This window comes from Zalophus californianus, chromosome 9 (genome assembly GCF_009762305.2).
Source record: "Zalophus californianus isolate mZalCal1 chromosome 9, mZalCal1.pri.v2, whole genome shotgun sequence".
NCBI classification, from domain to species: domain Eukaryota; kingdom Metazoa; phylum Chordata; class Mammalia; order Carnivora; family Otariidae; genus Zalophus; species Zalophus californianus.
Genome location: NC_045603.1, coordinates 106,436,219 through 106,508,307, shown reverse-complemented (window position 1 = coordinate 106,508,307; position 72,089 = coordinate 106,436,219).

Below are 72,089 nucleotides of genomic sequence, written 5' to 3'. Positions count from 1 at the left end.
GTTATTTCTTCTTTCAATATTTGGTAAAATTCACTAGTGAAAACATCTGGTCCTGGACTTTACTTTTTTTAGGAGATTTTATTAATGATTCTATCTCCTAACTCATCATTGGTCTGCTCAGATTTTCTATTTTTTCATAATTCAATCTTGGTAGGTTATGTGTTTCTGCACCTTTACTCCTATCTTTTAGTTTATCCATTTGATGGGTGAATACTTGTTCATAATAGTGTCTTATAATGCTTTGTGATTTGTAGTATCAGTTGTAATGTCCCCTCTTTCATTTATAATATTATTTATTTGAGTCTTCTCTCTTTTTTCTTAGTCTAGTGAAAAGTTCGTTAATGTTGTTTATTTCAAAGAACTACGTCTCAGTTTGGTTAATCTCCATTTTTTTTTCTGGTCTCTATTTCATTTATTTCTACTCTAGTTTTTGTTATTTTCTTCCTTCTGCTAACTCTAGGCTTCCCTTTGTTTTATTTTTTCCTAGTTCCTGGAGATATAAAGTTAGGTTATTTATTTGAAATCTTTCTTTTTTTCTTAATATAGGCACTTATCACTATAAAATACCCTCTTAAGATTGTGTTCACAACATTTCATAGGTTTTTGTATGCTGTGTTTTTAATTTTTGTCTTAAGGTATTTCCTTAATTCCTCTTTTGACTTCCTCTTTGATCCATTGGTGTTTAGATGTGTGTTGTTTAATTTCCACATTTTTGTAAATTTTTCAGTTTTTGTTCTCTTACTGGTTTTTAGTTTTATACCACTGTGGTCGGAAAAGGTATTGCTATAATTTCAATCATTTTAAGTGTGCTAAGACTGTTCTGTGACCTATTATATGATCTATTCTGAGGAATGTTCTGTGTGCATTTGAGAAAAATGTGTATTCTGCTACTGTTCGAAGGAATCTTCTGTGTATGTTTGTTAAGTCTATTTGGTCTAAAGTATGGTTAAAATTCAATGGTTCCTTATTGATTTCTGTCTGGATGATCTATCCATTGTTGAAAGTCAGTATTTGAGTTTTCCACTATATTGTATCATTTCTATTTCTTCCTTCTTATCTGCTAGTATTTACCTTATATATTTATATGCTCCAGTGTTGGGTGCATATATACTTATGCTCATTATATCTTTCTAATAAATTGACCCCTTTGCATTATATAATCACCCTCTTTATCTTTGGTGACCATTATTGAATTAAAGTATATTTTGTCTCATATAAGTATAGGTACACTTGTTTTCTTTTTTTTAATGTCTGTAGTTTTCTTCTTATTATTATGTTATGTTAATCACCATACACTTGTTTTCTTTTGATTTCCACTTTCATGAATATTTTTTTTGGGGGGGGAATAGATATCTGTTAATATTTCTTTTTTTTTCTTCTTTTTTTTCCGATATGTGCCCTCTTTAATACCCATGACCAGGCTAACCCATCCCCCCACCCCCTGCCCCTCCAGAACCTTCAGTTTGTTTCTCAGAGTCCATAGTATCTCATGTTTCATCTCCCCCTCCGATTTCCCCCCTTCATTTTTCCCTTCCTGCTATCTTCTTCTTTTTTTAACATGCAATGTATGATTTGTTTCAGAGGTACAGGTCTGTGATTCAACAGTCTTACACAATTCATAGCGCTCACCATAGCACATACCCTCCCCAATGTCTATCACCCAGCCAACCCATACCTCCCACCCTCCACCACTCCAGCAAACCTCAGTTTGCTTCCTGAGATTAAGAATGCCTCATATCAGGGCAGAGCAAGATGGCGGGGGGTTAGAAGACCTAAATTTCATCTGGTCCCAGGAATTCAGCTGGATAGGGATCAAACCATTCTGAACACCTATGAACTCAACAGGAGATTGAAGAAAAGAATAGCAACAACTCTCTGAACAGAAAAGCAACCACTTTCTGGAAGGTAGGACGTGTGGAGAAGTGAATCCGAGGCAATATTCAGGAAGATAGACGGGGGGGAGGGGGCCTCCATCCACCAATTCTGGCAAGTGATAGAGCTGCAGAGCACAAAATTGGAACTTTTAGAAGTCGGCTCCGCTGAGGGACGTCGCTCCAGTGGCTAAGCAGGGGGTGGAAACCTCACAGGACAGTGTGGTCTCAGGACCCTCGGGGTCACAGAAAGACCAGGGGTGCCTGAGTGCAGCAGAACTCCCAGGTATCAAAGCAGGGAAGACGGATGCAGAGACAGAGCCGAGGAGCAGGCTTTCAGCTTGGGGTTGCCATGAACTGTGATCCACAGCATAGTCGTGCACCTGCACTTCAAGCAGGGACCCAGCAAGTGGTAGATCCAGAGAGACTCCCCTTCCTCCCCTGGGAGGAGCAGCACGGGAGCGCACTGCAGGAATCTGCTGGGTTTGGAGACTCCACACGGGGTCATGTGCCAGAGATAGAAATGCTTGGTCACAGGCCAAGTGAGCATGGAGTGTGGCTGGAGACCGGGGAGACGGGAGTGATTGACTGTCTTATCTGGGGGCGCACTGAGGAGTGGGGCCCTGAGTTCACGGCCCCTCAGGGGCAGAGATTGGGAGGCCGCCATTTTCACTTTCATTCTCCAAAGCTGAACAGAAAGCTTACAGGGAACAAAAGCTCCTGAGAGCAAACCCGAGCAGATTACTAAGCCCGACTGGCAAGGGCAGGGTAATTCTGCCTCCAGCAAAGTCATTAGGGAACCAGGACAACCGGCCCCACCCCTAGAAGATCAGGAAGAACTGCCAGCCAAGACCAAGTTTACTGATCAATGAGAACAGCAGAACTCGAGCCCTAGGGGAACACTGCACATAGAATTCATGGCTTTTTCCCCATGATTCTTTAGTCTTTCAAAGTTAATTTTTTTAACTCTCTTTTTTTTATTTTTCTTTTTCCCTTTTTCAACCAACATCTTATCAATCCTTTTTTTAAAAAACATTTTTATTTTTCATTTTTAGAGTCATATTCTATCCCTTCATAGTAGTTATCCTTATTTTTGGCATATATATATAAGTTGTTCTCTCTTTAAAATTTTGGGATACAGTTTCTTTTAAAACATCAAAATATACCCTAAATCTCTAGTGTGTGGCTTTGTTCTGGTCTCCTGCCTGATCACATTCTCTCCCTTTTTATTTCTAATCCTCTTCTTTCTTTTTTCAAACAACCTCTCATCAATTCCTTTTATAAAATATTTTATAATTTTCATCTTTGCAGTCATATTCCAACCCTTCATCATATTAACCCTTATTTTTGTACATATATAAGTTCTTCTTTCTTTAAAATTTTAGGAGGCACGTTCCTTTAACAGACAAAAATACACCCAAAATCTAGTGTGTGGCACTGATCTATGCACCAGCCTGATCATATTTAATCGTATTTTTTTGTTTTGTTCTGTTTTTATTTGTTTTTATCTTTTTTATTTTTTTCTTTTTCTTTAGATTTTTCTTTCCCTTTCTTTTCCCCCAGTCTCGGGTTTTTTCTGATTTCTTTAGAGGATATTTGTTGGGGATGTTTTTACCCTGTTAGCATTTTGTTCTCTCATTCATCTATTCTCCTCTGGACAAAATGACAAGATGGAAAAAATCACCTCAACAAAAAGAACAAGAGGCAGTACCAACTGCTAGGGACCTACTCAATAAGGACATTAATACGATGTCAGAACTAGAGTTCAGAATGATGATTTTAAAGATACTACCTGGGCTTGAAAAAAGCGTGGAATATTAGAGAAACTCTTTCTGGAGAAATAAAAGAACTAAAATTTAACCAAGTTGAAATCAAAAAGGCTATTAATGAGGTGCAATCAAAAAATGGGGGCTCTAAGTACTAGGATAAATGAGGCAGGAGAGAGAATTAGCAACATAGAAGACGAAATGATGGAAATAAAGAAGCTGAGGAAAAGAGAGATAAACAACTACTGGATCACAAGGGCAGGATTTGAGAGATAAGTGATACCGTAAGACAAAACAACATAAGAATAATTGGGATCCCAGAAGAAGAAGATAGAGAGAGGGGCAGAAGGTATTTTGGAGCAAATTATTGCAGAGAACTTCCCTAATTTGGGGAAAGAAACAGGCATCAAAATCCAGGAGGCACAGAGAACCCCTCTCAAAATCAATAAAAATAGGTCAACACCCGACATCTAATAGGAACAAATGAGTCTCAGAAACAACACGAAAATCCTGAGAGCAGCTTGGGAGAAGAGATATGTAACCAACAATGGTAGAAACATTAGATTGGCAAAAAACCTATCCACGGAGACCTGGCAGGCCAGAAAGGACCGGCATGATATATTCAGAGCAGTAAATGAGAAAAATATGCAGCCAAGAATACTATATCCAGCTAGGCTGTCACTGAAAACAGAAGGAGTTATCCCTTTTTATTTAAAGCTTTTTATCTAAAGCTTCCAGGACAAATGAAAACTAAAGGAATTTGCAAACACAAAACCAGCCCAACAAGAAATATTGAAAGGGGTCCTGTAAGCAAAGAGAGAGCCTATAAGCATCATAAACCAGAGAGGAACAGAGACAATATACAGTGACAGTCACCTTACAGGCAATACAATGGCACTAAATTTATATCTTTCAATAGTTACCCTGAATGTAAATGGGATAAATGTGCCACTCAAAAGACACAGGCTATCAGATTGGGTAAAAAAAAACAAGACCCACAGATATGCTGTCTGTAAGAGACTCATTTTAGACCCAAAGTCACCCCCAGATCGAAAGTGAGGGGGTGGAAAAACATTTACCATGGTAATGGACACCAAAAGAAAGCTTGGGTGGCAATCCTTATATCAGACAAATTAGTTTTTAAACCACAGACTGTAATAAGAGATGAGGAAGGACACTATATCCTACTTAAAGGGTCTATCCAACAAGAAGATCTAACAATTGTAAATATCTATGCCCCTAACATGGGAGCAGCCACTTATATAAAGCAATTAATAACAGAAACAAAGAAACACATTGACAACAATACAATAACACTGGGGGACGTTAACACCCCCCTCATTGAAATGGACAGATCATCTAAACAAAAGATCAACAAGGAAATAAAGACTTTAAATGACACACTGGAACAAATGGACTTGACAGATATATTCAGAACATTCCATCCCAAAACAACAGAATAGACATTCTTCTCTAGTGCCCATGGAACATTATCCAGAATAGATCACGCCCTAGGTCACAAATCAGGACTCAACTGGAACCAAAAGATTGGATTCATTCCTTGCATATTTTCAGACCACAATGCTTTGAAACTAGAACTCAATCACAAGAGGAAAGTCGGAAAGAACTCAAATACATGAAGGCTAAAGAGCATTCTACTAAAGAATGGATGGGTCAACCAGGAAATTAAAGAAGAACTAAAAAAATCCATGGAAACAAATGAAAATGAAAACACAACTCTTCAAAACCTTTGGGATGCAGCAAAGGCAGTCCTAACAGAAAAGTGTATAGCAATAAAAGCCTTTCTTAAGAAACAAGAAAGGTCTCAAATGCACAACCTACCACTACACCTAAAAGAGCTGGAGAGAGACAACAGCAAATAAAGCCTAAACCCAGCAGGATAAGAGAAATAGTAAAGATCAGAGCAGAAATCAATGAAATAGAAGCCAAAAGAACAGTAGAAAGGATCAACGAAACTAGGAGTTGGTTCTTTGAAAGAATTAACAAGATTGATAAACCCCTGGTCAGACTCATCAAAAAGAAAAGAGAAAGGACCCACATAAATAAAATCATGAATGAAAGAGGAAAGATCACAACCAACACCAAAGAAATACAGTTATAAGAACATATTATGAGCAACTCTATGCCAGCAAATTAGATAATCTGGAAGAAATGGATGCATTCCTAGAGATGGCTCAACTACCAAAATGAACCAGGAAGAAATAGAAAACCTGAACAGACATATAACCACTAAGTAAATTGAAGCAGTCATCGAAAGCCTCCCAAAAAACAAATGCCAAGGGCTAGATGGCTTCCCAGGGGAATTCTACCAAACATTTCAAGAATTAATACCTATTCTTCTGAACTTGTTCCCAAAAATAGAAATGGAAGGAAAACTTCCAAACTTGTTTTATGAAGCCACAATTGCCTTGATTCCAAAACCAGACAAAGACCCCATCAAAAAGGAGAATTACAGACCAATATCCCTGATGAACACAGATGCAAAAATTCTCACCAAAATACTGGCCAATAGGATCCAACAGTACATTAAAAGGATTATTCACCATGACCAAGTGGGATTTATCCCTGGGCTTCAAGGTTGGTTCAACATCCACAAATCAATCAATGTGATAGAATACATTAATAAAAGAAGGAACAAGAACTATATGATCCTCTCAATAGATGCAGAAAGAGCATTTGACAAAGTACAGCAACCTTTCTTCATCGAAACTCTTCAGAGTATAGGGATAGATTGTACATACCTCACTATCATAAAAGCCATCTATGAAAAACTCTCAGCGAATATCATTCTCAATGGAGAAAAACTGAGAACTTTCCCCCTAAGGTCAGGAACACAGCAGGGATGTCCACTATCACCACTGCTATTCAACATAGTCTTAGAAGTCCTAGCCACAGCAATCAGAAAACAAAAAGAAATCAAAGGCATCCGTACCAGCAAAAACGAAGTCAAACTCTCACTCTTTGCAGATGATATGATACTTTATGTGGAAAAAACAAAGACTCCACCCCAAAACTGCTAGAACTCATACCGGAATTCAGTGAAGTGGCAGGATATAAAATCAATACACAGAAATAAGAGGCATTCCTATTCAACTGAACAAGACAGAAGAAGGAGAAATTAAGGAGTCAATACCATTTACAATTGCACCCAAAGCAATAAGATACCTAGGAATAAATCTAACTGAAGAGGCAAAGAATCTGTACACAGAAAACTATAAAATACTCATGAAGGAAATTGAGGAAGACACGTAGAAATGGAAAAACTTTCCATGCTCATGGATTGGAAGAACAAATATTGTGAAGATGTCAAAGCTACCCAGAGCAATCTACACATTCAATGCAATCCCCATCAAATACCATCCCCTTTTTTCAAAGAAATGGAACAAATAACCCTAAATTTTGTATGGAACCAGAAAAGACCCTGAATAGCCAGAAGTGTGGAAAAAGAAAAGCAAAGCTGGCGGCATCACAATTCCGGACTTCAAGCTCTATTACAAAGCTGTCATCATCAAGACAGTATGGTACTGGCACAAAAACAGACACATGGATCAATGGAACAAAAGAGAGTCCAGAAATGGACCCTCGACTCTATAGTCAACCAATCTTCGACAAAACAGGAAAGAATGTCCAATGGAAAAAAGACAGTCTTTTCAACAAATGCTGTTGGAAATTTGGATAGCCACATGCAGAAGAATGAAACTGGACCATTTCCTTACACTACACACAAAAATAGACTCAAAATGGTTGAAAGACCTCAATGTGAGGCAAGAGTCCATCCACATCCTAAAGGAGAACACAGGCAAAAACCTCTTCAACCTCAGCTGCAGCAACTTCTTCCTAGAAACATCGCCAAAGGCAAGGTAAGCAAGGTCAAAAATGAACTATTGGGATCTCATCAAGATAAAAAGCTTTTGCACAGCAAAAGAAAAAGTCAACAAAGCCAAAAGACAACCAACAGAATGGGAGAAGATATTTGCAAACGACATATCAGATAAAGGGCTAGTATCCAAAATCTATAAAGAACTTCTTAAACTCAATACCCAAAGAACAAATGATCCAATCATGAAATGGGCAGAAGACATGAAGAGACATTTTTCCAAAGAAGACATCCAAATGTCCAAAAGACACATGAAAAAGTGCTCAACATCGCTTGGCTTCAGGGAAATCCAAATCAAACCCTCAATGAGATATCACCTCACACCAGTCAGAATGGTTAAAATTAACAAGTCAGGAAGTGAAAGATGTTGGCGGGGATGTGGAGAAAGGCAAAACCTCCTACACTGTTGGTGGGAATGCAAGCTGGTGCAGCCACTCTGGAAAACAGTATGGAGGTTCTTCAAAACGTTGAAAATAGAGCTAACATATGAATCAGCAATTGCACTACTTGGTATTTACTCCAAAGATACAAATGTAGGGATCAAAAGAGGAGCACCTGATGTTTATAGCAGCAATGTCCACAATAGCCAAACTGTGGAAAGAGTCAAGATGTCCATCAACAGATGAACGGATAAAGAAGAAGTGGTATATATATGCAATGGAATATTATGCAGCCATCAAAAAGAATGAAATCTTGCCATTTGCAATGATGTGGATGGAACCGGAGGGTGTTATGCTGAGTGAAATAAGTCAATCAGAGAAAGACACGTATCATATGACCTCACTGGTATGAGGAATTCTTAATCTCAGGAAACAAACTGACAGTTGCTGGAATGGTGGGGGGTGGGAGGGATGGGGTGGCTGGGTAATAGACATTGGGAAGGGTTTGTGCTATGGTGAGTGCTGTGAAGTGTGCAAGACTGTTGAATCACAGATCTGTACCTCTGAAGCAAATAATATATGTTTAAAAAAAAAAGGAGAAGGAGAAGATAGCAGGAGGGGAAAATGAAAGGGGGGAATCGGAGGGGGAGATGAACCATGAGAGACTATTGACTCTGAAAAACAAACTGAGGGTCCTAGAGGGGAGGGGGGTGGGAGGATGGGTTGGCCTGGTGATGGGTATTAAAGAGGGAATGGTCTGCATGGAGCACTGGGTGTTATACGCAAACAAAGAATCATGGAACACTGCATCAAAAACTAATGATGTAATGTATAGTGATCATCTAACATAATTTTAAAAAAAGAGAAACTAGAAATGCCCCCCAAAAAACGTATTCCTCATATCAATGAGATCATATGATATGTCATATGTCCTTCTCTGATTGACTAATTTTACTCAGCATAATACCCTCTAGTACCATCCAAACTGTTGTTAATGGTACGATTTCATTTTTTGATGGCTGCATAATATTCCATTGTATATATATATATGTATATATATATATATATATATATATATATATATATATATATATATATATATACATATATATATATACCAAATCCTCTTTATCCATTCATCTGTTGATGGACATCTTGGCTCATTCCATAGTTTGGCTACTGTCGACAATGCTACTATAAACTTCGGGGTGCACATACCCCTTTGGTTCCCTACATTTCTATTTGGGGTAAATACCCTTAGTGCAATTGCTGGGTCATATGGTAGCTCCTTTTTCAACTTTTTGAGGGACCTCCATACTCTTTTCCAGAGTGGTTGCACCGGCTTGCATTCTCACCAACAGTGTAGGAGGGTTCCCCTTTCTCCACATCCCTGCCAATATCTGTCGTTTCCTGATTTGTTAATTTTAGCCATTCTGACTGGTGTGAGGTGGTATCTTACTGAGGTTGTGATCTGGATTTCCATGATGCCTTTTTCATGTGTCTGTTGGCCATTTGGATGTCTTTGAAAAATGTCTCTTCATGTCTTTTGCCCATTTCTTGATTGGATCATTTGTTCTTTGGGTGTTGAGTTTGATAAGATCTTTATAGATTTTGGATACTAGCCCTTTATCTGATATGTCATTTGCAAATATCTTCTCCCATTCTGTCAGTTGTCTTTTGGTTTTGTTGACTGTTTCTTTTACTGTGCAAAAGCTTTTGATCTTGATGAAGTCCTAAGAGTTCATTTTTGCCCTTGCTTCAATGCCTTTGGCGATATTTCTAAGAAAAAGTTGTTGTGGCTGAGGTCAAAGAGGTTTCTGCCTGTGTTCTCCTTTAGGATTTTGATGGACTCCTGTCTCACATTGAGGTCTTTCAACCATTTTGAGTCTATTTTTGTGTGTGGTGTAAGGAAATGGTCCAGTGTCATACTTCTGCATGTGCCTATCCAATTTCCCATCACCATTTGTTGAAAAGACTGTCTTTTTTCCATTGGACATTCTTTCCTACTTTGTAGAAGATTAGTTGACTATAGAGTTGAGGATCCATTTCTGGGCTCTCTATTCTGTTCCATTGATCTATGTGTCTGTATTTGTGCCAGTGCCATGCTGTCTTGATGATCACATCTTTGAAATAGAGTTTGAAGTCTGGAATTGTGATGCCACCAGCTTTGCTTTCCTTTTTCAACATTCCTCTGGCTATTCGGGATTTTTTCTGGCTCCATAAAATTTTAGGATTATTTGTTCCATTTTTGAAAAAAAGTGGATAGTGTTTTGATAGGGATTGCATTAAATGTGTAGATTGCTCTAGGTAGCATTGACATCTTCACAATATTTGTTCTCTAATCCATTAGCATGGCACGGTTTTCCATTTCTTTGTGTCTTCCTCAATTTCTTTCATGAGTATTTTATAGTTTTCTGAGTACAGATCCTTTGCCTCTTTGATAAGATTTATTCCTAGGTATCTTATGGTTTTGGGTGCAATTGTAAATGGGATCAACTCCTTAATTTCTCCTTCTTCTGTCTTGTTGTGGGTGTATAGGAATGCCATGGATTTCTTTGTATTGATTTTATATCCTGCCACTTCACTGAATTCCCGTATGAGTTCTAGCAGTTTTGGGGTGGAGTCTTTTGGGTTTTCCACATAAAATATCATATCATCTGCAAACAGTGAGAGTTTGACTTCTTTGCCGATTCAGATGTCTTTTATTTCTTTTTGTTGTCTGATTACTGCGGCTAGGAGTTCTAATACTATGTTGAATAACAGTGGTGATAGTGGACATCCCTGCCATGTTCCTGACTTTAGGGGGAAAGCTCTCAGTTTTTCCCCATTGAGAATGATATTTGCTGTGGGTTTTTCATAGATGGCTTTTACGATTCTTGAGGTATGTACCCTCTATCCCTATACTCTGAAGAATTTTCTTCAAGAAAGGATGCTGTACTTTGTCCAATGATTATTCTGCATCTATTGAGAGGATCATATGGTTCTTATTCTTCCTTTTATTAATGTATTGTATCTCAACGATTGATTTGGATGTTGAAGCAATCTTGGAGCCCAAGGATAAATTCCTCTTGGTTGTGGTGAATAATCAATTTAATGTACTGTTGGATCCTACGACTAGTATTTTGTTGAGAATTTTTGCATCCATGTTCATCAAAGATATTGGTCTGCAATTCTCCTTTTTGATGGGGTCTTTGTTTGGTTTTGGGATCAATGTAATGGTGGCCTCATAAAATGAGTTTGGAAGTTTTCCTTCCAATTCTATTTTTTGGAATAGGTTCAGAAGAATAGGTATTAATTCTTCTTGAAATGTTTGGTAGAATTCCCCTGGGAAGCCATCTAGCCCTTGGCATTTGTTTTGATGATTTTTGATGACTGCTTCAATTTCCTTAGTGGTTATATGTCTGTTCAGGTGTTCTATTTCTTCCTGGCTCAGTTTTGGTAGTTGAGCCATCTCTAGGAATGCATCCATTTCTTCCAGATTAACTAATTTGCTGGCATATAGTTGCTCATAATATGTTCTTACAACTGTTTGTATTTCTTTGGTTTTGGTTGTGTTCTCTCCTCTTTCATTCATGATTTTATTTATTTGGGTCCTTTCTCTTTTCTTTTTGGTGTGTCTGACCAGGGGTTTATCAATCTTGTTAATTCTTTCAAAGAACCAGCTCCTAGTTTCGTTGATCTGTTCTACTGTTCTTTTGGCTTCTATTTCATTGATTTCTGCTCTGATCTTTATTATTTCTCTTCTCCTGCTGGGTTTAGGCTTTATTTGCTGTTCTTTCTCCAGCTCCTTTAGGTGTAGGGTTTGGTTGTGTATTGGAGACACAAATTTTGTCTCTTATTTCTTGATAAAGGCTTGTATTGGTATGTATTTTCCTCTTAGGACCACTTTTGCTGCATCCCAAAGATTTTGAACAGTTGTGTTTCATTTTCATTTGTTTCCGTGGATTTTTTTTAGTTCTTCTTTAATTTCCTGGTTGACTCATTCGTTCTTTAGTACGATGCTCTTTAGCTTCCATGTATTTAAATTCTTTCCGACTTTCCTTTTGTGATTGAGTTCTAGGTTCAAAGCGTTGTGGTCCAAATATATGCAAGGAATGATTACAATCTTTCGGTACCAGTTGAGAACTGATTTGTGACCTAGGATGATCTATTCTGGAGACTATTCCATGGGCAACCAAGAAGAATGTGTATTCTGTTGCTTTGGGATGGAATGTTCTGAATATATCTGTCAAGTCCATTGTGTCCAGTGTGTCATTTAAAGTCTTTATTTCTTTGTTGATCTTTTCTTCGATGATCTGTCCTTTTCAGTGAGCAGGGTGTTAAAGTCCCCCACTATTATTTTATTGTTGTTGACGTGTTTCTTTGCTTTTGTTATTAATTGGCTTATATAAGTGGCTGCTCCCATGTTAGGGGCATAGATATTTACAATTGTTAGATCTTCTTGTTGGATAGACCCTTTAAGTATGATAGAGTGTCCTTTCCCATCTCTTATTACAGTCTGTGGTTTAAAATCTAATTTGTCTGATAGAAGGATTGCCACCCAAGCTTTCTTTTGGTGTCCATTCCATGGTAAATTGTTTTCCAGCCCCTCACTTTCAATCTGGGGGTGTCTTTGGGTCTAAAATGAGTCTCTTGCAGACAGCATACCAATAGGTCTTGTTTTTTTTTTTTTTTTTTTTTTCCAATCTGATAGCCTGTGTCTTTTGATTGGGGCATTTAGCCCATTTACATTCAGGGTAGCTATTGAAAGATATGAATTCAGTGCTATTGTATTGCCTGTAAGGTGACTGTCACTGTATATTGTCTCTGTCCCTTTCTGGTCTATGTTGCTTCTAGGCTCTCTCTTTGCTTATAGGACCCCTTTCAGTATTTCTTGTTGGGCTGGTTTCATGTTTGCAAATTCCTTTAGTTTTTGTTTGTCTTGGAAGCTTTTTATCTCTCCTATTTTCAGTGACAGCCTAGCTGGATATAGTATTCTTGGCTGCATATTTTTCTCATTTAGTGCCCTGAATATATTATGCCTGTCCTTTCTGGCCCGCCAGGTCTCTGCAGATAGGTCTGTTGCCAATCTAATGTTTCTACCATTGAGGTTACAGATCTCTTCTCCCGAGCTGCTCTCAGGATTTTCTATTTGTCTCTGAGACTCGTAAGTTTTACTATTAGATGTCGGGGTATTGACCTATTTTTATTGATTTTGAGGAGGGTCCTCTGTGCCTTCTGGAATTTAACGCCTGTTTCTTTCCCCAAATTAGGGAAGTTCTCTGTTATAATTTGCTCCAATATACCTTCTGCCCCTCTCTCTTTTTCTCCTTCTTTTTGGATCCCAATTATTCTACTGTTGTTTCATCTTATGGTATCACTTATCTCTCGAATTCTGCCCTCATGCTCCAGTAGTTGTTTCTCTCTTTTTCTCAGCCTCTTTATTTCCATCATTTGGTCTTCTTTTTCACTAATTCTCTCTTCTGCCTCATTTATCCAAGCAGTTAGAGCCTCCATTTTTGAGTTCACCTCATTAATAGCCTTTTTGATTTCGACTTGGTTAGATTTTAGTTCTTTTTTTCTCCTGAAAGGGTTTCTCTAATATCTTCCATGCTTTTTTCAAGCCCAGGTAGTATCCTTAAAATCATTATTTTGAACTCTAGTTCTGACATCGTATTAATATCCTTATTGATTAGGTCCCTGCTCTCGTGTTCTTTTTTTTTTTGAGGTGATTTTTTCCATCTTGCCATTTTGTCCAGAGGAGAATAGATGAATAAGAGAAGAAAATTCTAACAGGTTAACAACAACTTCAGAAAAATGTACACTAAACAAATCAGGGAGACCGGAAACTGGTGGAAAAGAAAGGGAAAGAAAGAAAAAAAAAAGATAAGGATAAAAAAGAAATGAAAGCATATGATCAAATATGATCAGGTTGGTGCATAGTTCAGTGCCACACACTAGATTTTGGGTGTATTTTGGTCTGTTAGAAGAAACTGCATCCCAAAATTTAAATAAATAAATGCTTATATATGTACAAAAATAATGGTAACTACAATGAAGGTATGGAATATGACTGTAAGGATAAAAATTATAAAAGATTTTATAAAAGCAATTGATATGATAAGATGCTGGTTTAAAAATAAAGAAGAGGATTTAAAAACAAATGGAGAGATTGTGATCAGGCACGAGACTAGAACAAAGCCATACACTAGAGATTTAGGGTATATTTTGGTCTGTTAGAAGAAAATATGTCCCAAAATTTTAAAGAGAGAACAACATAGATATATATATAGATATAGATATAGATATAGATATATAAGCTTAACTACTATGAAGGGTTAGAATATGACTCTAAAAATGAAAAATAAAAAAAAAATTAAAAAGAGATTGATAAGATGTTTTTTGAGAAAGAGAAAAAGAAAAAGAAGAAAATTTAAAAAATTAACTTTGAAAGACTAAAGAATCATGGGAAAAAAGCAATGAATTCTATGTGCTGTATTCCCCTAGTGCTGGAGTTCTGCAGTTCTCATTGATCGGTAAACTTGGTCTTGGCTGGCTGTTCTTGCTGATCTTCTGGGGGAGGGGACCATTGCCATGGTTCTCAAATGTTTTTGCTGGAGGCCGAATTGCCCTGTCCTTGCTGGGGGCGGGCTAAGAAAGCTGCTTGGGTTTGCTCTTGGGAGCTTTTGTTCCCTGCAAGCTTTCTGTACAGCTTTGGAGGATGAGAGTGAAAATGGTGGCCTCCTAATCTCTGCCCCGGAGGAGCTCAGAACTCGGGGCTCCACTCCTCAGTGAGCCCCCAGAGAAAAGCAGTCAATCACTCCTGTCTCCCCAGTCTACAGCCACACTCTGTGCTCACCTGGCTTGTGACCGAGCATTTCTATCTCTGGCTCCCAACCCCGTGTGGAGTCTCCAAACCCAGCAGATCCCTGGGGTATGCTCCCACACTGCTCCTCCCAGGGGAAGAAGGGGAGTCTCCCCAGATCTGCCACTTGTTGGGTCCCTGCTGTAAGAGCAGTGGCCCGACTGTGCCATGGATCATGGTTTATGTCAACCCCGAGCTGGGAACCCACTCCTCAGCTCCATCTCTGCAGCTGGCTTCCCTGCTCCAATACCTGGGAGCTCTGCCACACTCAGGCATCCCTGTCTTTCTGTGACCCCTAGGGTCCTGAGACCACACTGTCCCAGTGAGGATTCCACCCCCTGCTTAGCCACTGGAGTTATGTTCCTCAGCAGAGCTGACTTCTAACGTTTCTGATTTTGTGCTCTGCTGCTGTATCACTTGCCAGTAGCGGCTGACAGTGGCCCCCTCCCCCACCATCTATCTTCCTGAATATCGGCTCAGATTCACTTCTGCGCACATCGTACCTCCCAGAAAGTGGTCGCTTTTCTGTTCAGACAGTTGCTGCTATTCTTTTCTTCGATCTTCTGTTGAATATGCACGTGTTCAGAATGGTTTGATCCTTATCTAGCTGAATTCCTGGGACCAGATGAAATTTAGGTCTCCTACTCCTCCACCATCTTGCTCCTCCCCCATGAATATCTTTTTCCATCTCTCCAGTTTGAAATATATCCTTATGTGTTTTCCTTAAGCTGAATTGAATCTCCCACAGGCAGTATATTATGGAGTCTTTTTTTTCTACCCAACTACTCCATGACTTTTGATTAGAGATCAATCCACTTCCATTTGTAATAATTATTGATAGGTAAGAACTCATTAATAACATCTTATTGTTTTCTGGTTGTTTTACTGTTTTCTTATTTCTTTTTCCCTCTTTTGGTGTCTTTCTTTGTGAATTGATGATTGTGTATAATGGTGTGTTTTTGCTCCCTTCTTTTGTGAATCTACTGTAGGTTTCTGCTTTGTGGTTACCATGAGGCTTACATAAACCTCTTGTAGATACGTCTTTTTACTTAAATAACTTTGATCACCTACAAAAACTCTACCCTTTTATTCCCCTCTTTACTGTTTTTGCTGTCATAATTTTCTTTTTATGTGTTTATTAACAAATTGTTGTAGCTATAGCTATTTTCAATACTTTTGTACTTTAACCCCTGTACTAGATTTAAGTGATCAATGGTAGAACATATTACAATATTAAAGTATTCTGACTTTGAGTATATCCTTATCTTTACGAGTCTTTTGTATATTGTTATATGTTTTCTTCTCCCTTTTTTTTTTAAAGATTCCACCCATTTATTTGACAGAGACACAGCGAGAAAGGGAACACAGTAGGAGAAGTGAGAGAGGGAGAAGCAGGCTTCCCACAGAGTGGGGAGCACAATGCAGGGCTCAATCCCGGGACCCTGGGATCATGACCTGAGCTGAAGGCAGATGCTTAATAACTAAGCCACCCAGGGACCCTGTCATATGTTTTCATGTTATGAATTAGTGTTCTTTGGTTTCTACTTGAAGAATTCATTTTAGCTTTTCTTGTAAATCAGTTCTAGAGGTAATGAATTTCCTCAGCTTCTGTTTGGAAACAGTTCTTATTTCTTCATGTCTAATGGAGTCTTTTGCCTGCTAAAGTATTATTGATTGGCAGTTGTGTTTTTTCTTTCTTTCAGCATTTTGAATATATCATTCCACTGTCTCCTGTCCTGTCCTGTACAGTTTCTGAGAAATTCTCTGAAAGCCTTATGGATATTCCCTTCTAAATTATAAGTTTTTTCTCTTTTGCTGGTTTTAAGATTCTTTTTGCCCTTATTTTTCACATTTTTATTATAATATGTCTTAAAGATGATCACTTTAAGTTGATTTGTTGTTGTTGTTGTCAACCTATGAAATTCATAATCTTAGATATCCAAATATCTCCCTAGACTCAGGAAGTCCTCAGCCATTATTTTTTAAATTAAGTTTTCTTCCCTGTTTTCCTCCATTCTCTTGTTGGAATTTTAATAATTCAAAAATGTGTATTTTTGATGGTATCCCACAGATCATACAAGATTTTTCACACTTTCCACTCTTGTTTTTGGCAGAGAGGACAAAATAAATGACATCTTATGCCACCATTGTGCTGACATTATTATTTCCCTGTCTATATATTTTTAAAGATTTTATTTATTTATTTATTTATTTATTTATTTATTTATTTATTTGAGAGAGAGACAAAGCATGATTGGGGGGCAGGGAGAGGGGCTGAAAGAGAGGGAGAAACAGGCTCCCAACTGAGCAGGGAGCCTGATGTGGTGCTCAATCCCAGGACTCCTGGATCATGACCTGAGCAGAAGGCAGATGCTTAACCAACAGAGCCACCCAGGCACTCCATGTCTATATTTTTGTATGTATTTTCCACTAACCCCAAAGTCATATTAGTATTAAAATCAAGTAGTTATAATAACTTTATAATTTATAAATAATTTTAACAGTAATTAAATGCATGCATAAATGAGTGCAAAAACAAATGATTAGAATAAAAAAACTATACTGTATTTGGAGAGGCAATTTTAAAAGCATAAGCCTTCTTAGGCTTATTTTTTAGGCTATTTCACTATGCTTGTGCATTTAGATTACATAAAAATAAGTGAATTATAAAAATATTTTGGCTTTTAGAAAACAAAAATGTTACATATTGAACTGTCATGAAAGGAAAAGTAAAACATGGTGGGGTTTTTTCCCGTAATAGTACTTGGATTATTTAGGAAATGATTAAGGGTTTGAACTACTACTATTCAGAATAGATTGTAAAAATAAGAATTTTTAAGTTTTGAAACAATGAAAACAGACATGAATAAAATCTCTGATAGCATGAGCATTGTGGGTAAGGTGCACACTTGTTTAAACAGATCACAGAATGTTAGAAAAAAAAAGTCTCAAAAATTTAAACTAAAATTTCACAGGGCAATTCCAAACAGAACTTTCTTTTTCATTATTTTCCAATTCCACTTGGCTCAAAACCTTTCTTTTCTTTATGCTATGACTTAAAAGCACTGCATGCCCACATTGTACTTATGATACTATTTCCTCAGCCATGAATTGTATCAATCATTAACAAACTTTTAGTCAGCTGTACATATTATGAAGACAGTTACATTTAATGTTAGAAGTTTGGAGATGAAAAACATAAATTAGGAAGCAATTATCTTGTATTAAGCTTAATCAAATAATCCATTTGAATGTGTAACACATGAACCTTGCACCGTCCATTCTAGTCCATCTCTACTAGAGATTGGTTTAAGGAAGAAAGGTTTTTTCTGGTTACCTTTCAGCTTAAGGCCCCAGTTCCAGTTTGAATCTGATTCTCAAAAGAAAAAAAAATATATATATGTATATGTATATATGTCATATATATTTGCTTATCAATTTCTTCTTTATCTTCCTGATAACAGGCTATTTGACTTCCTTATAACAGATGTTACTTTCAGCCAACAAGTTACAGTATGAATATCCAGCATATTATTCATTTATTCAAAAATATTTAACATTCTTTTTGTGTGCCACTTCCTTTGTGAGATGTTATTAAACCAGAGGAGGCAGGCAATGTCCCTACTTTCAAGGAGCTTTCTACTAGTAAAGAGAGGAGTTATGTTAGTAATTACAATAAAGTGTGATAAGAGCTATAAAGAGGAAAGAAGAGGATGATATGGAAACATATAAAACAGGACACTCAACTTGGGGAAAGTGGACGTTGTAGATAGAGCATGAACATTCAGAGGCTAAATAGTGTAGACCAAAAAAATATCATGTAGACTGAAAAACAGTTTGCCAAATATGAGGCAGAAGAATCAGGCAAAGGGTAGATGTGTCACAAACATAAACTTTATAAAATTAAAAACAATGGGAAGATATTGCTTTCCTTTTTGAAGATAATATAATTATATTTGCAATATGGAAAACTGGTGTTGACTACAGTATAGAAAATGGGTTGAAAGTAAATGAGAATGGAGGCCATCAGAGCAGTTTGAAAGTTTGTTGCAGTGGTCTTGAACAAGAATTTACCTCAATTAGAGAAATGACAATAAAAATAGAAAGACATGGAAACATATGAAATATTTTTTTGTTTACATTACAGAATTATAAATACTTGGTTACTAATCCTACTGGTGTCACTCTCTGAACCGACTAATTCAAATTTGAATATTTTTGCTGGGTAGATGTTTTACTTAGGAAAAATCCAAAAAAGGACTGAGTCAAAATGATGTATTGCATAGAAGAGAATTTCCCAACTTTGTATGCATGTTAGGGGAAAAAAAAAAAGCTGGGCATTTGCTTTAGAACATCTCATTAAGCATGGGTGTGCATTTTGCACCACGCTTCTTGTAGCTGTAAAGCAGGAGATGTAAAAATGTCCTCATGCGGAAATAACAGAAGACCTGAAACTTAGAATTGATTAGGACTTTTGGTATTCCATAATGTTACCACATGAAATCAACATTAAGAAAATGAAGCATGTAAGGAAACATGTGCTACCCTGATCTTCAGTCATCTGAAGCCCACATGTAACATTTATCAAATAAGAAACAAAATACACAAGCAATGACACTTTTATATCCTGAGACCACCTGTGAGGCCAAGTGAAACATACAAATGTTTATTTTTCTTAGTAGATGAATAAAAATTGAAAGATACCTAGGGCAAGAAACACTTTTAGTCTCTTCCCACTCCATACTATTTTTTTTCCATTTTCTTGTCCCTTGAGTCCACATGTCATGAGCGATTCTTCAAAAGAAATATATTATACTTGCCAGTTTCCAATAAATTAAACACAGACATGATATAAAATCAAAATATAAAAAAAGGATGTCATTTTCAGGAGCAAAAATGGAATTGGAAGTCTTCTCTTTGCCCTTCTCTTTCTTGGCCACTACCAAGAATAAATTTCAGAAAAAGGGAAGGAAGAGGAGGAGGAAAAAAAGAAAAGAGCAAGTGGAGATGAAGAAAGAAGTAAAGAAGAAACAGAAAGAAGAAACAGTTTTGTGTCGTGAGAACACCTGTGTTTTATTTGCAAAAACAATAAAACATACATCATCCAAAAAGCAAATGCACAGGGACTTAAAGTGGTCTGCTTTCAGCTTTGTACCAGCTGCATCTATGGTAATATTTTGCTTTGGTTAAGAATGGTGCATAAACTCGGGAATATCAGGTTAATCAGTGCAGGTTGGTATCTCGTTTGTATTTCCTGATGGAGGCCTGTCACTGCTGTCTGTCTTGCTGCAAGCAGCTGCATTTGTACGAATGGTAAAGTTGCCTTCTTCCCCATGCCCTATTGATGATGGAGAATTACAGAAAGAGCATAAACACGTATCTTTTTAGAGGGCTGTGAATCCCTCCTTTTCATTCCATCCCTCACCCTACTCCAAGAAATTAAAAATCACAAACTTCTGTATATACACTGACAAGAGATTTTCCAAAGATTTATACTAAGAAATTCTAATTTTTGTTACTGGGATTGCAGACAATATCATCTGTTACAAACTAGCTATCTTTATTTTAATGGTAGCTTTCTAAAAATACTGTGTAGAGATTTAACTTTGTTTTTGTAGAAGGTTGTTTCTAATTAGAAAAGTAGGTTTATTATCAAAGGCACTAATATCTATTTTCATGCCTCAAAATATTACTATGTGAAGTTTTTCATTAGTATTTATGTAATATTTAAAAATTTTATTATCATATTTCCAAATGCCCAGTCGTTTGATATATAAAGAATGTCCAAATTTTTGTTTGAAATTTTCACCCTATGTTTTAGGGACACAGAAACATAACTTTAAATGCTTTGTGCCTTAAATTGTTAAAAGCGTCTTGAAGTGAATACCACTTCCTAATTCTCAAGTAGTGTTTGATAAACACAGAGGAAATATGAATACAGAGTGTTTTGTTGCATTAAACCTTGATTCTTCATTAAAATATCTGCACTTCAATTTTGGAAAGTAAAGTTCAGATGACAAAAGTTTTAATAACCATTTCTTCTGTCATATCTGACATCCAAGAGCTTGCAGAAAGTCATGCATCAAAAAAAATCATGACATTAGTGCTCTAAATTTAGACTTGGATTGTAACGATAATTTTTTTTTCATGCAAGCAGTTAGAGCTTCTTGTTACAACAATTACAGAGCTGAGTTGGGAAAATTGGCAGACCTGGGATCTTAGAGTCATTATTTTAAAAATAGCATCAGTTATGGAGTACCAGAAAAAAACAGGCACCCAGAACATCAGTCTTTAACATGTGGTTTTGTCTACTACAGCTGTGTTCTATGCATTGAAATCAAGTGAGCAGATACAGTGATTCATTCAGTGTATTTTACTCTTAGTTGTTCACTTAAGCCAAAAGAGTCAAAGCAATAACTGATGGCATTTTACTTTTGTCATTTAATTAATAAGCACCTTGCAATACTCCCCCTACGGTTGAGTCATGTTATAATTAACTTGTGCACTCTTCAACTTTTCTATATTTTATAATCTGCTTCCCTAATTAGGTTGCAAGTATCTTGAAGGCCCTAGAGGCTACATTTTTCCTATTCTATATTTTCACCATGTCTGGAAGTTTCAGTTTTTTAATTCCTTAAAATCACTTGATAATTAAACTAACTAGTTATACAATTTCACAGGAGTGAAAACAGAGTACCAGAAGAAATTGGTTATCTAATTGTGTAAAAAAAAAAAAAAAAGATCTGCTAGGCAGAGCCTCCCAGAGGGTAGAGTTATTGCACATAAGTGATTTCCTTCCTTCATAAGAAAAGCCCTTTATATTCAGAAATTATCAGGCTCTGATAAAAGTGGCTGATTATTTGAAATACCAGATTTAAACTTACTGAACCTCAGCAGAGCTACTTACTTCTCTCTATTCCAACTATGAGAGTGATTTTACTGATATGTTAGAATATCAGGTACTCTGAGAAGATGGGGTTTAATTGGAACTGGAATTTTAATCACACAAAACTACACTGCATCAAGCCAAACTGGTGATAGAAATTATAATATTAATTTGGTCTATCAATCATCATTTTTGTTAATTTTCTGATTTTACTATCACCAAGTGAAAATCCTTAGCTATTTTGGATTGTAGGGGGCTAATGCATTTCCCTGTAGAACAAGCAATCATCCACAATAATCTCATTCAGTGGGATAAAATGGGCACCAAGAACCTAACCACAGTAGTTGACAATGAAGGCAGTATCAATTATGCTACCACAAGATCTAAAAAGTAGCAAAGAATAAAACATTACTTATTCAGTCTCTATGTCTAGAGTCATGCCACAGCCCTATTTGAATGCATAGACAATGTATGTTAAGTTAGATGTTCTGTTCCAAATCACAAACTTGCTTGAAGAATTATATAAAATAAACGTTAAGAAGTTGCTGTGTTTATGACACAGAGCAAGGGTCAGAAGTGGAATTCTGGGAGCTGCTAAAATTTATTTCATAATAAAGCTGAAAACTGGCCCTGGGGGAGAAGAGAAAATGGAAAATGTCTCTAATTTCATCTTTCTCACTTGAAATTATGGGGTAATATTTACAGTCCTGCCTCAGTCAACTGCCAGCAAATTTTTTCCTATGATTGCAGAATGTTTCCTGACACGTGAAAATGCAGTAAAGGAACACACGGGGTAGGGTGAGAGAGTTAAACACTGTGGAAAATGCTCCCACTGATACAAAGGCATGACAAGACTTGATGATATGTCCATAAAGCAAGTCTTGGCACTAAATTATTTAACTCTGGAATTCCCTGAGGCCTAACACATGAACTGGCAAAATGTGAGACTTTAGGATCTGGTGACAAATGCAGTCATCAAAAACTCTGGAATTCAGTGAATTCTGTCAACATGGCTTCAACATGAGAGCTATGCAAAATAGATTTATTAAATGCAGAACTATGTAAGTCAGAAACTGTTATGCTGGAATGAAAGGGCCATTAAACCTTTTAAGATTGTTGAACACAGCTGATAGGGAACTGACATTTATTTCATATAAGCAAGTCATGTAGAGTCAAGATTTGAGAAAGCAAGAAGTATTAATTAAAAGAATGATTTCAGGGTGCCTGGGTGCCTCAGTTAAGCGTCTGCCTTCGGCTCAGGTCATGATCCCAGATTCCTGGGATTGAGCCCCACATCGGGCTCGCTGCTTGGCGGGGAGCCTGCTTCTCCCTCTCCCACTCCCCCTGCTTGTGTTCCCTCTCTCGCTGTGTCTCTCTGTCAAATAAATAAATAAAATCTTTAAAAAAATGATTTCATATCATATTTTTATCACTAGCAAGATATTCTTTTTAAAAGAATGACCTTAATGAAGTACCAGAAAAGATAGGCACCCAGAACATCATTCTTTAACATGTGGTATTCTCTAGTATAGCTGTGTTCTTTGTATTAAATACATAACTAATATGGCTAATAATATTATAGGACTTTTTCTTGATAGTGGAAATTGAACTTTACTATTATATTATTATTAGGGTATTGTTGAATCCTAAAATGAATCATGTAGAGGTTAACAGCTTCTTTAAGGGAGAATCATTATGTAATTCTGAATGGTGGTTTTATTTTTCTATTATAAAGTTTAATGCTGGATTAACTTAAATAAAGCACTATGCATTGAATAGAAGTGTTGAAATGAACAAACATTGTTTAACATTAGATTCCTATGAGATATATGAAATTTCAAAACACTTTTAAGGATTAAAATACTTTTGTCATAAAAATATTAGTGGTTATTTTTTTTTTAAATCTTCTTTTTTTAAAGACTTTTACCTATTTATTCATGAGAGACAGAGAGACAGAGAGAGAGAGGCAGAGGGAGAAGCAGGCTACCAAGGAGCAGGGAGCTCGATGCAGGACTCGATCCCAGGACTCCGGGATCACGACCTGAGTTAAAGGCAGATGCTTAACCATCTGAGCCACCCAGGTGCCCATTAGTGGCTATTTTTAATGTAAATACTTTATTTCAAAAATATTTAGTGTTTGCAGGATTCTATCTAATGAACTTGTTGAGTCGTACCCTTTGCTATGGACATTATGTCATATTTGCACAATAGCCATATCATATCCTACAAAATAGACTAGCCTCTAATCATTCCTATGTTTATCACAGTTTTACAGATTGGCCATACTGTGGCTTATCCACGGGTATTTCCAGATATGTCTCTGGATGCATATCCATCAATATGCAACTTTGAGTCTTAAGTATAAAACTCCTTTAATAATATGGTTTCTTTTTCAGCCAAAAGAATAGGACAAGATGACACTCTGCAATTTATTTTTTATCAAGCTCATCATATATAATCTTGCCAATATTTAAGGAAGAAAATACTTACATTTGTGAAAATTACGGGGTCATAGTTCTGTCATACAGCACATGTAAGAGAGATTATAGGTGGGGGAGTCTGGGTGGCTCAGTTGGTTAAGCCTTTGCTTTCAGCTCAGGTCATGATCCCAAGGTCCTAGGATCTAGCCCTACATGGGGCTCTCCTCCCATCCACTTTTGCACTCTCTCTCTCTCTCAAATAAATAAATAAATAAATAAATAAATAAATAAATAATATATGTTTATAAAAAAGAGATTATAGGTGGTATAGTAGTAATAGAGAAAGATTAAACAAGCAAGCTCAACAATGCTGAATTTTATACAGATAAGGATATAGTACAAGAAGTGGAAGAAATGCTAATTGATCTCTTTTGGTCATATTTAGAATAAAAAGTATTGTCGAGTATACTGTGTACTGATTTTTTCTACTTCTATTGCCATTTTGTAAACTAGTTGTTTTCAAACTTTCTGACAACTATCCACAATATAAAATGCATTGATATTCACAATAGGAAATATATTATTCTTTAAGTCCAGTAAACACACATACACACACATTGACAGAACTGAAAATATTATGAAACTATACTTACCTATTATATTTGTGCTTTCTATAGTATAGCTTAGTATAAACAGTAAGATATTCTATACATTTTATTCTAATCTATATGTGATTTTAAACTCTCTAATTTGTGGTGGCCTGCAGAATACAAAGCACTGCCTAATTTTTCTCAGTTGGAGTGATTTTGTTCCCTGACAGCTATTTGGCAATGTTTGTAGATATTTTGTCTGTCACAATGGGGAGAGTACTGAGTGGGTATAGTCTAATCATCCTAAAATGCATAGCACAGCTCCCCTCAACAAAACATTATCTGGCCTAAAATATTCATAGCACTGAGGATGTGAAACTCTTGTCTAATTTATTGCCCTGCAGAGCCTAAAATGTTAATATTACGTCTTTCAGACTCCCTTTCTGTGATTCTAATTTCATCAATATGTTCAAGAAAATTTAATTTAAATCTGATTTATGCAGAGAAAAAGGAAGCAGGTCACTAAGCAACCATACTGAGAAAAAGATCATGGCAGAGACATTGGAGATTTGCAACCAGAAGCTTCCTGACTTGGCAGCTTCCCTCAGTGACAGTGGGTGCCTTCCTGTTCTTAGGGACTGAGAGCCGTTCTTGTAAACCAAGCACGGGGCCTGATCATGCAGCTGTACAATACCTAATAATCAATTCTTATCTGCCTAAAGTATTTAGAGCCATGTGGTTTATCAGTAGATAAAGATAAACTTTATAATGTCTCCAAAATAGAAGTAGGTACACTTCATCCTCCCAAATCGACCAATGAATTGACCCATGTGTTATCATTCAGTTACTATAGCATACAAAGGTGCTAGTACAAATGGAAAATGTTTGGAAGTGAGGAAGCACTGGAGGAAAAAGGTAATTATTTTGAGTTATAACCTTTTTAAATAAAAACTACAGCCCAAAATGGACACATCAAAAGTAAGACATGAGTAATTAAAAGGTTACTTTTTTTATTCAATTTTTTATTTTTTTATTGTTATGTTAATCACTATATATTACATCATTAGTTTTTGATGAAGTGTTCCATGATTCATTGTTTGTGCATAACACCCAGTGCTCCATGCAGAACATGCCCACTTGAATACCCATCACCAGGCTAACCCATTCCCCTACCCTCCTCCCCTCAAGAACCCTCAGTTTGTTTTTCAGAGTCCATCGTCTCTCATGGTTCGTCTCCCCCTCTGACTTACTCCCCCTCATTCTTCCCCTCCTGCTATTTTCTTCTTTTTCTTTTTTCTTAACATTGTTGCAATATTTGTCATAGAAGTACAGATCTGCCACTCAACAGTCTTGCACAATTCACAGCGCTCACCATAGCACATACCCTCCCCATTGTCTATCACCCAGCCACCCCATCCCTCCTACCCCCCCACCACTCCAGCAACACTCAGTTTGTTTCCTGAGATTAAGAATTCCTCATATCAGTGAGGTCATATGATACATGTCTTTCTCTGATTGACTTATTTCACTCAGCATAACACCCTCCAGTTCCATCCACGTCGTTGCAAATGGCAAGATCTCATTCCTTTTGATGGCTGCATAATATTCCATTGTGTATATATACCACCTCTTCTTTACCCATTCATCTGTCGATGGACATCTTGGCTCTTTCCACACTTTGGCTATTGTGGACATTGCTGCTATAAACATTGGGGTGCACATACCCCTTTGGATCCCTACATTTGTATCTTTGTGGTAAATACCCAGTAGTGCAATTGCTGGATCATATGGTAGCTGTATTTTCAACTGTTTGAGGAACCTCCATACTGTTTTCCAGAGTGGTTGTACCAGCTTGCATTCCCACAAACAGTGTAGGAGGGTTCCCCTTTCTCCACATCCCCACCAACATCTGTCGTTTCCTGATTTGTTAATTTTAGCCATTCTGACTAGTGTGAGGTGGTATCTCACTGAGGTTTGGATTTGGATTTCCCTGATGCCGAGCGATGTTGAGCACTTTTTCATGTGTCTGTTGGCCATTTGGATGTCTTCTTTGGAAAAATGTCTGTTCATGTCTTCTGCCCATTTCTTGATTGGATTATTTGTTCTTTGGGTGTTGAGTTTCATAAGTTCTTTATAGATTTTGGATACTAGCCCTTTATCGGATATGTCATTTGCAAATATTTTCTCCCATTCTGTCGGTTGTCTTTTGGTTTTGTGGACTGTTTCTTTTGCTGTGCAAAGCTTTTTATCTTGATGAAATCCCAAGAGTTCATTTTTGCCCTTGCTTCACTTGCCTTTGGCGATGTTTCTAGGAAGAAGTTGCTGCGGCTGAGGTCGAAGAGGTTGCTACCTGTGTTCTCCTTTAGGATTTGGATGGACTCCTGTCTCACGTTTAGGTCTTTCAACCATTTGGAGTCTATTTTTGTGTGTGGTGTAAGGAAATGGTCCAGTTTCATTCTTCTGCATGTGGCTGTCCAATTTTCCCAACACCATTTGTTGAAGAGACTGTCTTTTTGCCATTGGACATTCTTTCCTGCTTTGTCAAGATAACTTGACCATAGTGTTGAGGGTCCATTTCTGGGCTCTCGATTCTGTTCCATTGATCTATATGTCTGTTTTTGTGCCAGTACCATACTGTCTTGCTGATGACAGCTTTGTAATAGAGCTGGAAGTCCGGAATTGTGATGCCACCAGCTTTGCTTTTCTTTTTCAAGATTCCTCTGGCTATTCGGGGTCTCTTCTGGTTCCATACAAATTTTAGGATTATTTGTTCCATTTCTTTGAAAAAAGTGGATGGTATTTTGATGGGGATTGCATTGAATGTGTAGATTGCTCTAGGTAGCATTGACATCTTCACAATGTTTGTTCTCCCAATCCATGAGCATGGAACATTTTTCCATTTCTTTGTGTCTTCTTCAATTTCTTTCATGAGTACCTTATAGTTTTCTGAGTACAGATACTTTGTCTCTTTGGTTAAATTTATTCCTAGGTATCTTATGGTTCTGGGTGCCATTGTAAATGGGATCGACTCCTTGATTTGTCTCTCTTCTGTCTTGTTGTTGGTGTATAGGAATGCCACTGATTTCTGTGCATTGATTTTATATCCTGCTACCTTAAAGAATTCCTGTATGAGTTCTAGCAGTTTTGAGGTGCAGTCTTTTGGGTTTTCCACATACAGTATCATATCATCTGCAAAGAGTGAGAGTTTGACTTCCTCTTTGCCGATTTGGATGCCTTTAATTTCTTTTTGTTGTCTGATTGCTGTGGCTAGGACTTCTAATACTATGTTGAACAGCAGTGGTGATAGTGGACATCCCTGCTGCATTCCTGACCTTAGGGGAAAAGCTCTCAGCTTTTCCCCATTGAGAATGATATTCGCTGTAGGTTTTCATAGAAGGCTTTTATGATATTGAGGTATGTACCCTCTATCCCTATACTCTGAAGAGTTTTGATCAAGAAAGGATGTTGTACTTTCTCAAATGCTTTTTCTGCAACTATTGAGAGGATCATATGATTCTTGTTCTTTCTTTTGTTAATGTATTGTCTCACGTTGTTTGATTTGCGGATGTTGAACCAGCCTTGCAGCCCAGGGATAAATCCCACTTGGTCATGGTGAATAATCCTTTTAATGTACTGTTGGATCCTATTGGCTAGTATTTTGGTGAGAATTTTTGCATCCATGTTCATCAAGGATATTGGTCTGTAATTCTCCTTTTTGATGGGGTCTTTGTCTGGTTTGGGGATCAAAGTAAAGGTGGCCTCATAAAATGAGTTTGGAAGTTTCCCTTCCATTTCTATTTTTTGCAACAGTTTCAGGAGAATAGGTATTAATTCTTCTTTAAATGTCTGAAAGAACTCCCCTGGGAAGCCATCTGGCCGCAGGCTTTTGTTTCTTGGGAGATTTTTGATGACTGCTTCAATTTCCTGAGTGGCTATAGGTCTGTTCAGGTTTTCTATTTCTTCCTGGTTCAATTTTGGTAGTTGACACATCTCTAGGAATGCACCCATTTCTTCCAGGTTATCTAATTTGCTGGCATAGAGTTGCTCATAATATGTTCTTATAATTGTTTGTATTTCTTTGGTGTTGGTTTTGATCTCTCCTCTTTCATTCATGATTTTGTTGATTTGAGTCATTTCTCTTTTCTTTTTGATAAGTCTGGTCAGGGGTTTATCAATCTTGTTAATTCTTTCAAAGAACCAGTTCCTAGTTTCGTTGATCTGTTCTACTGTTTTTTTGTTTCTAGTTCATTGATTTCTGCTCTGATCTTTATTATTTCTCTTCCCCTGCTGGGTTTAGGCTTTATTTGCTGTTCTTTCTCCAGCTTAGGTGTAGGGTTAGGTTGTATATTTGAGACCTTTCTTGTTTCTTGAGAAAGGCTTGTATTGCTATATACTTTCCTCTCAGGACTGCCTTTGCTGTATCCCAAAGATTTTGAACAGTTGTGTTTTCATTTTCATTGGTTTCCATGAATTTTTTTAATTCTTCTTTAATTCCTGGGTGACCCATTCATTCTTTAGTAGGATGCTCTTTAGCTTCCATGTATTTGAGTTTTTTCCCACTTTCCTCTCGTGATTGAGTTCTGGTTTCAAAGTACTGTGGTCTGAAAATATGCAGGGAATGATCCCAATCTTTTGGTTCCAGTTGAGACCTGATTTGTGACCTAGGATGTGATCAATTCTGGAGAATGTTCCATGGGCACTAGAGAAGAATGTGTATTCCATTGCTTTGGGATGGAATGTTCTGAATATATCTGTGAAGTCCATTTGGTCCAGTGTGTCATTTAAAGTCTTTATTTCCTTGTTGATCTTTTGCTTAGATGATCTGTCCATTTCAGTCAGGGGAGTGTTAAAGTCCCCTACTATTATTGTATTGTTGTCAATGTGTTTCTTTGCTTTTGTTATTAATTGCCTTATATAATTGGCTGCTCCCATGTTCGGGGCATAGATATTTACAATTGTTAGATCTTCTTGTTGGATAGACCCTTTAAGTAGGATATAGTGTCCTTTCTCATCTCTTATTACAGTCTTTGTTTTAAAATCTAATTTGTCTGATATAAGGATTGCCACCTCAGCTTTCTTTTGGTGTCCATTAGCATGGTAAATTGTTTTCCACCCCCTCACTTTCAATCTGGGGGTGTCTTTGGGTCTAAAATGAGTCTCTTGCAGACAGCATATTGATGGGTCTTGTTTTTTAATCCAATCTGATAGCCTGTGTCTTTTGTTTGGGGCATTTAGCCCATTTACATTCAGGGTAACTATTGAAAGGTATGAATTTAGTGCCATTGTATTGCCTATAAGGTGACTGTTACTGTATATTGTCTGTGTTCCTTTCTGGTCTATGCTGCTTTTAGGGTCTCTCTTTGCTTAGAGGACCCCTTTCAATATTTCTTGTAGGGCTGGTTTCGTGTTTGCAAATTCCTTTAGTTTTTGTTTATCCTGGAAGCTTTTGATCTTTCCTTCAATTTTCAATGAGAGCCTAGCTGGATATAGTATTCTTGGCTGCATATTTTTCTCGTTTAGTGCTCTGAAGATATCTTGCCAGTCCTTTCTGGCCTGCCAGATCTCTGTGGATAGGTTTGTTGCCAATCTAATATTTCTACCATTGTAGGTTACATATCTCTTCTCCTGAGCTGCTTTCAGGATTTTCTCTTTGTCTCTGAGACCCATAAGTTTTCCTATTAGATGTCGGGGTGTTGACCTATTATTTTGATTTTGAGAGGGGTTCTCTGTAAGGCTACTTTTGATGGTATACCATTTCACCCAGAGTGAGGAGGCCCTTAAATAAGTTTCATAATCAACTACATCCTTCCTTTTAAAATGCCAATTTTTATTGAAAATATGTGTAATGTGTATCACAGATATTTGCAACTTTCCTTAATGGTCTAAGATTTTTTTCTTCTTTTACCAAACATTTACACTTTTGAGGTACAAAATGTTTCATCATTATATTATCTACAATTCTGCCTTTAAATAACATTTTCCATGCATTGGTGGTTGGAGGGCGCATGAAATGTCCCATTGGAAAACACTTTTTTTTAGAAGGGTTGCATATTTCTGTACATTTCTTCCAACAAATATAGACAAGACATATAAAAATCTTTTCAGAGTAAAAAATATTTGTGTAATTGTTCATTCTATTGCTTCATGAAGAAAAGAAACCAAAAATCACAGATATTGAGATATACCCCAGCCACACAACCATCAAATGGAAGTCATAATTGAAATATGCCCTCTAAGCCCAGGGCTCTCTCCAACCCATTCTGGCACATTTTTAGATGACCTGAGCTTAGACCAAAGCAGCATCATATCACCTTTGATCTGAGGAGGCTCTTTTACTATCTGAGGATCCAGGCTTCTCCCTTTCTAATATATGTGAAATAAATTTTACCACCTCATTTTCATTGTGTTACTCCTTAGAATCTGCTTATTTACTTAACACATAATTGTGTTGGTGGCACTGATGGCAACTTAACTAATCGCTTAACCTCTATAAGCCTCAGTTTTTCGTTTCTAAACTGGTGATAATAATGGTATGAATTTTTTGACCATGCTTGGGTGATCATATATGCACTCACACACACACACACACACACACACACACAAACGTATATATATATATATATATAGTATGTAAGGATAAATATACACATATGTAAATATAATGATTATTTATAAACAGATAAATGTATATGTAAATTTTATATATAATATAATAATCATACAATGTGTTTACCACATAGACACTGATTTTTATTTTGACCTAATCATTAGTCATTATTTTTCTTTTGTTTCTGTAGAAATGCCTCTTGTTTAATTGCTGATTTCTTAAAGCACAAACCTAAATTTGAAAACACATTTGGGATGAATGAATAAAGAAAATATGATACACACACACACACACACACACACACACACACACACACACAATGGAATATTATGGAGCCATCAAAAAAATGAAATCTTGCCATCTGCAACCACGTGGATGGAACTAGAGGGTATTAAGTTAATGAAGTAAGTCAATCAGAGTAAGACAATTATCAAATGATCTCACTGATGTGAGGAACTTAAGAAACAAGGCAGAGGATAATAGGTCAAGAGAGGAAAAACGTGAAACAAGATGAAACCAGAGAGGGAGACAAACCATAAGAGACTCTTAATCTTAGGAAACAAACTAAAGGTTGCTGGAGGGGAGTGGTTGGGGGATGGGTAGCTGGGTGATGGACACTGGGGAAGGTATGTGTTGTGGTGAGTGTTGACTATTATGTAAGACTGATGAATCACAAACCCATAGGCCTGAAACAAATAATACATTATATGTTAATTAATTGAATTTAAATTAAAAGACAGAATAAAAGCAAGAAAGAAAGAAAGAACGAAACAAAGAAAGAAAGAAAGAAGAAAGAAAGAAAGAAAGAAAGAAAGAAAGAAAGAAAGAAAGAAAGAAAGAAAGAAAGAAAGAAAGAAAGAGAGAGAGAAAGAAAGAGAGAGAGAAAGAAAGAGAGAAAGAAAAAGAAAGAAAGAAAACATCTGCATCAGTACCTCCTGAAATGAGTGTAACTGAACTGACCTATTGTCAGGACAAAGACTGGTTCAGTGAAATGGAATAACTTACTAGCTCAACTTGTAATGTGTAAAACTTGAGGGAGGTTTTGGAGGAGGGAACTACAGGGGCCAAGGTCAGGCTATAGGGGCGAAGGGCAGGCTGCCCCAAGATGGGCCACTTTGGCACAAACATTATTTTCAGTTAAAAGTAATCAAAACCCAACAGATGCAAGAAAAGCTCTCTTCCTGGTCCTCAGCTGCCTAAATTTACATTGGGATGGAGAGCCTGTACCAGGAAGCGAGCCACAAACAGAGACTCGCTTTTACCTAAGAAACTTACCTGCGTAATAGGACAAGGGCTTAGTTTTTCAAAACATCTCCTTTCACCTTCCTGCTAATGGCCTTCCTCCCCTGTGTATCTTCAGACCTTACCCCTCTCCTTAGTTCATATAAACTTCCTGTTGCCTCATTGTCTTTGGAATGTCATGTCTGTGTGGATTCCCCATACATATGTCTGCCTATTAAATTTGATTTTCTCCTGTTACTCTGTCTCATGCCAATTTAATTCCAAGTCCAGCTAGGGCAGAGGAAGGTCTTCCACTCTGATGCTGCCTTTGGCTAATTTCTTTGTGTCATTAGTTTGTTAAACCACATTTCTCTCACTCAGGCTAATAGACGTCTTTTTCTTTTAAGATTTATTTATTTATTTTAGAGAGAGAGTGAGTGAGGGGAGGGGCAGAGGAGGAGGGAGAGGGAGAGAGAGAATCTCAAGCAGACTCCCCAAGCCCAGCTTGGGGCTCAGTCTTACAACCCTGAGATCATGACCTGAGCCGAAATCATGACCTGAGCTGAAATCAAGAGTCAGACGCTTAACTAACTGAGCCATCCAGGTGTCCCAGAAGCATGTCTTTATTGCTAATAAGTGTATTCTGCAACTGTTGAGTAAAAACTCAGCCAATGGGAAGAAATCCAAGCTCCTCTCCTTATTCTCACTCTTGCCTCTCCCTTTCCTGCTTCAGTCATTTAGTCATGTTTTCAGGTTGTGAGGTTTTGTAAACTGTCCCATTTCATCCTTGAACAGCTACCATTTCTTGAAACATTTACCAGTCTATCTTAGGAAGAACAACAGCCTAGAGAAGTACATCACAGAACAATTTATGGATAAAGATATACAGGGAAAACTGCCTCAAGTTACTTCTTACCTGGTACATAGTTGAAAATTTGCAAGTGTTTCACTATGTTAGAGATTCTGAGAGGTTCACATTAAAGAAGTTTAACTTTGCAAAGTCTTTTAATATTTTTAATTAATAATTTTTGTAACATATATTATTATGCATATATTTTGAGAAAAGTGGCACAACTGAGATACTTGCATTTTTATTTTACCTCATTCACATACTGCCAGAAATCCTTGGCTGAAGAGAACACATGATTTAAATATGGAAGCTTCTATATTCCAAAGTAATAATTCAACAGAAAAGTCAATGGATTATCTCTCTGACAAATGGGCATATTTAAAACAAGATATTACTCCATTTTAGAGTTAACTTGTCTTCTTATATTAATCATTCTGGATGAATTAAAGGAGCTCAGAAAGTTGTACCATGTGTTTTAAAAAGTATTTTTATAATTTTAGAATACATTGTCACAAATCTGTTTTATCAATTCACTCAAAAAGAAGGAAAGAAAAGAAAGGTTTTTACTGAATAAATGGATAGGTACATGAACATATATACACATGCAAACAAGGAAAAACAATAAAACACAATTTCCCTACTTGCAAGAATAACAACAACAACAAGTTGAATATTTATGTGGATTTATTTTAAAAGCATTTCATTTCAATTTTCCATTTCAGATGACCTATCACAAAAGGGTAGTCTTTTTGTCTTTCTCATTTTCATCCCATTTTAAATGAGATGACTAAAGCATTTGCCAGCAATTGATGTAAACCCTTTTCCATTCACAATGTTTCCACTATTTATAAGGATGACACATATAGAAATAGGCCTAAGGAAGGAGATATCACATAAAGAGAGGAAATAATTTTTCAGTAGGAAAGGCTGAAGGAAATGGTTGTTTTAGTTTTGTGTTAGGTCTGTCTTTCTTGGTGTTCCTTAATGTTTTTGGCACCAGCAGTAATGAATGAACTAGATTGGGCACTGCAGGACAGCTATTGTTTTACATACTATTGGCACTAAACGTGGCTCACAACAGATTTACTTTTAAAAACACAGATTACATCATCCTGAGTGAATACTGTTTGTAAAAAAAAAAAAGTGTCTTTCAATATTATGGATTCTACTCATTTTGTGTGTGTGTGGGAATTAGCATAAGGAAGAAAAATTCCATCTGATAAGAAGGTGGGAATTTTAAGCGTGGGTTTTAACAATAGTCACAGGGGAAATTAAAATTTTAATATAAAATCTCTGTCAACTGAGCAAGATAAATGCAGGTGGTAAAATTGTTAAATTGAATCTTAACCATTAGGAAAATTGTTTTGAGATTAAAAGAAAATTAAACTTATTATAATATTTAAACATTACCTAAGATTTTTTTTAATATTTCAATATTCTTCTATGTTCTCTATCTCTAAACAACCCCCTGATGCTTATATAAACAATCATTAGGATAGTGTATGATACATGCTCACTCAACAATAGATGAAACCTAGAATTTAAGAAAATTAGGCTTTTCCCCAGAGGATCATTTTACCTGAAGAATTGACTATATTTTCACATACCTAATCTGTTACTCAGCCACAATAAGGCATAAATGGCCTCCTTAATGTGAAGCTGATAAACCCTGGGAAGAGATCTGCATCAGGGTGAAGTGTGTAAACCCCTAACCACAGGACATAACTTGTGTCTCAATGTCATTCTCTGTCAGGTACTGCAACATAGGGCATAAAACCCTATCTTGGAGTCAGTTGGCCTTAGGTTTGCCTCTTAGCCTGAACCTACCAATTTTCAACAAACAAATCTTGGTTTTCTCATCTGCAAAATGAGGACAAGAGTATTTATCTCAAAGAGTTGTAGTAAAAATTAAATGAAATAATGGATAAAATACTTAGGATAATGATTGGCACATAGCATATATCTTAATTTATATTGGCCACAAAACTAGGCAATTTGGCAAATAATATATTTGTTCTTGCCCAAGAATAACTCTATTTCCAAAACCCTGAGAATTATAGTGTGAAAAATTGTCTCACAATTTATCTCCTGTACCACAGTTATGTATTCTCAAATTGTGCCAGCAAAACTTGCAAACTGTCAGGCAGTGACTACACATTATGTCCTCAATTTCAGCTCTATGTAAGAAATTGGACCAGACTGATCAAGTGTTGTGTTAAAGAGAGTAAAATTGTATGCGGTCATCTCAGTCTTTAGTTTAGGATTTTATTTCTCTAGAATTCTCCAGTTAGGGTGCAGTTGTCTCATGGTGCCAAAAATAGTCAAAATGAAACATTGACTTACTATGTGTTTTTTGGATTTCTTTTCATCATAGCATATAATCAAAGTTACCATAAGACAGGACAATGAGGATTGATGGAGGCAGGAAAATCCTGAAAGAAAAAGAGTTAACAAGGTAATGTAGGCTATAGGCCAAATGGGGGCATGAGGCAGCCAAAGGGGAAAGACTCATAAGATAGAAAGGTATAAAAAGGAGGGAATTGGAATGCCAAAAAAAACCCATCTCATTACATTTAGTCTAGAAAAAACTCTGAAATAAGTATAATAGGAAAAAAGAGTTGAGATTTGACTGTGTATGAGAGAGACACAAGAAAGAAGGAAGGAGAGTGCGAGAGAGGGAGGGAGAGGGGAAAAGAGGGAAACAGAGAAAAGGGGAAGGTAGAATGAGAGAGAGAGAGGGAGAAAAGGGAAAGAAAAGTTTTTCAACTTATTCATTCTCTAAGACTTACTGTCATGTTATTAATGTTAAAGTGTTAAATTGCCTAGAATTATCCTTAAAGGGTTTTCTCATATTTGCTTTGTCTTACCTTGTCTCTCCTGGGCTTACATTATGAATCACCAGGAGGAAAAAAAAAATGTTATCCCAAATAGATAGATATATAGACCGATGTAGGAAAGATGTTAAGATTTGAAGCCAAAGGCCAAGAAAGAACTCTTGAGACGTCTTTTGTGCAAAAAGGTGGTTTTATTAAAGCACAGGGACAGGACCCAAGGACAGAAAGAGCTGCATGGAGGTCATGAGAAGTGACCCATTATATTCTTTCAAGTTGGGAGGGGGTTAGGGATAGTGTAAGTCTCTAAGGAATTTTGGAAGCAAGGTTTCCAAGACCTTGATGGGGCTAGCTATTGTTGGGAAAAGGTCATTTATTACCTTCTAATAAAACCTTAGTCATGAGACCCTTCAGATGTGTATCGGTGGGCCATATGTCTGGGAGATGATTGCCAACTGTATCTTGGTTTAGAGATAAAGGAGGTTTCCAAAAGAATTTTTATATGTTAAAGTAGGCTTACAGGATCCTTGGTGGTAGGGGTGGGGAGGTCAGGCTAGGATTGCCTTTGTCCTTAGCAAAGTGTCAACACAAGACAGATGAGTCCCTAGAGGAGTGTCACTCTGCTTGTTTCAAGGACTTGTCAATGGGCTGTAGGTAGTAAGGAAATTTAATAATTTTTCTTCTGCCTTTGTTTCCCACATCATAGACTTGTACATCTGAAGCTGGAATTGAATCAGGATTGTGTGCCATGATTTGGAGTGGTGCTTTTAAGCTTCAGATGAAGAATGGGTCTTAAATAACTTGTATTCTTTCAATGAGAGCAGTTATAGTTTATTTCATAAAATAAGGTATTAGACCAATACATTTTCTATTATACAAAATCATGTTTTGTTCCCTGAATTATTCTATAAGATACAACAGCTTGCACCTTGGAGTGACATGGTGAAATATTTATGTTGTCACTGGATTTTATTATTAAAGTGTTTTTGCTCTTCCTGCAGGCAGGCTGTTTGTTGGCGAATAATTCTGTGTAAGTGGCAGACCTGTGGCTTGTTTCTAGCAAGGTCACAGAAGCAGACTGCAGTACCATGATGTTGATTTTATTTTCTGGGTTGGCCTTTGAATAGATTTTTTTTTTCCTATGGAGCATTTATTAGGCAGACAAGTTTTTTGGTGATCTTCTCCCACTGCTCAAACTCTTGCCTCTAGCTATCTTTTAAAAGACTCTACATATCTTTTGCCTCTGGGCTCTTCATGCCTGTTTGTGACTTTCAGAAAGTTTTCCTGCAGATAATGTGTTTTCTCTGAAAATCGATGATAGTAGGTTATTAGATAATGGCACCAAGTGGAAAAGTTCTTGTTAAGGTGAAAGTTACATCAAATGAGCAATAGGAAGCTAATTGCTTGTATCTTTAAAAATACCCTTTCTCTCATTGTTTATCTAGTTTTGTGTTTCTGCCACTCTTTTGAATCAAAATTAAATTTCTTCCTTATACTTAATAGTAATGAAAAAGCAGCACCTTTAAAATCGTCTTTCCAATTTGTCTCTCTGCTTACATGTTTGAGGAATCAAAATACTTGCGTCCATTTGTTTCTTTGCCTTCTTTCTTACTCCCTTTGTGCCCTGTCTCTATGTATTGACCTAGAAAAATTACTCTTAGCTTCCTCTGGGTTTTATGTCCTCTCTATTGGTCTCTTATTCTTATCTTCTTTTTTTCCTCTCATATTTTTTAATGTCATTTCCAAGTGTTCTTTAACATATTAATTAAATTGATGAATTCTAACTATAAGTTTTATTTTATATTTTATCATTTTTTTATTTTTTATTTTCCTATCTTAGGTAACTATTTCAATCTGTATTTTATCTGTATGTTTATTTTGTATTTTGCATTTACTTGCAATGAGACTTTTATACTACAGTTGCAGTTATCTGAAAATTTTTAGTATGATTTGAAGAACTAAATATATGCAAATACAACTTCCAAATACAACTGATAACACAAACAACCATAGAGGGAGATTGTCAGGGAAGTGGTATCCAGTAGAAATCCTTAAGGACATTAATGAATAGAACAAGATCATGTGCATTGTGTACATTTACATGCACAATTGATAATTATATATAGATAGGATACCTGTGTTTTAATTGACTATTTTTATAAATAGCAATTCGTTCCTAAATGTCTTTTTAACCTTTTATATAAATTATATTTTTATTGTTAGAATTTAATTAATGTAATTTTCTTGAATATATGTAAACTGTAAAGATCTTCCATTGATACAGTTCTCATATTTCTGTGTCATTTTTAGCATCTGTAGCAGAGACTAGGTAATAACTCAATTTTTCCCTCTTTTCCTGGGTCACATGTTACACTATAGTTCCTGGGTAATTGTGGTCATGCATTAGAGTTCTAGGCAATGAAATAAGATTAGAAGGCTATAAGCCTGACCCTCTCATCCAATAATGAGGCTCTACCTCATTGGAGGAGGAAGTCCGTCCTCTGCCCTACAAGGTTCTTCTAGCTGGACTTGGAATTAAATTGGCATGAGACAGAGTAACAGGAGAAAAATCAAATTTAATAGGCAGACATATGTATGGGGAATCCACACAGACATGACATTCCAAAGACAATGAAGCAACAGGAAGTTTATATGAACTAAGGAGAGGGGTAAGGTCTGAGGATACACAGGGGAGGAAGGCCATTAGCAGGAAAGTGAAAGGAGATGTTTTGAAAAACTAAGCCCTTGTCCTATTACGCAGGTAAGTTTCTTAGGTAAAAGCGAGTCTCTGTTTGTGGCTCTCTTCCTGGTACAGGCTCTCCATCCCAATGTAAATTTAGGCAGCTGAGGACCAGGAAGAGAGCTTTTCTTGCATCTGTTGGGTTTTGATTACTTTTAACTGAAAATAATGTTTGTGCCAAAGTGGCCCACCTTGGGGCAGCCTGCCCTTTGCCCCTACAGAAGAAGCCACTTGGTGAAGCTTGTATTATCTGGTCAACATGGTAGAGAAGGTTAGTGTTCGTTTAAATTTGTATCCTTAAGAAAAATAATAACTTCTTAACAATTGTATAAAGTTCTATAGTGCGAATCAGAATGTACACACTAATTAGTCATCAATAAATTTGAGGGTTGTTACTGGTAAAAAAAAAAATTATTCTGTAGCCATAGTATTAAGGGGAAAACAAACCACAGCTAATATTGAACTGTATTAATTGCATGGGAATGTGATCAATAGGAACCAACATTTTTAGGTATATATGAAATTGCTTCTCAAGCACGTCATCACTTTTATAATTTTCCCTTAAGTTCAATTAGGGATGGAACAATAATCATTAAGTAGAAATTCTGGAATCCTGGAATTCTGCTATTAGAAAGGAAACACTAATATCTTTACTAATGAAGATAGCGTTCTGAAGTTCAAATCACAGATAACAGTTTTCCTTTCTACTGAAGATATGGGAATTATAATCAATCGCAAAGCTTAATTTAATTTAATTTATTTTTATTTTTTTATATTTTTTTTGTTTCAAGTTCTTATTTAAATTCCACTTAGTTAACATACATTGTAATATTAGTTTCAGGCCTAGAATTTAGTGATTCATCAATTTTATACAACATCCACTGCTCCTTACAGTGCCCTCCTTAATAAACATCACCTACTTAACCAACCTCCTCCCACCCACCAAAGTTTAATCTAATGTAAATTTATGGATTATTTCCTACTAAATATCTCTTTCTTTGAAGAATTAACTTCTTTGTAAACGTTGAACTAATTTAAAGCCAGTTAAAGGGTTATTTTTCTTATAATTTTATTAAAATATTTGTTATCAAAATATGTTTGTAGGGCGCCTGGGTGGCTCAGTTGGTTAAGCGACTGCCTTCGGCTCAGGTCATGATCCTGGAGTGCCGGGATCGAGCCCCGCATCAGGCTCCCTGCTCGCCAAGGAGCCAGCTTCTCCCTCTGACCCTCTCCCCTCTCATGTACTCTCTCATTCTTGCTCTCTCAAATAAAAAAATCTTTAAAAAATAAAATTAAAATTAAAAAATAAAGTATGTTTGTAACGTAATATATTAGAATCAGACTTAAACAATAAAACATAAGCCACAATATCTTTTTATGGACCAAAAAGATATGGATGATTGACATTTTCATATTGTTTTTCATTTCATATACTACAAGAGGTAGTACCGTCTGCCAGGGACCTATTCAATATGGACATTAGTATGATGTCAGACCTAGAGTCCAGAATCATGATTTTAGAGATACCAGCTGGGCTTGAAAAAAGCATGGAAGTTATTAGAGAAACCCTTCCTGGAGAAATAAAAGAACTAAAATCTAACCATATCGAAATCAAAAAGGCTATTAATGAAGTGCAATAAAAAATGGGGGCACCAACTGCTAGGATAAATGAGGCAGAAGAGAGAATCAACAATATAGAAGACCAAATGATGGAAAATAAAGAAGCTGAGAAAAAGAGAGATAAACAACTACTGGATCACGAGGGCAGAATTAGAGAGATAAGCGATAGGATAAGATGAAACAACATTAGAATAATTGGGATCCCAGAAGAAGAAGAAAGAGAGAGAGGAGCAGAAGGTATATTGGAGCAAATTATAGCAGAGAACTCCCCTAATATGGGGAAGGAAACAGGCATCAAAATCCAGGAGGCACAGAGAACCCCCCACAAAATCAATAAAAATAGGTCAACACCCCGACATCTAATAGTAAAACTTAGAAGACTCAGAGACAAAGAGAAAATCTTGAAAGCAGCTCGGGAGAAGAGATATGTAACCTATAATGGTAGACACATTAGATTGGCAACAGACCTATCTGCAGAGACCTGGCAGGCCAGAAAGGACAGGCATAATATCTTCAGAGCATTAAACGAGAAAAATATGCAGCCAAGAATACTATATCGAGCTAGGCTGTCATTGAAAATTGAAGGAGAGGTAAAAAGCTTCCAGGACAAACAAAAACTAAAGGAATTTGCAAACACGAAACCAGCCCTACAAGAAATATTGAAAGGGGTCCTCTAAGAAAAGAGAGAGCCTAGAAGCAGCATAGATCAGAAAGGAACACAGACAATATACAGTAACAGTCACCTTACAGGCAATACAATGGCACTAAATTCATACCTTTCAATAGTTACCCTGAATGTAAATGGGCTAAATGCCCCAATCAAAAGACACAGGCTATCAGATTGGATTAAAAAACAAGACCCATCAATATGCTGTCTGCAGGAGACTCATTTTAGACCCAAAGACACCCCCAGATTGAAAGTGAGGGGGTGGAAAACCACTTACCATGCTAATGGACACCAAAAGAAAGCTGAGGTGGCAATCCTTATATCAAACAAATTAGATTTTAAAACAAAGACTGTAATAAGAGATGAGAAAGGACACTATATCCTACTAAAAGGGTCTATCCAACAAGAAGATCTAACAATTGTAAATATCTATGCCCCAAACAAGGGAGCAGCCAATTATATAAGGCAATTAATAACAAAAGCGAAGAAACACATTGACAACAATACAATAATGGTGGGGGACTTTAACACCCCCCTGACTGAAATGGACAGATCATCTAAGCAAAAGATCAACAAGGAAATAAAGACTTTAAGTGACACACTGGACCAAATGGACTTCACAGACATATTCAGAACATTCCATCCCAAAACAACAGAATACACATTCTTCTCTAGTGCCCATGGAACATTCTCCAGAATTGATCACATCCTAGATCACAAATCAGGTCTCAACTGGAACCAAAAGATTGGGATCATTCCCTGCATATTTTCAGACCACAGTGCTTTGAAACCAGAACTCAATTACAAGAGGAAAGTGGGAAAGAACTAAATACATGGAGGCTAAAGAGCATCCTACAAAAGAATGAATGGGCCAACCAGGAAATTAAAGAAGAATTAAAAAAATTCATGGAAACCAATGAAAATGAAAACACAACTGTTCAAAATCTTTGGGATACAGCAAACGCAGTCCAGAAAGTATATAGCAATACAAGCCTTTCTCAAGAAACAAGAAAGGTCTCAAATACACAACCTACCCCTACACCTAAAGGGGCTAGAGAAAAAACAGCAAATAAAGCCTAAACCCAGCAGGAGAAGAGAAATAATAAAGATCAGAGCAGAAATCAATGAACTAGAAACCAAAAGAACAGTAGAACAGATCAAAGAAACTAGGAGATGGTTCTTTGAAAGAATTAACAAGATTGATAAACCCCTGGCCAGACTTATCAAAAAGAAAAGAGAAAGGACCCAAATCAACAAAATCATGAATGAAAGAGGAGAGATCACAACCAACACCAAAGAAATACAAACAATTATAAGAACATATTATGAGCAACTCTATGCCAGCAAATTAGATAACCTGGAAGAAATGGATACATTCCTAGAGATGTATCAACTACCAAAATTGAACCAGGAAGAAATAGAAAACCTGAACAGACCTATAACCACTAAGGAAATTGAAGCAGTCATCCAAAATCTCCCAAGAAACAAAAGCCCAGGGCCAGATGGCTTCCCAGGGGAATTCTACCAAACATTTAAAGAAGAATTAATACCTATTCTCCTGAAACTGTTGCAAAAAATAGAAATGGAAGGAAAACTTCCAAACTCATTTTATGAGGCCACCATTACCTTGATCCCCAAACCAGACAAAGACCCCATCAAGAAGGAGAATTACAGACCAATATCCCTGATGAACATGGATGCAAAAATTCTCACCAAAATACTAGCCAATAGGATCCAACAGTACATTAAAAGGATTATTTACCATGACTAAGTGCGATTTATCCCTGGGCTGCAAGGTTGGTTCAACATCAGCAAATTAATCAACGTGATACAATATATTCACAAAAGAAAGAACAAGAATCCTATGATCCTCTCAATAGATGCAGAAAAAGCATTTAACAAAATACAGCATCCTTTCTTGATCAAAACACTTCAGAGTATAGGGATAGAGGGTACATACCTCAATACCATAAAAGCCATGTATGAAAAACCTACAGCAAATATCATTCTCAAAGCTGAGAGCTTTCCCCCTAAGGTCAGGAACGTGGCAGGGATGTCCACTATCACCACTGCTGTTCAACATAGTATTAGAAGTCCTAGCCACAGCAATCAGAAAACAAAAAGAAATCAAAGGCATCCAAATCAGCAAAGAGGAAGTCAAACTCTCCCTCTTTGCAGATGATATGATACTTTATGTGGAAAACCCAAAAGACTCCACCCCAAAACTGCTGGAACTCATACAGGAATTCAGTAAAGTGGCAGGATATAAAATCAATGCACAGAAATCAGTGGCATTCCTGTACACCAACAGCAAGACAGAAGAGAGACAAATTAAGGAGTCAATCCCATTTACAATTGCACCCAAAACCATAAGATACCTAGGAATAAATGTAACCAAAGAGGCAAAGGATCTGTACTCAGAAAACTATAAAATACTCATGAAAGAAATTGAGGAAGACACAAAGAAATGGAAAAACTTTCCATGCTCATGGATTGGAAGAACAAACATTGTGAAGATGTCAATGCTACCTAGAACAATCTATACATTCAATGCAATCCCCATCAAAATACCATCCACTTTTTTCAAAGAAATGGAACAAATAATCCTAAAATTTGTATGGAACCAGAAGAGACACCGAATAGCCAGAGGAATGTTGAAAAAGAAAAGCAAAGCTGGCGCATCACAATTCCGGACTTCCAGCTCTATTACAAAGCTGTCATCATCAAGACAGTATGGTACTAGCACAAAAACAGACACATAGATCAGTGGAACAGAATAGAGAGCCCAGAAATGGACCCTTAACTCTATGGTCAACTAATCTTTGACAAAACAGGAAAGAATGTCCAACAGAAAAAAGTCTCTTCAACAAATGGTGTTGGGAAAATTGGACAGCCATATGCAGAAGAATGAAACTGGACCATTTCCTTATGCCACACACAAAAATAGACTCCAAATGGTTGAAAGACCTAAACGTGAGACAGGAGTCCATCAAAATCCTAAAGGAGAACACAGGCAGCAACCTCTTCGACCTCAGCCGCAGCAACTTCTTCCTAGAAACATCGCCAAAGGCGGGGGAAGCAAGGGCAAAAATGAACTCAGGACTTCATCAAGATAAAAAGCTTTTGCACAGCAAAAGAAACAGTCAACAAAACCAAAAGACAACCGACAGAATGGGAGAAAATATTTGCAAATGACATATCCGATAAAGGGCTAGTATCCAAAATCTATAAAGAACTTTTCAAACTCAACACCCAAAGAACAAATAATCCAATCAAGAAATGAGCAGAAGACATGAACAGACATTTTTCCAAAGAAGACATCCAAATGGCCAACAGATACATGAAAAAGTGCTCAACATCGCTCGGCATCAGGGAAATTCAAATCCAAACCTCAGTGAGATACCACCTCACACCAGTGAGAATGGCTAAAATGAACAAATCAGGAAACGACAGATGTTGGTGGGGATGTGGAGAAAGGGGAACCCTCCTACACTGTTGGTGGGAATGCAAGTTGGTGCAACCACTCTGGAAAACAGTATGGAGGTTCCTCAAACAGTTGAAAATACAGCTACCATACAATCCAGCAATTTCACTCCTGGGTATTTACCACAAAGATACAAATGTAGGGATCTGAAGGAGTACGTGCACCCCAATGTTTATAGCAGCAATGTCCACAATAGCCAAAGTGTGGAAAGAGCCAAGATGTCCATCGACAGATGAATGGATAAAGAAGAGGTGGTACATATACACAGTGGAATATTATGCAGCCATCAAAAGGAACGAGATCTTGCCATTTGCAAAGACGTGGATGGAACTGGAGGGTGTTATGCTGAGTGAAATAAGTCAATCAGAGAAAGACATGTATCATATGACCTCACTGATATGAGGAATTCTTAATCTCAGGAAACAAACTGAGGGTTGCTGAGTGTTGGGGGATTGGGAAGGATGTGGTGGCTGGGTGATAGACATTGGGGATTGTATGTGCTATGGCGAGTGCTGTGAATTGTGCAAGACTGTTGAATCACAGATCTGTACCTCTGAAACAAATAATACAATATATGTTAAGAAAAAAAATGAAGAAGAAGATAGCAGGAGGGGAAGAATGAAGTGGGGAAATTGGAGGGGGAGACCAACCATGAGAGACGATGGACTCTGAAAAACAAACTGAGGGTTCTAGAGGGGAGGGGAGTGGGGGGATGTGTTAGCCTGGTGATGGGTATTAAAGAGGGCACGTTCTGCGTGGAGCACTGGGTGTTATGCACAAACATGGAATCATGGAACACTGCATCCAAAACTAATGATGTAATGTATGGTGATTAACATAACAATAAAAATTTAAGAAAAACAAACTAATGATGTAATGTATGGTGATTAAGATAGCATAATAAAAAAATTTAAAAAAAAAAGATTTAGGTGTTTTTACTCCCGAGTCTACCTCTTTAGACACTAAGATCTGTACCTCCTATACAAAGATGTCCTGCCCTGGTGTCATCACTGTGGCTGGACAATTCAGTTGTTATTGGAAAAGTATCAGATCTTTACAAATCTATATCTCATTCAGGAAACTAGCTTATCTTGGGGTGTATTAAACCCATGTATACAAATTACTTTTTGTGACATATCATGCATCTTCTCTGTATTGGATCCCTTAGTGAAATATAGTACTAAAGGTAAACTATAGAGTCAAACCATTCTTTCTTTCTCTCTCTTTCTTCCTTTCTTCTTTTTTTTCTCATTATTTTTTATTCTTTCAACATATATTCATTGAGTACCAACTAGCACCAGTGCATGATACCGGGATAGAATTGAAGTAAAAAAATTAAAAAGAGTTTATGTTTAATCTCAAGGAAGGCACAATTTGTTACTTGGGTATAGAACTATGAAAAATAAGTGGAAATAAGCATTTAGGTGCTAGAGAGTCTACTGTAGAACATATATAGGAGATACTCAAGAAGGAGGTGTTCACTCAATCCTACTGAGTGAGCAGAGAGCAAGGCCAGGAAAGAATTCATCAGAAAGAAACACCTGAGATAAAGTTTGAAGACGAAGAAATATTTCTCAATAGAAAAGAGAGAAAGAACATTTTTGGAAGAAATGGTGTGAATAGAAGTATGGGCTATAAAGCATAAGAGCAGAAGGGTAACTGGCTTAGTGGGGCAGGATAGAGAGGAAAAGATGGCACAGAGAGAACAGGCCAGAAAAGCAGAGATGTGAAATTACAAATGGTCTTGATTGTGTAAGAAGTTTAGACTTGTCCTTTTGGCAAAGGGAAGTTATTGAAAGATTTTAAGTAGGGCAAGAGGATGGTTAGATTTTCTTTTTAGAACACAAACTTGGGCAGCAGTTTTGGAAATCTTTTGGAGTGAGTCAGGACTGGAGGGAGAGGGAACAGATAACAGATGATTACATTGAGTCAGGTTAGAGAAGACAAGGAGCTGTAAGACTATAGCAATGAAGATAGAGAGGCAATGATGGATCTGTTCACCAGTTGGATGTGGACAGTAATGGAACAGGAGAAGTCAATCATTATATCATAGCAACCATTATGCTTTTGTACCTGATCTTTTTGACTTAGGAAAGAAGGTAATACTGGAAGTTGACTAGGTTCTTAGAAAAGACAACTTTAATTGTTTATGTAAAAAGTTGTTAATAAATAAACATCTACTATGATTTCCTCTGATTTGTGCTGAAAATACAAAAGATAAACACAGTTCTGGTCCTCAAGAAATTTACATCCCATTAAATATGTCCAATAAGACTTTGGATATAATTGTGTAAGCCTCAGTACAGAGGTTCCAACATATACATAGTATCAGATGCCCTGTGAGTAGATAAAGGCACTCATTGGAAACATGCAGAGTAAGAAGGGAACAAGGACAAAACCAGAAGCCTATGGAATTACAACATTCAGTAATTATATAGGAAAACATGGAAGAGGGGTCAGAGATGAGTAACCATAGGAGAGTGCAATCAAGAGCAACACAAGGGAGAAATTTCGGGCTGGTAGGTTTGTACACCCAAGAGTATTTGAGCAAGAAGAAAATAACCTGAGTCCAAAATGTATACAATCAGATTGTTAGTCTGCAAATTTAGTGAAAGCAGCTTCAGGGAATGTGTGGAGTGAGGTTGTATCATACAGAATGCATGAGAAACTAGAAAGGGGAATGCACGAGTATGAACTATTCTTTGACTCTCATGGGACTTTACATAGAATATTCTGGAAAGTAGGAAAACAAACAAAAACTTCCACACAAATATCTGACCTAAAGAAACTTTGAGACTAGTATTTGAAATTTTAAAAACTTCCAATGTGCTGTAGCCTAGCCCTAAAGATATTTTATTATAAAATTATTTTTTAGATTTTTGGAAAAAGAGATGAACATGATCAAAAGAATCCCAGAAGCCACAGAAGGATGAATTTTTAAAAATAAATCTAAGCACAGTACAAATACAACACACTATTATGGCCAAGGTTTCTGATTCTTAAACATATAGTAATGAGTTAATTTATATTACTATGTAAATATTCTTTCTTTTAGTGCTGTAAATACACCCATTTGATCAATAAAAACTCAATAGTATGATGACTCTTTAGGGTCACATAAAATACCTGTCAAGACATTAGGATTTCCTGATAATTTTAGTTTAAATAGATATCTGTAGGATTGTAGTATATGCCACAGAAACACATTTACAAATGACTTGGACCCCTGCCAATCTATGGTTAAGTGGATTATTAACTGATGTGCATTCTTAGACAACTGCTCTTTCTTGTGGGAAATGCATTTAATAGCATCCTTTTTTAAAAAAAATGTATAGATATCAGTGCAATTTCTTCATCCATGCTGTTTTTGAAACTATTGACAATAAATGAGAGCAGAAATCCTTGATGGAACTGTTTAGTGATATTTTTAGGGGATACTCTAGCATAGTGTGACATATTTTCAAGGAGTCCAAAGAACCAGGTTTGAGAACAGAAACAAAATTTTCATTTTTTTACTTTCCTTCTTCCTTGAAAATTCGTCCCAAAATCCTGAGCGAAAAGACAACTGGGGAAGATGTGGCAGGGTTGGAACCAGAATCTCAAGAGGAGTCAAATGTGTGCACTCTAGAAACTAGTCACTTCTCATCACCCTTACTATTATTACTCTGATCCAAGCCACCACCACTTTTGCTTGAATTATTGTAATAGCAATCTAAAATTTCTTATTTCAATACCCTCCACACACAACTTCTTCACTTTCCACAGTATGTTTTAAATATAGTTGGCAGTAGAATCAACTTAGAACAAAGATGAAGCACCTTTGTTTAGAATACTCTATTGGTTCCCCAATTAGCCAGAATGAAAAGATATTCCTGTGTGACCTTCAACCCTGACACAGAGGTAACTTGCTGATGATGTCTCTTAATATTCTTTTTCTGTTTCCTCCAACCACATTGGCATTTTTGCCATTTGTTTAACACACAAGGCAGGCTTCTGACCCATAGACTTTGTCCTCATTACTCTCTTTGCCTGGAACACGTTTCCATCTGATATTCTTATGGATTTTTCACTTTCTTTAGGTCATGACTGAAATTTAATTCCCAAACTACCCTATTTGAAATTGTTCCCTATCCCCTTTTCATGCTATTTATTTAACTAAAGCACTTAATACCAATAATATTACATATTACATATTTTACTTGTTTATTATCTTTCTTCTTTTGGTATAATATAAGCTACATGGGGTCAGGGATTTTTATTTTTTGTCTGTTTTGTTCACTGCTGTAGCTCTAAGACCTGAAATAGTTCTTGACATATGGTGAATAAGATGATTAGTTTTATGTGTCAACTTGGCAAGGTTATTATTGATGAGTGCCCGGTTATTTAATCAAAAAATTGACAGCTTTGAAGAAATAGAAACACTTTTTAAAATACAATTTACCAAAACTGACAAGAAGTAAACAGAAAATTTGAACAGCTCTATATCTAATAAAAAAGTATTGATTATATCATGGGTATTATGAAATAATGACATCACAGAGCAGTCATGAAATGCCTTACACTTGCACTGAAAAATGTGCACTTCCATTTTCTCTGAATTCCCACTCTCATCTAGCTGATGCAGATCCAATACATATTCTCATCCTCTCAAGCTTTCATTTCTCTTACTGTATATTTCCACTATAGTTATAATCCCATATCTAATTTTGCTTTTTATGCCTGTCTCCATTCTAGACAATATGTTCCTTGAATCCACACACTGCATCTTTTTATTCTTTTATCCCTGAGAATCTTCGTGATATCCGGCACATAGGTGCTGGGGTAAATTTTTTACATTTTCTATCAATCCATAGTTGATGGGATTATCATTTATAATTATATTCTTCAATGTAGGTATTACCAGCCTTGAAAAATGCATGTTCAAATGAACAACCAAAAGGCACCAGGCACAGGGCCAGAACAAGTGCTAGGTATTATGGCTTATAGTCTTGAATTTTTTTATAAGCAACATTGACCATGTTGAAAAGAACTACCAGAGGAACATAAGGTGGTTCAGGAGAGACCTGTAACATGAAGGAAGAAGGACTGAGTCTGCCTTTAATGGTCCTTTACTGCCATGATAACATCAAATTGCTAGTAGGGATGGAAGACATAAAGTGCTACAACTGCTCACGATACTTTATTTTTGCATAGGTTGTGGTGGTCAGTTTTACAGCGTTTAGATTAGGAACTTCCATTATTTCACAAAGTGAGATTTGGTTTGGTGATGGGATTGCTCTGCCTACCTCACAAGATTGCTATTTACAAGTGATCATGCACATGAATATACTTTTAAAACTATTTAGGGTACCTGGGTGGCTCAGATGGTTAAGCATCTGCCTTTGGCTCAGGTCATGATCTCAGGGTCCTGGGATCGAGTCCCTCACTGGGGTCCTTGCTTAGAGGGGAGCCTGCTTCTCCCTCTGCCTGCGACTCCCCCTGCTTGTACTCTCTCTCTCTCTCTCTCTGGCAAATAAATAAATAAAATCTTAAAAAAAAACTATTTAAAGTTATATAATTATAAATGAAGTTTAATTTGAATAATTGCACTAATCATAAAACATTTTCTTGAATAGCTGTATAATACCAAAAGGATTAGACCAGTGGTCCAGCTAGCATAGTGTCTGTGTTTTTGACAATGGCCACAGGGAATATTAGATAAGAATATGTCATAGTTTCAACACAGGACATTAAACTCATAAGCTTAAGAATGTTCATAGCACACTTTGCTCATACCTATCATCTTTCAAATAAGTAAAACAGGCTATATTCTACTTCTTCAAATATATTAGTAATTTTAAATGATGACTCAACTTGTTTCTAGAGCAGTTTAATTTACAGTTTTAATGTGATGTTTTGGTGATTAATTTCTCTTCCTCCTCAATTTAAAAGAAAAAAGAATACATATGATTTCAAAGGCTTTAGATATATGAATAATCCACTCACTTTAGCTCACTGACACAATAAGCCACAGAATTTTATTGTATGGATCATTGACATGGCCAATGATACTATCTCCTGTGGAGCTATTGTGATCCATCTTGTCGATGGCAGCTTTCCCATTTTAAAAGTAATGCCCTCTATGTGGTCACTGATCCAGAAAGTGTCTCAAAGAACAATAGAGTACTATGAATTGATTCTGACTTTTTTATTCCATTGTGATAATCAGAAACTTCTAAAAGTCAACTCATCCTATTAGAATTTCATAGCCCATAATAGATATGTATTTGAAGCAGTTCTGCTCAAAACTCATATTATTCAGCTTTTCCTTAAATGCACATAACAAAACTAGAGAATGGCTGTTATATAACATACAAATGTTTAATTTGGAAATTCAATTCTCAAGATGAAAAGATCAACACCAACAAGCCAGTATTTCTCAGTTTATATCCACTATAAAATTATCTACACCAGCTGTCATACTAGTAATTTGTACCTAATATGGAAAATTTGCATCTGTGGTTTACCAGAAAAACAGTAGCAGCACCTGGAAATTTATTAAAGTTTAAATTCTTGGGCCCCATCCCAAGATCTACTAAATCAGAAACCCTGATTGTGGGTTCCATCAATATGTTTTAACAAGGCCTCCAGGTGGTTCTGCTGAATTCCCACTCCATCCATATGAAAATCAAGTTTAGATTGGTATGAACTAGAAGTCTCTGCTAAAATAGTTATATCTTCAGTGGAAAGATAAGGTTGGAAGCATTCTACAATGATTCTGTAGCCAACCTTTAAAAGCCAATCATAAACAAAACTAAAAGGCGAAGTACAGAATGGGAGAAGATATTTACAAATGTCTTATCAGATAAAGAGCTAGTATCCAAAATCTATAAAGAACTTACCAAACTCAACAACCAAAAAACAAAAAATCCAGTCAAGAAATAGGCAGAAGACATGAACAGACATTGGGTGACAGGCATTAAAGAGGGCACTTTATGTAATGAGCATTGGTATGCAACTGATGAATCATTAAATTCTACCTCTGAAACTAATAAAAATTGAATAAATTTTAAATGCAGTTTCTTAGCTAGGATATTTTAAATGCTCAGGTAGCAACAACATGTGGATAGTAGCTATTATATTAGACATTGAGGACAGAGTATTTCTTTTTTTTTTTAAGATTTTATTTATTTGACAGAGAGAGTCACAGCGAGAGAGGAAACACAGCAGGGGGAGCGGGAGAGGGAGAAGCAGGCTCCCCACCGAGCAGGACGCCTGATGCGGGGCTCGATCCCAGGACTCTGGGATCATGACCTGAGCCGAAGGCAGACGTTTAATGACTGAGCCACCCAGGCGCCCCGAGGACAGAGTATTTCTACAATCACAGATGAATACTTGTATTGGAGAGTTCTGCTCCAGCTTCTTATGGGATCAAGCTTACATTCTTGCTTAGCAACATTTTCTGCTCTGTTTTGTTTCCCTTCCCCTTTATCCTGAGAGCATTCCCTGAATAAACAACACAACATGCAGTTGATCCTCTTCTCACAGAGAACCTGGCCAAATGCACTATCAATGTTCATTAGTCTGTTATTTCCAACATCATGATAGCTGCATTCCCCCTCATTTGCTCCTCTGACATTGACACTGGGGGCCTGTTCTAGTATATCTGAGGTCAGCTCAGACCTTGGAGACAGAAGCATTATTAAAGCACTAACAATTCATTCCTAGCACTGCAGTGGTGGGAATTTTGTCCACACTTTTTCAGGATTCATTCAAGAACTAGATTGGGCAGTTTATATATCAAATATATCAGTGAACCTTACCTATGTGAAATATCTTAAAAACAGACATTTTCTTGAAATCTTTTGTCTTTACAATGTGTAGTTTGCATACTGAGCATCTAGTTTTGTGGAAAGATGTATTCTTCCACTGCAGTTTGTAGATTTATATGTCAGCATTGAACACTTATGGTAATGGCTCTATCACCTCATGTATGTCAGTACTAAGCATTTAACTTCTTTCATTTGTTGCCTGTTCTCTTAATTATTGTAAAATTGTGTTCTTGTGAGATTCCATTTCCCATTAGATTCTTTTTCAGATGATAATTATTACATAGAATGCCATCCTTTTTTGTTTTGTAGAATCTATTTATTTTTCTTTTACTTAATACATTTTTTCAATAAATAAACAAATAAATTCCAATCATAATATGCATTGATTGATATTTAAACTATGAAAGAAAATTTTCTATAGCATTATTTTCCTACTGGCAAATTTGGTCTTTGGCTTCAACTCACCTTTCTTATTCCACAGTGATTACCCAACATCATTCTGTCTGGTTCTACTTGGATATATACAGTTTAGTTTCCTACACTTAGACCTCTAGTGGACACATAATACTGTGAGAATACTATGAAATATTATATAATAGAATATTTTTCATCATTTATCTCCAGCCCCCATGTGCATCCACTTTACTCATTTCCTATAAGCTGCTAATTTTCCAGGCTCTTCAATTATGAGATTTTGTTAAACTTTATTTCTTCCTCTATCATAATATGTTTTGGAACCTTTTCTTTCCACTTAGTCAGATTTGTCTTAAGTCATATTCCCTCTGCATTCTAGAAAGAGATCAGCTAATTCAAACATGTTAATGGATGATAAATTTCAATCAATTATTCCCAAGTAATAGAATCTATATTTTGGCACTTGCCGTTATCTCAAATCAGCACAGTTACGAGATTCACAAATATTGTAAAGACCTTTGAAAGAGACATGGCTAGGCTATTAACCTCCATATCATAACACATAAATGGTTTTACTCTGTTTTCATTCATTCAATAAATATATATTCCAAGTATTGTCCTAGTCTTTAGAATTTAAAGATTCTGGGGCTCAAAGAATTTTATAGTCACATAAAGGAAAGAAAATGGCACTCTCCTTGTGATCATACAATTATTGTATATGTTCCTAAATCTAAAATAATATTTCAATATATGCAAAGATTTGGTTTGTCACACTAAGCAAGATCAAACAGTTAACTTTAAAAAGAGACTTTGGAAGGAAACAGAAAAAAACAATTTCTGAGTCTTCCCATGTCTCAAAATACCACCACATTAATTGCCACAATTATGGCTTATAGTTACCTGCACATTCTCTGAGACTCAGCTCATAAGAATTGTGGTGCCACTGATTATAACACCCACTCAAATTTGTTTCACAATCAGTGCTGAGCTGGGTTTCCGTGGAATCGCGTCAATTCCAGGAAAAGCACATTTTTCAGTTAATGAGCAGAAATTAATTAACAAATGGATAAAACTTGGAAGGGAGCAAATCTTATGTCTTTTGATATCATTTATTTTATTTTTTAGACGATTGATTTTATTTATTTATTTCTTTATTTCTGTATTTATGTATTTATTGGACAGAGAGAGAGAGAGAGAGAGTACAAGCAGGGGGAGCTGCTGAGGGAGAGGGAGAAGCATGAGCTGAATAGGAAGCCCAATGTGGGGCTCAATCCCAGGATCCTGTGATCATGACCTGAGCCAAAGGCAGATGCTTAGCTGACTGAGCCACCCAGGTGCCGCTCCTTTAGTATATTAAAAAAAAAAAAGAGGAGTTGGCATCAATTGTTTCTGAAAATTTTTAAATGAGATTGTGTAAATTTTTTTTTAAATTTTTTATTGTTATGTTAATCACCATATATTACACCATTAGTTTTTGATGCAGTGTTCCATGATTCATTGTTTGTTCATAACACCCAGTGCTCCATGCAGAACGTGCCCTCCTCAATACCCATCACCAGGCTAACCCATCCCCCTACCCCCCTCCCCTCTAGAACCCTCAGTTTGTTTTTCAGAGTCCATCATCTCTCATGGTTCATCTCCCCCTCTGACATACTCCCCTTTTCTTCCTCTCCTGTTATCTTCTTCTTTTTCTTTTTTCTTAAAATATGTTGCGTTATTTGTTTCAGAAGTACAGATCTGTGATTCAACAGTCTTGCACAATTCACAGCGCTCACCGTAGCACATACCTTCCCCAATGTCTATCACCCAACCACCCCATCCCTCCCACCCCCAACCATTCCAGTAACACTCAGTTTGTTTCCTGAGATTAAGAATTCCTCATATCAGTGAGGTCATGTGATACATGTCTTTCTCTGATTGACTTATTTCACTCAGCATAACACCCTCCAGTTCCATCCACGTCGTTGCAAATGGCAAGATCTCATTCCTTTTGATGGCTGCATAATATTCCATTGTGTATATATACCACATCTTCTTTATCCATTCATCTGTTGATGGGCATCTTGGCTCTTTCCACAGTTTGGCTATTGTAGACATTGCTGCTATAAACATTGGGGTACACGTACCCCTTCGGGTCCCTACATTTGTATCTTTGTGGTAAATACCCAGTAGCGCAATTGCTGGATAGAACGGTAGCTCTAATTTCAACTGTTTGAGGAACCTCCATACTGTTTTCCAGAGTGGTTGCACCAGCTTGCATTCCCACCAACAGTGTAGGAGGGTTCCCCTTTCTCCACATCCCCGCCAACATCTGTCGTTCCCTGACTTGTTAATTTTAGCCATTCTGACGGGTGTGAGGTGGTATCTCATTGAGGTTTTGATTTGGATTTCCCTGATGCCGAGCGATGTTGAGCACTTTTTCATGTGCCTGTTGGCCATTTGGATGTCTTCTTTGGAGAAATGTCTGTTCATGTCTTCTGCCCATTTCTTGATTGGATTATTTGTTCTTTGGGTGTTGAGTTTCATAAGTTCTTTATAGATTTTGGATACTAGCCCTTTATCTGATATGTCATTTGCAAATATTTGCTCCCATTCTGTTGGTTGTCTTTTGGTTTTGTGGACTGTTTCTTTTGCTGTGCAAAAGCTTTTTATCTTGATGAAATCCCAATAGTTCATTTTTGCCCTGGCTTCCCGTGCCTTTGGCGATGTTTCTAGGAAGAAGTTGCTGCGGCTAATGTCGAAAAGGTTGCTACCTGTGTTCTCCTTTAGGATTTGGATGGATTCCTGTCTCACGTTTAGGTCTTTCAACCATTTGGAGTCTATTTTTGTGTGTGGTGTAAGGAAATGGTCCAGTTTCATTCTTCTGCATGTGGCTGTCCAATTTTCCCAACACCATTTGTTGAAGAGACTGTCTTTTTGCCATTGGACATTCTTTCCTGCTTTGTCAAAAATAAGTTGACCATAGAGTTGAGGGTCCATTTCTGGGCTCTCGATTCTGTTCCATTGATCTATGTGTCTGTTTTTGTGCCAGTACCATACAGTCTTTATGATGACAGCTTTGTAGTAGAGCTGGAAGTCCGGAATTGTGATGCCGCCAGCTTTGCTTTTCTTTTTCAGTATTCCTCTGGCTATTCTGGGTCTCTTCTGGTTCCATACAAATTTTAGGATTATTTGTTCCATTTCTTTGAAAAAAGTGGATGGTATTTTGATGGGGATTGCACTGAATGTGTACATTGCTCTAGGTAGCATTGACATCTTCACAATGTTGATTCTCCCAATCCATGAGCATGGAACGTTTTTCCATTTCTTTGTGTCTTCTTCAATTTCTTTCATGAGTCTTTTATAGTTTTCTGAGTACAGATCCTTTGCCTCTTTGGTTAGATTTATTCCTAGGTATCTAATGGTTTTGGGTGCAATTGTAAATGGGATAGACTCCTTGATTTGTCTCTCTTCTGTCTTGTTGTTGGTGTATAAGAATGCCACGGATTTCTGTGCATTGATTTTATATCCTGCTACTTGACTGAATTCCTGTATGAGTTCTAGCAGTTTTGGGGTGGAGTCTTTTGGGTTTTCCACATACAGTATCATATCATCTGCAAAGAGTGAGAGTTTGACTTCCACTTTGCCGATTTGGATGCCTTTGATTTCTTTTTGTTGTCTGATTGCTGTGGCTAGGACTTCTAATACTATGTTGAATAGCAGTGGTGAGAGTGGACATCCCTGCCGCGTTCCTGACCTTAGGGGAAAGGCTGAGAGCCTTTCCCCATTGAGAATGATATTCGCTGTAGGTTTTTCATAGATGGCTTTTATGATATTGAGGTATGTACCCTCTATCCCTATACTCTGAAGAGTTTTGATCAAGAAAGGATGTTGTACTTTCTCAAATGCTTTTTCTGCATCTATTGAGAGGATCATATGATTCTTGTTCTTTCTTTTGTTAATGTATTGTATCACGTTGATTGATTTGCGGATGTTGAACCAGCCTTGCAGCCCAGGAATAAATCCCACTTGGTCCTGGTGAATAATCCTCTTAATGTACTGTTGGATCCTATTGGCTAGTATTTTGGTGAGAATTTTTGCATCCATGTTCATCAAGGATATTGGTCTGTAATTCTCTTTTTTGATGGGGTCTTTGTCTGGTTTTGGGATCAAGGTAATGGTGGCCTCATAAAGTGAGTTTGGAAGTTTCCCTTCCATTTCTATTTTTTGGAACAGTTTCAGGAGAATAGGTATTAATTCTTGTTGAAATGTCTGATAGAATTCCCCTGGGAAGCCATCTGGCCTTGGGCTTTTGTTTCTTGGGAGATTTTTTATGACTGTTTCAATTTCCTTAGTGGTTATAGGTCTGTTCAGGTTTTCTATTTCTTCCTGGTTCAATTTTGGTAGTTGATACATCTCTAGGAATGCACCCATTTCTTCCAGGTTATCTAATTTGCTGGCATAGAGTTGCTCATAATATGTTCTTATAATTGTTTGTATTTCTTTGGTGTTGGTTGTGATCTCTCCTCTTTCATTCATGATTTTGTTGATTTGGGTCATTTCTCTTTTCTTTTTGATCAGTCTGGCCAGGGGTTTATCAATCTTGTTAATTCTTTCAAAGAACCAGCTCCTGGTTTCATTGACCTGTTCAACTGTTCTTTTGGTTTCTAGTTCATTGATTTCTGCTCTGATCTTTATGATTTCTCTTCTCCTGCTGGGTTTAGGCTTTATTTGCTGTTCTTTCTCCAGCTCCTTTAGGTGTAGGGTTAGGTTGTGTATTTGAGACCTTTCTTGTTTCTTGAGAAAGGCTTGTATTGCTATATACTTTCCTCTCAGGACTGCCTTTGCTGTATCCCAAAGATTTTGAACAGTTGTGTTTTCATTTTCATTGGTTTCCATGAATTTTTTAAATTCTTCTTTAATTTCTTGGTTGACCCATTCATTCTTTAGTAGGATGTTCTTTAGCCTCCATGTATTTGAATTCTTTCCGACTTTCCTCTTGTGGTTGAGTTCTAGTTTCAAAGCATTGTGGTCTGAAAATATGCAGGGAATGATCCCAATCTTTTGGTACCGATTGAGACCTGATTTGTGACCTAGGATGTGATCAATTCTGGAGAATGTTCCATGGGCACTAGAGAAGAATGTGTATTCCGTTGCTTTGGGATGGAATGTTCTGAATATGTCTGTGAAGTCCATTTGGTCCAGTGTGTCATTTAAAGTCTTTATTTCCTTGTTGATCTTTTGCTTAGATGATCTGTCCATTTCAGTCAGGGGGGTGTTAAAGTCCCCCAGTATTATTGTATTGTTGTCAAAGTGTTTCTTTGCTTTTGTTATTAATTGCCTTATATAATTGGCTGCTCCCATGTTCGGGGCATAGATATTTACAATTGTTAGATCTTCTTGTTGGATAGACCCTTTAAGTAGGATATAGTGTCCTTCCTCATCTCTTATTACAGTCTTTGTTTTAAAATCTAGTTTGTCTGATATAAGGATTGCCACCCCAGCTTTCTTTTGGTGTCCATTAGCATGGTAAATGGTTTTCCACCCCCTCACTTTCAATCTGGGGGTGTCTTTGCGTCTAAAATGAGTCTCTTGCAGACAGCATATGGATGGGTCTTGTTTTTTAATCCAATCTGATAGCCTGTGTCTTTTGATTGGGGCATTTAGCCCATTTTCATTCAGGGTAACTATTGAAAGATATGGATTTAGTGCCATTGTATTACATGTAAGGTGACTGTTAACTGTCTGTTGTCTGTGTTCGTTTCTGCTCTTTGCTGCTTTTAGGTTCTCTCTTTGCTTAGAAGACCCCTCTCAATATTTCTTGGAGGGCTGGTTTCGTGTTTGCAAATTCCTTTAGTTTTTGTTTGTTCTGGAAGCTTTTTATCTCTCCTTCTATTTTCAATGATAGCCTAGCTGGATATAGTATTCTTGGCTGCATATTTTTCTCATTTAGTGCTCTGAAGATATCTTGCCAGTCCTTTCTGGCCTGCCAGGTCTCTGTGGATAGGTCTGTTGCCAATCTAATGTTTCTACCATTGTAGGTTACATATCTCTTCTCCCGAGCTGCTTTCAAGATTTTCTCTTTGTCTCTGAGACTCGTAAGTTTTACTATTAGATGTCGGGGTGTTGACCTATTATTATTGATTTTGAGAGGGGTTCTCTGTGCCTCCTGGATTTTAATGCCTGTTTCCTTCCTCACATTAGGGAAGTTCTCTGCTATAATTTGCTCCAATATACCTTCTGCCCCTCTCTCTCTCTCTTCTTCTTCTGGGATCCCAATTATTCTAATATTGTTTCGTCTTATCGTATCGCTTATCTCTCGAATTCTGCCCTCGTGATCCTGTAGTTGTTTCTCTCTCTTTTTCTCAGCCTCTTTATTTTCCATCATTTGGTCTTCTATATCGCTGATTCTCTCTTCTGCCTCATTTATCCTAGCATTTAGTGCCCCCATTTTTGATTGCACCTCATCAATAGCCTTTTTGATATCGATTTGGTTAGATTTTAGTTCTTTTATTTCTCCAGAAAGGGTTTCTCTAATAACTTCCACGCTTTTTTCAAGCCCAGCTAGTATCTTTAAAGTCATGATTCTGAACTCTAGGTCCGACATCGTACTAATGTCCATATTGAGTAGGTCCCTGGCTGACGGTACTACCTCTTGTTCTTTTTGCTGAGGTGATTTCTTTCGTCTTGTCATTTTGTCCAGAGGAGCATAGATGAATGAGAGAACAAAATGCTAACAGGTTTACAACGTCCCCAGCAAATATACTGTATACAAATCAGAAAAGACCTGAAACCAGGGGAAAAGAAAGGGAAAGAAAGAAAAAAGAAAGAGAAGAAAAAAAAAAAGAAAAAAAAAGATAAAAACAAAAACAGAACAATACCAAAAAAAAGCAGAATATGATCAAATATGATCAGTCTAGTGCATAGATCAGTGCCACACACTAGATTTTGGGCGTATTTTGGTCTGTTAGAAAAAAGTGCCTCCTAAAATTTTAAAGGAAGCAAGACATATATGTACAAAATAAGGGTTGATACAATGAAGGGATGGAAGATGACTGTAAAGATGAAAATTATAAAAGATTTTATAAAAGGACTTGGTAAGATAAGTTGTTTGAAAAAAGAAAGAAGATTTAAGAAAAAAAAAAGGAAAAAGGGAGAGAATGTGATCAGGCAGGATACTAGAACAAAGCCATACACTAGGGATTTAGGGTATCTTTTGATCTGTTAGAAGAAACTGTACCTCAAAATTTTAAAGAGAGAACAACTTATATATATATATGCCAAAAATAAGGGTAACTACTATGAAGGGATAAAATATGACTCTAAAAATGAAAACTAAAAAATGTTTTGTTTTTTTTTTTAAAAAAAGGGATTGATAAGATGTTGGTTGAAAAAGGGAAAAAGGAAAATAAAAAAAAAACAGTCAACAAAAATTAACTTTGATGAAATAATGAATCATGGTAAAAAAAAAAAAAAAAGCCATGAATCTATGTGCAGTATTCCCCTAGCGCTGGAGTTCTCCCGTTCTCCTTGATCGATCAACTTGGTCTTGGCTTGCTGGCTGTTTGTGCTGATCTTCTGGGGGAGGGGCCTGTTGTTGTGGTTTCCAAATGTCTTTGCCGGAGGCGGAATTGCCCCGCCCTCGTCGGTCCGGGCTAAGGAAGGTGCTCCGGTTTGCTCTCGGGAGCTTTTGTTCCCTGCAAGCTCTCGGCACAGCTTTGGAGGACCAGGGCAAAAATGGTGGCCTCCCAATCTCCACCCGGAGGAGCTGAGAACTCGGGGCCCCGCTCCTCAGTGTGCCCCCAGAGAAAAGCAGTCACTTCCGTGTCCCCGGTCTCCGGCCGCACTCTGTGCTCACCCGGCCTGTGACCGAGCGTTTCTATCTCTGGCACCCGACCCCGCGTGGAGTCTCCAAACCCAGCAGATCCCTGAAGTGCGTTCCCGCACTGCTTCTCCCCGGTAAGGAAGGGGAGTCTCCCCGGATCTGCCGCCTGCTGGGTCCCTGATGGAGGAGCCGTGCTCCGACTGGGCCGCGGATCACAGTTTATGGCAACCCCGAGCTGAGAGCCCGCGACTCTGCTCCGTCTCTGCAGCCGGCTTCCCCGCTCTGATACCTGGGAGCTCTGCCGCACTCAGGCACCCCCGGTCTCTCTGTGACCCCAAGGGTCCTGAGACCACACTGTCCCGGGAGGATTCCACCCCCCGCTTAGCCACTGCAGCGACGTCCCTCCGCGGAGCCAACTTCTAAAAGGTCCGATTCTGTGCTCCTCGGCTCTATCACTTGCCAGAAGCGGCCGGCGGAGGCCCCTCCCCCGCCATCTATCCTCCCGAATATCGCCTCGGATTCACTTCTCCGCACGCCCTACCTTCCAGTAAGTGGTCGCTTCTCTGTTCAGAGAGTTGTTGCTACTCTCCTGTTCGATCTCCTGTTGAGTTTGTAGGTGTTCAGAATGGTTTGATCCGTATTCAGCTGAATTCCTGAGACCAGACGAAATCTAGGTCTCCTACTCCTCCGCCATCTTGCTCCGCCCCCCTTCCAGATTGTGTAAATTTGATGATGGAATTTTTCAAGAAATTATCAGAAATATCAGAGATAGCTGCAAAGGAAGGTGGCAGAGTAAAAAGATCCTGAACTCACCTCCTCCCATGAACACAAGATGACAAAAACTACATTTAATGCAATTCAGTCTGAAAATGACCTAAAAGATTAGAACAGATTTTCTATAGAACCAAAGCCTGGACATGTTAACCCACAAACTGGGGGATATTGCAGGTGTGGAGGAGCAAGGGGATCAAGCTCCATATCAGGATCTACTCTGGACCTGGGGACCTGCACAGGAAGATGAGCTCCATAACATCTGGCTTTGAAAAACAGTGGGGCTTAACTTTTAAAGGGTCATTGCCCTACATTACTTTGCTCAAGATCAGCAAGAAATAGCAGTTTGAAAAGTACCTGTATGAAGATTTATTGACTAGTTTTAGGACATATTCAGGAGGAGTAGGAATCTGCAGGAGCTTTCTCCAGGAATGGAAATGCTGACAGGCATCACCTTTCTTGCCTTCCTTCAGACCTAGCTGACTAGATATTTGCAGAAGCTAGTTCTGATACCCTCCCTTTACCTTGCTGCTAGCACCACTGTATCCACCCTGGAACTCCCTTACAGACCTCACCCCACCCCACCCATTTGTCCTGCAAGGTGCTCTTTCAAATTGGTGCCTGCCCTGCCACACCAACTGGCAGCTTCAGTCATGTCTGGCATCCTCATCAAATACCACCCTGTCACATCTAGGAGATAGCCTCAGCTGGGACCAGCGGCCCTCCAAAGCAGCTCCTGCCTCAGGGAAGGGGGAAGTTAGCCTTACCCAACAGTATGCCCAACAATACTAGTTATAGCCAGGCCTCTCAGAGAGCTACATATAGGGCCAGCCCTGCCCACTAGCACATCTGTAGCAGTTTTAGCGAAGCCACAACAGAAGGCAAGATGCAGCCCATACAGGGGACATTCTGGAGTGCCTGGTTCTGGTGACCATGGGGAATTATGCTACTGGGTACCACAGGATGGCTTACCTATAAAGCCACTATTTTCAAGATCAGGAGGTATAGTTGACATACCTAATACATAGAAGTACAGAGTCAAAAAAAATGAGGAGACAAAGGAGTATGTTCCAAATGAAAGAACACAACAAAATTATAGGAAAAGATCTAAACAAAAGGGAGATAAGCCATCTGATAAAGAGTTCAAAGTAATAATTATAAGCATACTCAACAGACTTGAGAGAAGACAGGATGAACTCAGTGAGAACTTCAACAAAGATATAAAAAATACTAAAAGGAATCAGTCCGAGCTAATAAAATAAAAAATAAATCAAACAACTGAAATTTTAAAAATACACTAGAGGGAATCAATACCACAGTAGAGGATGCAGAAGAATAGATGAGCAACTTAAAAGATGGTAATAAACAGCGACCAAGCACAGAAAAAAAAAGAAAAAGAAATAAATAAAAATGAGGATAGATTAAAGAACCTCAGAGGTAACATCAAGTGTACTAACATTTGAATTATAGGGGTATCAGAAGGAGAAGAGAGAAAGGAAAGGGCAGAAAACATACTTGAAGAAAAAATAGCTGATGGGAGAAGATAATTTGCTAATGTCTTATCAGATAAAGGGTTAGTATTCAAGATCTATAAAGAACTTATCAAACCTAACACCCAAAACACACACACACACAAAAATCCAGTCAAGAAATGGGCAGAAGACATGAACAGACATTTCTCCAAAGAAGACATACAAATGGCCAACAGACACAGGAAAAAAATGCTCAGCATTGCTCAGCATCAGGGAAATACAAACCAAAACCACAATGAAATACCACCTCACATTAGTCAGAATCGCTAAAATTAACAAGTCAGGAAACAACAAATGTTGGCAAGGATGTGGAAAAAGGGGAACCCTCCTACACTGTTGGTGGGAATACAAGCTGGTGTAGCCACTCTGTAAAACAGTATGGAAGTTCCTCAAAAAGTTAAAAATAAAGCTACCCTCCCAACAGCAATTTCACTACAAGGTATTTACCCAAAGGATACAAACATAGTGATCAGAAGGGGCACCTGAACTTCAGTGTTTATAACAGCAATGTCCACAATAGCCAAACTATGGAAAGAGCCCAGATGTCCATCAGTAGATGAAGGGATAAAGAAGATGTGGTATATATGTACAATGGAATATTACTCAGCCATCAAAAAGGTGAAATCTTACCATTTGCAATGACATGGATGGAACTAGAGGATATTATGCTAAGCAAAATAAGTCAATCAGAGAAAAACAATTATACATTTTCACTCATATGTGGAATTTAAGAAACAAAACATAAGATCATAGGGAAGGGAGGGAAAAATAAAATAAGATGAAATCTTTAAAAAAAAAGAGAGAGATTTCTTTACATGAAAAAAGGGCCATAACAAGAAGTAAGACAATTATGGAACTGAAAAATTTCAATGGTAAAAGCACACACACAGTAAAAGTAGTAGATCAATTACATATAAAGCTACTACAAAGGTTAAAAGATGAATAATAAATTGTTATCTTCAAAATTAGTCAAGGGATACACAGATTTTTTTCAAATGTAAAATATGATATTATAGACATAAAATATGGAAAAAGGGATAAAATGTAGTACTTTTAGACTATGTTTAAAATTCAGTAAACCTCAACAATATGGTTTGCTATATACACAGAATGTTATATATGAACCTCATGGTAACCACAAACCATAACACCTATAACTAATACACAAACATAAAGAGAAATAAATCCAAGCATAATACAAAAGAAAGTCAATGAGTCACAAGGGAAGAGAGCAAGAGAAGGAGAAAGGAACAGAGAACTACAGAAATAACAGGAAGGCAATTAACAAAATGGCAATAAGTACATACCTATCAAAAATTACTTTAAATGTAAATAAACCAAGTGTTCCAAAGACAGGATGAATGAATAGACAAAAAACAAAAGAAAACAAAACAAAAACAAGACCCATCTATCATTTGCCTAAAAGAGATTCGCTTCAGACCTAAAGGCACATATAGACTGATAGTGCAAAGATGGAAAAAGTTTTTCATGCAAATAGGGGTGAAAAAAAGCCTGAGGTAGCATTACTTATATCTGACAAAATATACTTTAAAACAAAGACTGTAGTAGGAAACAATGGTAGTATATAATGCTAAAAGGATCAATCCAACAAAAAGATATAACAATTGTAAATATTTATGCTTCCAACATAGAAGAACCTAAATACATGAAGCAGACAGAAAGGGAGAAATTCAGAGTAATACACTAATAGTAGGAGACTTTAATACCCACTTACATCACCACATTAACAAAATGAAAAATAAAAACAATATAATCTTCTCAATAGATGCAGAAAAAGCATTTTACAAAACTTAACAGTCATGATAAAAATTCACAACAAAATGAATATAGAAGGAACATACCTCAGCATAATAAAGGCCATATCTACCAAATTCACACCTAACTTCATAGTCAATGGTGAATATCTGAAAGCTATTCCTCTAAGGTCAGGATGTCCACTCTCACTTTTATTCAACACAGTGAGGGAAATCCTGGACAGAGTAATCAGACAAAAACAATTAATTAAAAAAAATAAAAGGCATCAAAATTGGTAAGGAAGAAGAAAAGCTAACATTTTGCAGATGTTATGATACTATATATAGAAAAACTTAGAGTTCACCAGTAAAATGATTAGGCCTAATAAATGAATTTAGTAAAGCTACAGTATACAAACTTGATATAAAGAAATCTGTTGTGTTTCTATACAACACTAATGTAAAAATGAAAGAGCAGAAAGAGAAATTAAGAAAACAAATCCATTTGCAACAAAATAGAAAACCCAGAAATAAACCCATAATTATATAGTTAATTAATCTTCAATATGGGTGCCTGGGTGTCTCAGTCTTAAGTGTCTGCCTTCAGCTCAGGTTATGATCCCAGGGTCCTGGGATCAAGCCCTACATCAGGCACCCTCCTCCATGGGAAGCCTGATTCTCCCTCTCCCACTCCCCCTGCTTGTGTTCCTGCTCTCTCTGTCTCTCTGGCAAATAAATAAATAAAATCTTAAAAAGAAAATCTTCAATAAACCAGGAAAGAATATGCAATGAGTAAAAGACAGTCTCTTCAACAAATGGTGTTGGGAAAACTGATCAGCTACATGCAAAAAGATGAAAATGGACCAGTTTCTTTCACCATATATAAAATGGATTAAACTCAAAATGGATTAAAGACCTAAAATGTGAGACCTGAAACTATGAAAACCCTATTTGAGAGCACAGGCAGTAATATCTTTGACATTGATCATAGCAACTTTTTTCTGGACAGGGAAGGCAAATAAAAGGAAAAATAAACTATTGGAACTATTTCAAAATTAAAAGCTCTGAAGAATGAAGGAAACAATCAACAAAACTAAAAGGAAACCTATGGAATGGGAGAAGATATTTGCAAATGACATATCTAATAAAGTTAGTACCCAAAATATATAAAGAACTGGGTGGTGGAGTTAAGATGGCAGAGTAGTAGGGGGACCCTACGCTTGTCTTGGCCATTGAACACAGCTAGATAAATATAAAATCATTCTGAAGACCCAAGAAATCAATCTTAGGAATGAGAACAAACTGCACAACTAGAGGGAGAAGAGAGACCACATTGTGGAAAATAGGAGGTGCAGAGACACAATTTGGGGGAGAAAGCAGCACATAGGGGATTGCATGAGAAAAACACCTCCCCAAAATCATTGATTGGGAAAATGAGGGGCTGATTATCTCAAGTTTTTACAAGCAGCAGAGCTCAAAGACTAAAGTTTTACAAGTCCATGCCATCCCAGGGTGGAACCTGGTGGGCATAATGGTGCTCCTGTGGAGAAAGAAGGCAGAGGCCCAGGAGTGACAGCTTGGACTGAGGATCCCCTGGGTCACACTGGGAGAGACAGTTCCCCTTCTTGGAGTGCATTTGGGAGATGTGCCACTGCCTCTCAGGGGACAAAAGGACAATAGCATGTACCATTGAGTGGCCCCATTAATTAGCAAAGAAGCAGAAGCACCTGTTCGGGGCAGGTAACCTGGAAACTGTTTTTTTTTTAAGATTTTATTTATTTATTTGAGAAACAGAGAGAGAGCATGAGTGAGGGGAGGGGCAGAGGCAGAGGGAGAGAATCTCAAGCAGACTCCACACCGAGCACAGATCCCAAATGGGGGACTCTATGTCATGATGCTGAGATCATAACCTGAGTCAAAACTAAGAGTTGGATGCTTAACCAACTGAGCCACCCAGGCACCCCCAGAAGCTGGCTTTGTGCTGTATTTTACCATAAACTCCAAACACTTTCACATTTGTGCAGCTGCACGTCTAGCCCAAACCTGCACCAGCCAGAGTATGGCAAGACCCTCCCCCAGATGATCAGCATAGGTTCATAAAATTTGGAGCTTTGGGGCGCCTGGGTGGCTCAGATGGTTAAGCGTCTTCCTTCGGCTCAGGTCATGATCCCAGGGTCCTGGGATCGAGTCCCGCCTCCCTGCTCCTTGGGAGCCTGCTTCTCCCTCTGCCTCTCTCTCTCTGTGTGTGTCTCTCATGAATAAATAAATAAAATCTTAAAAAAAAAATTGGAGCTTTGAAGCCAGTTGTTGCATCTGAGATAAAACACAGGAGTAGAGGATGACGCAAGATGCTGGAAGAGTCGGGGACCTTGTTTCATTTGGTCCCTTGAATTTAGCTAGGTAACTAACAAACCATTCTGAACACCCATGAAATCAGCCTGAGATATAAGGGAAAAAATATCTGGAACTCTACAAAGAGAAAAGCAACCACTTTTTGCAAGGTAAGAGGTCCAGAGAAGGGAATCTGAGGGAAGATATCGGTAGGTAAATGGAGGCGGGAGGAAGGCTCCATAAGCTGGCTACTGGAAAGCAAGATAGCCCCAGAGGGGAAAATCAGAACCATTAGAAATCTGCTCCAGTGAGAGACACCCCTGCCTGAAAGGGGCTCAGGGGATGAAACAGGATCCCAGGAGTCACAGAACTAATGGGAGTGGTTGAACCGGTAGAGTTCCCAAGAAGTGGAGTGGGAAACTGGTTACAGTCAGTGAGCCCAGGAGGGGGATCCCGGCTCAGTTCACCATAAACCCCAAGCTGGGACTGATCGGGTGATCACTCTGCCTGCACACCCTGCAACGGAATGGAACATGGGGACCGCCCTAAATCCCCACAAGGAGCAGAGTGGTACACGCACAATCCCCCAACCACTCTCAGCCCCAGGGCCCTACAAAAGGCAGTAATGTGGGACCCTCAGAATCTCCCCAGGAGGATCACTGTGGGCACAGACTGCAGGAGCCTGCAGAGTTTGGCACACACAAAAGTGAAGACTGCTTGTCCCAGAGGGTTTACTGAAGAGGGGGGACTGCAATCTTTTGGCTCTGGGTCTGGAGATCAGGGCACAGCCATTTTTATTTGAATCCTCTAAAGAGGCACAGAAACCCTTCAGGGAAACACACACACACACACACACACACACACACACACACACACACACAGAGGGCCAGCTTTTACACTGAGCCTAACGTCTGGCAAGGGGTGGTACAACTTTGGCCAGGCAAAGACACCTGAGAAGCAGCACAGCAAGCCCCTCCCCCAGAAGACCAACTGGAAGAACAGGTGCACAAAAGTGTACGGATACCACAAGACTGTAAAACTCCGGTGATAGGGGAAAATTGTATAAAGAACTTGAGGTTTTTTTACTCATGATTCATTTATCTTTCAGTCTGCAATTGTCCATTTCTTTTCTTTTATTTTTTCCCTTTTCAACTAGTTTCTTATTTTACCAACCTTTTGTTTTTAAGTCTCTTTTTAACTTTTATTTTTTATCTCTACACTTTATAAATATATGCTTCATTTTTAGACTCCTTTCATCCTATTCAATTTTATTCTTATATATATATATAAGTTTTGCTTTCTTTGCAATTTTGGAAGTTAGTGTCTTCCAACACACATACCAAAATACACTGAGGAACAACTAGATCACCCTGTTTTGTCCACCTTATGAGTTTATAATCTCCCCCACCCTTTTTTGTTGTTCTTTTGTTAACCTTTCCGTTTTGGTTTCTGACCTCCTCAGATTTGTCTAGTGTCTAGTGTGTATTTTGCTTGGATCATGGTTGATATATTGAACTGTGCTCATTCACTCAATCCATTCTTCACTGGGCAAAATGACTAGAAGGAGGAATTCACAACAAAGGAAAGATGCAGCAGTAATGTTTTCTGCCATCGATCTAATCAATATGGATATAAGTAAGGTGTCAGAGATGGAATTCAGGATTACAATTAAAAAGTTAATATCTGGGCTTCAAAAAAGCATAAAAAAGAGGATCTAATCAGGCTGAAATTAAAAATGCTCTGAGATGCAGTCTAAATTGGATCCTCTAACAGCTAGGGTAAATGAGGCAAAAGAGAGAATAAGTGACCTAGAATACAGGCTGATGGGAAGGAAGGAAGTTGAGGAAAAGAGAGAAAAACAACTAATAACCCATGAAGAGAGGCTTTGAGAAATTAGTGATGTCAAAAACGTACGAGTATCAGAATTATTGGTGTGCCTGAGGGTGAAGGGGGGGAGCAGAAGGCATATTTGCACAAATCATAGTGGAGAACTTCCCTAATCTGGGGAGGGAAACAAGCATTCATATCCAAGAGGTAGAGAGGACTCCTTCCTAAATCAATAAAAATAGGTGAACATCCCAGTATATAATAGTGAAGTTTTCAAATTTCAGAGACAAAGAGAAAATCCTGAAAGCAGCTTGAAACAAGAGGCTCCTAACCTATAGAAGGAGGAATATCAGACTAACATTAGACTTATTCACAGAGACCTGGCAGGCCAAAAAAGGCTGGCATGATATCTTCAGGGTACTAAATGAGAAAAACAGGCAACCAAAAATACGTTATCCAGCAAAGCTGTCATTCAGAATAGAGGGAGAGATAAAGAACTTCTAGAACAGACAGAAACTGAAAGAATATGTGACCACCAAGCCAGCCCTGCAAGAAATATTAAGGGGGATCCTGTAAGCAAAGAGAGAGCCCAAGAATAACATAGACCAGAAAAAAAACAGAGACAATCTACAGAAACAGGGATTTTATAAGCAATACAATGGCACTAAATTAATATCTTTCAATAGTTACCCTGAATGTAAATTGGCTAAATGTTCTAATCAAAAGACAAACGGTATCAGATTGGATAAAAAAGCAAGACCCATCAATATGCTGTCTACAAGAGATTCATCTTAGACCTAAAGACACCTCCAGACAGAAAGTGAAGGGGTGGAGAACGATCAAGCACACTAATGGACCTCAGAAGAAAGCTGGGGTAGCAATCCTCATATCAGACAAATTAGATTTTATTTTTTTAAAGATTTTATTTATTTAACAGAGAGAGAAACAGTGAGAGAGGGAACACAAGCAGGCGGAGTGGGAGAGGGAGAAGTAGGCTTCCTGTGGAGCAGGAAGCCCGATGCGGGGCTCGATTCCAGGACCCTGGGATCATGACCTGAGCTAAAGGCAGATGTTTAATGACTGAGCCACCCAGATGCCCCGACAAATTAGATTTTAAAACAAAGACTATAGTAAGAGATGAAGAGGGACACCATATCATACTTAAAGTGTCTATCCAACAAGAAGATCTAACAAATATAAATATCTATACCCCCAATATGGGAGAAGCCAATTATATAAACCAATTAATAACCAAAATAAAGAAACATATTGAAAATAATACAGTAAGAGTAGGAGACCTCAACACTCCACTTACAGCAATGGACATATCATCTAAGCAGATCAACAATTGAAAAAGGGCTTTGAAGGACACATTGAACCAGATGGACTTTGTAGATATATACAGAACATTCCATCCTAAAACAACAGAATGCTCATTCTTCTCATGTACACATGGAACTTTCTCCAGAGTAGATCACATATAGGGTCAAAAACATGTCTGAATTGATACCAAAGATCAGGATTATTCCCTGCGTATTTTAAGACCACAATACTTTGAAACTTGAACTTAGTCACAAGAGAAAATTTGGAAAGAACTCAAACACTTGGAGGTAAAAGAACATCCTATTAAAGAATGAATGGTCAACCAGGAAATTAAAGAAGAATTTTAAAAAATCATGGAAACAAATGGGAATGAAAATACATTTGTTCAAAACCTTTGGGACACAGCAAGAGGAGGAGCAAGATGGTGGAGGAGCAGGAGACCTGGATTTCATGTGGTCCCAGGAATTCAGCTGGATAAGGATCAAACCATTCTGAACACTTACAAACTCAACAGGAGATCAAAGAAAAGAATAGCAGCAACACTCTGAACAGAAAAGTGACCACTTTCTGGAAGGTAGGATGTGTGAAGAAGTGAATCCAAGGCAATATTCAGGAGGATAGATGGTGAGGTAAGGGGCCCTCCGCCGGCCACTTCTGGCAAGTGATAGAGCCATGAGGCACAAAATCAGAACTTTTAGAAGTCTGCTCCGCTGAGGGACATCACTACAGTGGCTAAGTGTGGGGTGGAACCCTCACTGGGACAGTGTGGTCTCAGGACCCTTGGGGTCACAGGAAGACCAGGGATGCCTGAGTGCAGCAGAGCTCCCAGGTATCAGAGCGGAGAAGCCAGCTGCAGAGACAGAGCCAAGGAGTGGGCTCTCAGCTCGGGGTTGCCATAAATCATGATCCACAGCATAGTCAGGCCACTGCTCTTCCAGCAGGGACACAACAAGCAGCAGATCCAGGGAGATTCCCCTTCCTGCACTGGGAGGAAGGGCACGGGAGCACACCGCAGGGATCTGCTGGTTTTGGAGACTCCACACGGGGTTGGGTGCCAGAGATAGAAATGCTAGGTCACAGGCTGGGTGAGCACGGAGTGTGGCCAGAGACCGAGCAGACTGGAGTAATTGACTGCTTTTCTCTGGGGGCTCACTGAGGAGTGGGGCCCCGAGTTCTCGGCTCCTCTGGGGTGGAGATTGGGAGGCCACCATTTTCAGTCTCATCCTCCTAAGCTGTATGGAAAGCTTTCAGGGAACAAAAGTTCCTGAGAGCAAACCCAGGCAGATTACTTAGCCTGGAACCGGCAAGGGTGGAGCAATTCTGCCTGTGGCAAAGACATTTGGGAACCATGGCAACAGGGCCCTCCCCCAGAAGATCAGCAAGAACAGACCCCAAGACTAAGTTTACCAATCAGTGAGAACAGCAGAACTCCAGCTCTAGGGGAGTACTGCACATAAAATTCATGGCTTTTTTCCCATGATTCTATAGTCTTTCAAAGATAATTTTTTACTTAGCTGTCTTTTTTTTTTAATTATTCTTTTTCCCTTTTTCAACCAACATGAATCCTTTTTTTAAAGAAAGATCTTTTTTATTTTTCATTTTTAGAGTCATAGTCTATCCCTTCATAGTAGTTACCCTTATTTTTGGTATATATATATATATAAATTGTTTTCTCTTTAAAATTTTGGGATACATTTTCTTCAAATAGACCAAAATATACCCTAAATCTCTAGTGTATGGTTTTGTTCTAGTCTCCTGCCTGATTACATTCTCTCCATATTTTTTTTTAAATCCTCTTCTTTCATTTTTCAACCAACTTCTTATGTTATCAATTCCTTTTATAAATC